This window comes from Solanum lycopersicum, chromosome 3 (genome assembly GCF_036512215.1).
Source record: "Solanum lycopersicum chromosome 3, SLM_r2.1".
NCBI lineage: Eukaryota > Viridiplantae > Streptophyta > Magnoliopsida > Solanales > Solanaceae > Solanum > Solanum lycopersicum.
Genome location: NC_090802.1, coordinates 68640042 through 68712130, shown reverse-complemented (window position 1 = coordinate 68712130; position 72089 = coordinate 68640042). Strand labels below are relative to the sequence as shown.

At 36.5% G+C, this 72089-nt stretch overlaps 7 protein-coding genes across 7 annotated transcripts; all 7 read left to right on the top strand.

Annotated features, from left to right (window-relative positions):
• The first annotated feature begins 9867 nt into the window (after positions 1-9867).
• On the top strand, positions 9868-13219 carry LOC138347724 (uncharacterized). The gene is made up of 4 exons (XM_069296044.1): positions 9868-10041; positions 10148-11459; positions 11710-12048; positions 12189-13219. The coding sequence occupies exons 1-4, from the start codon at positions 9868-9870 to the stop codon at positions 13217-13219; spliced, it is 2856 nt and encodes a 951-aa protein (XP_069152145.1).
• A 16284-nt stretch (positions 13220-29503) lies between these two features.
• Positions 29504-30028, top strand: LOC138347723 (uncharacterized). Its single transcript, XM_069296042.1, has one exon. It carries the CDS (start codon positions 29504-29506, stop codon positions 30026-30028), a length of 525 nt encoding a protein of 174 aa, XP_069152143.1.
• Positions 30029-38188: 8160 nt separating this feature from the next.
• On the top strand, positions 38189-40276 carry LOC138347722 (uncharacterized). The gene is made up of 2 exons (XM_069296041.1): positions 38189-39272; positions 39993-40276. The coding sequence occupies exons 1-2, from the start codon at positions 38189-38191 to the stop codon at positions 40274-40276; spliced, it is 1368 nt and encodes a 455-aa protein (XP_069152142.1).
• A 24-nt stretch (positions 40277-40300) lies between these two features.
• Positions 40301-45054, top strand: LOC138347721 (uncharacterized). The gene is made up of 2 exons (XM_069296040.1): positions 40301-40802; positions 41651-45054. The coding sequence occupies exons 1-2, from the start codon at positions 40301-40303 to the stop codon at positions 45052-45054; spliced, it is 3906 nt and encodes a 1301-aa protein (XP_069152141.1).
• A 17229-nt stretch (positions 45055-62283) lies between these two features.
• Positions 62284-62997, top strand: LOC104645337 (uncharacterized). Its single transcript, XM_010316719.2, has one exon. The coding sequence runs from the start codon at positions 62284-62286 to the stop codon at positions 62995-62997; it is 714 nt and encodes a 237-aa protein (XP_010315021.2).
• A 5564-nt stretch (positions 62998-68561) lies between these two features.
• Positions 68562-69398, top strand: LOC138347720 (uncharacterized). Its single transcript, XM_069296039.1, has one exon. It carries the CDS (start codon positions 68562-68564, stop codon positions 69396-69398), a length of 837 nt encoding a protein of 278 aa, XP_069152140.1.
• A 27-nt stretch (positions 69399-69425) lies between these two features.
• On the top strand, positions 69426-70058 carry LOC138347719 (uncharacterized). The gene has a single exon (XM_069296037.1). It carries the CDS (start codon positions 69426-69428, stop codon positions 70056-70058), a length of 633 nt encoding a protein of 210 aa, XP_069152138.1.
• The last annotated feature ends 2031 nt before the right edge of the window (positions 70059-72089 follow it).

Below are 72089 nucleotides of genomic sequence, written 5' to 3'. Positions count from 1 at the left end.
AATCAGGTACACAAACTACTCATTTCTATTTTACCTAACTTTATTTGTTGGCATTTGTGGAAAAACAGGTGTGCTGTGAAATATGGAAACAAGATATCAAGCATCCAAAGAGTTCAATATGGAATTTTCAAAGATGTCATGCAAACCATTAAGATAGTATTTCCAAATATACCATGGCAACATAGCTGGTACAGGCTGATCAACTTAGTTGAACAATGCCAACAACAGTTAAAGGTAATCATGGTAAGCTGGAAGAAACCACAAATTGGTATTTACAAACTTAATACAGATGGGAGTGCACTTCCTGAATCTGGAAAGATTGGAGGAGGAGGCATACTAAGAGACTACACAGGTAAATTACATTATGCATTTTCAATACCATTTGGTTTTGGCACTAATAATATTGCAGAGATGGAGGCTGCTAGATATGGATTGGACTGGTGTGAGCAACATGGTTATAAAAATATTCTATTGGAAGTAGATTCTGAAATTCTGCAAAAATGGATAAGCAACACAATTTCAATCCCTTGGAGATATCAACAAACAATAGAACACATACAAGATATTGGCAGAAAAATGAATCACTTTGAATGTCAACATGTCTATAGAGAAGTCAATGGTACTGCAGATTTATTGTCAAAATGGAGCCACAAGTTGGACATCTTACAACATTTCTATACACCTCAACAACTTATTGGTTCAATTCGAGGAAGCTATATACTAGATAAATTGGGAACACAAAACTTCAGAAGAAGAAAAACAAGAAGAATTAATCATCCACCTTAGTCTCTCAAAGGCTTATACATTATGATATTAGCAATTAGCAAGTAGCTTAAATCTTTGATGTAAACTCAAATTTATAGACTCTTCTTTTATTCATGTAAAGGGAGTGTCTCCCTATTTTATGCATTCTAGAATTAGTTTCATTATAGTGTGCATCTTTTTGTATAAAGGTTGGGTTAACTAATCTTAGTAGATAGGTCAACCCTACACCTTACATATCATAGAAGGTAAGGTTTATGTCCCCCTTCTTGTAAAATTTTGTTGTTAAATGGTAAGGCCTGGGGGTGTTGCAAAGCCCCTGACCCACCTCAAGGGTCGTTAAATAAAAAAAAAAAACCCTAAACCCTAAAACCTAAACCCTAAACCCTAAACCCTCAACTTCAATGGTTTAAAGATGGTGATACCAACTCCAAATACTTTCATTCAATTATAAGGGGAAGGAGGAGGAAATTATTCATTCACAAAATTGTCACAGAAAATGGGGATTGGATTGAGGGTGAGAACACTATTGCTCAGGAGGCTTGTGAGAACTTCAAGAACATATTCACTGGTGAAGAGAAGCTTATTAATGAGCAAAGTCTTAATTGCATCCCCAGAATGGTCAATCAAGACCAAAACACCCTACTCAACACAGTACCTGGCCTGGATGAACTTAAAGAGGTAGTGTTTTCTATGAATCCTAACTCTGCAGCAGGTCCTGATGGTATGAATGGGTTTTTCTTTCAAAAATGTTGGAACATTATCAAGAATGATTTGTTAGAAGTTCTTCATGCTTTCTTTAGTGGCCAAATGATTCCTAAGTACTTCTCTCACTCTTGCATTGTGCTGCTCCCTAAAGTGAACAATCCAAACAAACTTACAGAATTTAGGCCAATAAGTCTAAGTAACTTCACTAGTAAGATTATATCTAAACTAGTAAGTAATAGACTTAGCCCTATCCTTCCAGCTTTGATTTCCTCCAACCAGTCTGGTTTTGTAAAGGGAAGAAGTATTTCGGAAAACATCATGCTCGCTCAGGAAATCATTCACCAAATCAAGAAACCCAACATTGGTAGTAATGTAATTATCAAACTAGACATGGCAAAAGCTTATGACAGGGTCTCCTGGTCATATACTTGTCTGGTTCTAAGGAAGATGGGCTTTGATGAGGTGTTTATTGATATGATCTGGAGAATCATGGCAAACAATTGGTACTCTATTATAGTTAATGGAAAAAGATATGGTTTCTTCCGCTCTTCTAGAGGTCTCAAACAAGGTGATCCACTCTCCCCGGCCTTATTTATTTTAGGTGCTGAGGTATTATCGAGATCACTCAATAGACTTCACACTCACCCGGAATACCAAGGTTTCACCATGGAAAAGAGGGGGCCACAAGTGAATCACCTAAGTTTTGCGGATGACATTATTCTCTTTACCTCCGGAAAATCCAAAACCTTGAAAATCCTCATGCATACTTTGAAGGAGTATGAAAAGATTTCGGGGCAACTTATCAATGGAGATAAAAGCCATTTCATACTACACTCTAGTGCATTCAATAGCACTAGGGATAGAATTAAAAGGCTGACAGGTTTTAAACAGAATCAAGGCCCAATCACTTACCTAGGTTGCCCCTTATTTGTTGGCAGACCTAGGAATGTTTATTTTTCTGATCTTATTAACAAGGTCGTTTCCAGAATTACAGGTTGGCAAACAAAACAGCTTAGTTATGGTGGAAAGGCGGTACTCTCCAAACATGTTCTTCAAGCTTTGCCTATACATCTATTATCAGCTGTAATACCTCCGAAAACTATCATCAGACAAATTCAAATGCTCATTGCAGATTTCTTTTGGGGATGGAAGAATGATAGGAAAAAATACCATTGGTCCTCTTGGAAAAATCTGAGTTACCCTTTTGAGGAAGGGGGGATAGGGATGAGGAATCTACAAGATGTTTGTAAATCATTCCAATTCAAACATTGGTGGAGTTTCAGAACTAAACAAACTTTGTGGGGTGACTTCTTGAGAGCCAAGTACTGTCAAAGAGCAAATCCAGTGAATAAAAAATGGGATACTGGATAGTCTTTAATGTGGAAAAATATGCTAGATACCAGACAACAGATGGAACAACACATCCATTGGAAACTCCAAGCCGGGAACTGTTCCTTTTGGTGGGATAATTGGCTTGGTACAGGTCCTCTAGCTCAACACACAGCCAGCAGCAATAGGTTTAATAACAGCAGTGTAGCAGATTTTTGGGAAAATGGAGAATGGAAGTGGAGAAAATTGGTGAGGCATGCACCAATAACTCACCTTTCCAACATCCTGGCCACCAGAATTCCTCAACAACAACACAGACCTGACCAAGCAATTTGGAAGCTAAACATCCATGGCAGATTCGATTGCAAATCAGCTTGGGATGAAATTAGAAACAAAAAGGCTAAGAATTTTTTTAATTCTGCATTATGGCATAAATTCATTCCTTTTAAGACTTCATTTCTATTATGGAGAACTTTAAAGGGTAAGCTTCCTACAAATGAAAAATTATCTAACTTTGGCATTGAGCCATTACCTTGCTTTTGTTGTTTTGATCGAGCAGGTATGGATACCATTGAACACATCTTCAATTCTGGACCTTTTGCAACTATAGTGTGGAATTTTTTTGCAGCGACTGCAGGGATACAAGCTGATCACTCCACATTGCCAGCACTGATTAAACAGTGGTGGACAACCAAGCCAAACAACGCAGGCCACAAACTGCTGTTGCAGGCGACACCAATATTTATCTGTTGGAATTTATGGAAGAACAGGTGCGCATGCAAATACGGAGGCAAAGGAACCAATATCAGCCGCGTCAAGTATGCAATTTACAAGGACACCTTCAAGATGTTGAAAAATTCCTTCCCAAGTATCAACTGGCCTGCAAACTGGACAACATTGATCCTAACAAGCGAGAAATGTGTTCACAACATTAAAGTGTACAAGGTAACATGGTTTAAGCCTCCAGACCAATGGATCAAAATTAATACAGATGGAAGTGCACTCACCAATGAAGGAAAAATTGGGGCTGGAGGTATCATCCGAGATAAAGAGGGCAAAATGATAATGGCTTTCTCAACACCTCTTGGAGAAGGATCGAACAACCAAGCTGAGATTGAGGCTGCTCTCTTTGGACTGACTTGGGCTTTTGAATTAGGTTTCAAAAACATTTTACTTGAGTTAGACTCTCAATTAGTGGTGCAATGGATTTCAAACAAAATAGCACCACCTTGGAATCTTACCAATCAGCTTGAAAGACTCCAACAAATCATCATACAAACTCAGAATTTCAGATGTTGCCACATCTTTAGAGAAGCAAATTGGGTTGCAGACGCACTTTCAAAACATAGCCACAACAATACAGCTCCACATGTCTACGTCCACAGCAATCAACTCCCTAAAGAAGCACATGCCTACTATCAAATGGATCTGATGGACATGCCAAGCTTTCGAAGAAAGAAGACCAAAATGATTTTTGAACCTCCTTGATTATAGTACCTTTTCAACTTAGCTATATGTAAATAATATAGCTACTTTGAATAGGACATAGGTTAGTTAGTTGATAGGCTTTCTTGTAAAGGGAGAGTCTCCCTAATTTATGCTTCCTAGATACTATGTAATGAGAGGAGTCCTCTCCGTAGGTTTGTAGTATTTTGGTTTCATATTTCATTGTAAGGGGTGGAGTTGACATTTTGAAAGTCAACTCCAAACCATCTTAGGATTGGAGGTTAGGTTTATGCCCCCCTCCGTGTATTTTGTTTTTGTTATTAATGGTAAAGCCTGGGGGTGTTGCTCAGCCCCTACCCCTCCAAGGGTAATTAAAAAAAAACCCTAAACCCTAAACCCTAAACCCTAAACCCTAACCCTAACCCCTAAACCCTAAACCCTAAACCCTAAACCTTAACCCTAACCCCTAAACCCTAAACCCTAAACCCTTAACCCAAACCCTAAACCCTAAACCCTAACCCCTAAACCCTAAACCCTAAACCCTAAACCCTAAACCCTAAACCCTTCCAACAGGAAAGGTTCCATTTCACCAAACAAGATGTTAAAACTGTCACTGCTGGCAGACCCAATACTAGACTGTTCTCATCCAAATCCTCCCAATGATTAGTACAATCACATGGAATGTGAGGGGAATCAATACCAAGGAGTTGTGGAAAGACTCAAACTTCTTAGGAAAATGCATCAACTTTCAATTATTGTTATTTTGGAACCTTTTTCAGATAGTACTAATATCCAGAGCTTCAAAATGGATTTAAACATGGATAATGCTATTAGTAACTATAATAGTAAGATTTGGGTTTTTTGGAACAGTGATATTGTCTGTAATATTCTTGATGAAGATGAGCAGCAAATTACATGTGACATGAAACACAATGAGTTACAATATCAATTTACTAGTACATTTATCTATGAAAAATGCAAAGAATTTTTAAGGAGACCTCTATGGGAGAAATTGATTCATCATTCTATCAACATCAATCCTTGGTGTGCAGTAGGGGACTACAATGTTATTACTGATGTTGAGGAAAAACTAGGAGGATTGCCATACAATATGAAGAAAAGCATGGACTTTATTGCTACTATTGAAGCCTGTGGCCTGATGGACATTGGTTTTAGTGGACACAAGTATACTTGGTCTAACAAGAGGGGTATCAATCATAGAATTTGGAAGAGATTAGATAGAGCTTTGATTAATGATTTATGGCTGGAAAAGATGCCACAAACAACCATAACCCATTTAGCAAATACAGGGTCTGATCACTGCCCCCTGTTGATGGAAATGGTAGCTAATGAAGCTGATCACATCAAATATTTCAAGTTTCTTAATTGTTGGGTTGATAATCCTGATTTCATGAATATTGTCAAAGATTGCTGGAATAGACCTATGGAGGGTAACGCTATGTGGAAATTCCACCAGAAAATGAAAAGATTATCTAATACCCTTAGTGTTTGGTCTAGAAAGGAATTTGGAGATATCTATCAAAAGGTTAGGATGTACGAAGAACAAATGCATGATGCGGAAGAAAAATACATCCAAAGTCAAACGGAGTCAAATAGGAGTACCCTCCATGAATTAAATGCTCAATATATCAAGTTCCTCAAACTGGAAGATACCACTTTGAAACAAAAGAATCAGCTTCAATGGTTCAAAGATGGAGATACTAATTCTAAATACTTTCATTCCATTATAAGGGGGAGGAGGAGGAAACTATTCATTCACAAAATTGTTAATAAGAAGGGGGAATGGATACAAGGTGAGAACAACATTGCTCATGAGGCTTGTGAACACTTCAATACCATCTTCACAGGAGAGAATAAACATATTGATGAACATAATTTGGATTGCATTCCAAATATGGTCAATCAGGACCAAAACACTCAGCTTACACACTTATCGGATATGGAGGAACTGAAAGAAGTAGTGTTTTCAATGAACCCTAATTCTGCAGCTGGTCCCGATGGTATGAATGGGTACTTCTTCCAGAAGTGTTGGAACATCATCAAAAATGATATGTTAGAAGTAATATATGCCTTTTTCAGTGGTCAAATGATTCCGAAGTACTTCTCTCATTCCTGTATAGTGTTGCTCCCAAAAGTCAATAATCCAAACAAACTCACGGAGTTTAGACCAATAAGTCTTAGTAATTTTACTAGTAAGATCATCTCTAAGCTAGTAAGTACTAGACTCAGTCCTATACTTCCTTCCTTAATTTCCACTAACCAATCTGGTTTTGTGAAAGGGAGAAACATCTCTGAAAACATCATGCTTGCGCAGGAAATTATTCACCATATCAAGAAACCCAACATTGGAAGTAATGTGATCATCAAATTAGACATGGCAAAAGCCTACGACAGGGTGTCTTGGTCATACACTTGCATAGTCTTGAGGAAAATGGGTTTTAATGAGATGTTCATTGACATGTGTTGGAGAATTATGGCCAACAATTGGTACTCCATTATCATCAATGGCAAAAGGTATGGGTTCTTTCAGTCTACTAGAGGTCAAAAACAAGGCGACCCTCTTTCTCCGGCCCTATTTATTTTAGGTGCCGAAGTATTATCGAGATCTCTCAATAGACTTCATAATCATCAGGATTATCAAGGTTTTACCATGGAAAAAAGAGGGCCTCAGGTAAACCACTTAAGCTTTGCAGATGACATTATTCTCTTTACTTCTGGAAGGAGTAAAACTTTGAAACTCCTCATGAGTACTCTAAAGGCTTATGAAGAAACATCCGGACAACTTATCAATGAGGATAAAAGCCATTTTATGCTACACCCTAGTGCTTTCAATAGCACTAGGGATAGAATAAAAAGGTTGACTGGTTTTAAACAGAAACAAGGGCCTATCACATATCTAGGCTGCCCTTTATTTGTTGGTAGACCTAGAAATGTGTACTTCTCGAATCTTATTAACAAAGTCATTTCCAGAATTACAGGTTGGCAAACTAAACAACTGAGTTATGGTGGAAAGGTTGTGCTTGCCAAACATGTCCTCCAAGCATTACCTATACACCTTCTAAGTGCTGTAACCCCTCCAAAGACTATCATTAAGCAAATCCAGAGTCTGATTGCAGATTTTTTCTGGGGCTGGCAACACAACAACAAGAAATACCATTGGTCCTCTTGGAAAAACCTAAGTTATCCTTATGAAGAAGAGGGGATTGGGATGAGGAACTTAAGTGATGTATGCAAATCCTTCCAATTCAAGCAATGGTGGACATTCAGAACAAAACAAACCTTATGGGGGGACTTCTTGAGAGCTAAATACTGTCAAAGATCCAATCCGGTAAGCAAAAAATGGGATACTGGAGAATTCTTAACTTGGAAACAAATGTTAACCACTAGACAGCAGGTAGAACAACACATTCATTGGCAACTTCACATAGGGAATTGTTCATTTTGGTGGGACAACTGGCTTGGCACAGGTCCATTAGCACAGCATACTAGCAGCAGCATCAGACTTAACAACACCAAGGTTTCAGAATTTTGGGAAAATGGTGCTTGGAGTTGGAGAAAATTACAAGAACAGGCCCCTGCAAGTCAGCTGGACTGAATACTGGCCACAGCAATCCCTCAACAACAACAGAAACCAGACCAGCCTATTTGGAAGCTACACAATCTTGGCAAATTCACTTGCAAGTCAGCTTGGGAGGCTATCAGAAACAAGAAGACTAAAAGCAGTTTCTTTTCACTTTTATGGCATAATTATATTCCTTTTAAATCATCTTTTCTCTTATGGAGAGTTTTAAAAGGAAAAATCCCTACTAATGAAAAATTAACTAACTTCGGCATTGAGCCATCACCATGTTTTTGTTGTTTTGATAGCACAGGGATGGATAGCATTGATCACATCTTCAGTACGGGTAAGTTTGCAGGTACAGTATGGAAATCATTTGCAGCAAGTGCAGGGCTGCAACATGACCAAACAACACTGCAAGCAAGGCTGGAAAAATGGTGGACAGCCAACCCTCGAAATGAAGGCCACCAGCTGCTGTTACAAGCCACTCCAATCTTCATCTGTTGGAATTTATGGAAGAATAGATGTGCAAGCAAATACGGAGGCAAAGCAACCTACATCAGCCGGGTTAAATACGCAATCTACAAGGACAACTTCAAGATGATGAAGAATGCCTTCCCCCACATCAATTGGCCTGCTCACTGGACAGCTCTCATCACTACAAGCGAAAGATGCAAACATGAAATCAAAGTATGTAAGGTAACATGGAACAGACCTCCAGAAGAATGGATCAAGATAAATACGGATGGAAGCGCCCTCACCAACCCAGGAAAAATTGGAGCGGGGGGTATAATCAGAGACAAGGATGGAAAACTGATACTAGCATTTGCAACATCTCTTGGTGAAGGCTCCAACAACAAAGCTGAAACTGAGGCTGCACTATTTGGATTGGTTAAGGCTCTAGAATTGGGCTTCAAGAATATAATAATGGAGCTGGATTCACAACTGGTTGTGCATTGGATAAACAAAAAGTCAGCCCACCATTGGAGTGTTGCAAACGAAATTGCAAAAATCCAATTCCTTATCTTGCAAACACAGAACTTCAAATGTCAACATACCCTCAGAGAAGCAAACTGGGTAGCAGATTCACTCTCCAAACACAGCCACTACACCACAAGCCCTCAAATATACGTCAACAGCACTCAACTACCTAAAGCAGCTCAAGCATACTATCGGGTGGACTTACTAAACATGCCAAGTTTTAGAAGAAAGAAGACTAGGAAGATCTTTGATCCACCTTGATGTAATTATCTTTTCAACATAGCTATCCTCAAATAGTATAGCTACTTTGAATAGGTATAGGTAGGCGTATAGACTTTCTTGTACAAGGGAGAGTCTCCCTAATTTATGTTTCCTAGATACTTTGTAACGAGAGGAGTCCTCTCCTTAGGTGCGTAGTATTTTGGTTTCACCTTCCATGTAAGGGGAGGAGTTAACATTCACTAGGAAAGTTGATTCCAAACCACCTAGTATTGGAGGTTAGGTCTATGCCCCCCTCCGTGTATTTTGATTTTTTTTTGTATTAATGATAAGGCCTGGGGGTGTTGCTCAGCCCCTACCCCTCCAAGAGTTATTCAACAAAAAAAAACCCTAAACCCTAAACCCTAAACCCTAAACCCTAAACCCTAAACCCTAAACCATAAACCCTAAACCCCAAACCCCAAACCCCAAACCCCAAACCCCAAACCCAAACCCAAACCCAAAACCCAAAACCCTAAACCCCAAACCCCAAACCCCAAACCCCAAACCCCAAACCCTAAACCCTAAACCCTAAACCCTAAACCCTAAACCCTAAACCCGATCGCACCTCATTTTACCAAAAATTTTCTCTCTCTAAAAATCTCTCTCATCGCACGCGCTCTCTCACAACGGCTAGTAATCCACAATCGCCCAGCGCCGCTGCGGCGCGTGGGAAGACGGCTGATGTCAGCTGCCCGGCGGAACAACACCAAAAGGAGCGCCTTGAAGCAAGCTCCATTCCACAGATTAGCACGCACCTTGAATTATCCCTGAACGTCTCGAAATCGCAGGAGAAAGATGCGATGGAAACTGCGGTTGGTGAAAGGCTGTTCGTCGAAGGTCGCGAAAATATTTCCTCAGGAAATTCTGGAAGGAATCAAGAGGAACAAAGTAGAGAAATGAATTCTCCTCACCAAGATCTATTAGCAGTTCAAAATTCAACAGCTTCCACCGTCTTAATTGCTCAAAAGCATGAGGCAAAATTTCGCGAAGTCGCGACTGAATCGCCTGAGATGCGCCTTCATTTTCGAACGACCTCCAGTCATATTCGAAATAATTTGAGTACTGGGGTTCGTTGAAGAGGAATCTTTTGAACCAAAGTCGAGACAAATAGATGGAGAACTCACCGGCGGCGACAAATCCGGCGCCGCTGTAAATTCGAACGCCGGAATCAATGGCGTCCCAATAGAAAAGCAGGCTTCTCAGGAACAAAGGAACCCAGTAACAACATCCCTTCATAAGGATGGAGGAGAGATCTATAACAACAACATTCATACTCAGACTACTCACAAACCCCATGAACAAATAACAAACTTGGAAAATGCTGGGGAATACTCAAGTTGTAATCGAAATGAGACGAGAAATGCTCAAGCAATTGCAACACCAATCATGGAAGGAAAGGTTACGGAAAGCAACAAAGAACAGGGGGAGAAGTTGGTTAATCAACAGGGCAACAGCATGGAAGACATGAGCATTCAATCAACAAGCTCAAATGATGCAAATTCTAAATTCTCCTTTGCTATTGCAGATAGCTCACTCCATCTAACACCTAAACTGTTTGCAGATGTTACGCCAACAATACAAAATAAAGATGGACTTGGACAAGATCAAACCATGGATCACCAAGCTGCGGAAGGAAGCAAGAGGATAGATGGAGAAAAATCAAACACAATGCAAGAAAAAACTATCAAACAGCCTGAGCAAGCAAAGCACAATCATAAACAGGAGGGAGGTATTGTTGGCAACATAAGAGATCAGGCTAAAGAGGCATATCACAACAACTTCCCTAAGATTTCTAACAATTTTTCAAGGTATGATCACAATTCTCAAACTGATAAAATTAACAAACATGATGTGCCATCCTACCATGCTAGTGCTAGGCAAAATTTAAACCAACAACAGGGTCAGCATGTTAAGAATAATGCTAACACTAAGGCCAATACAGAACCTGCACCTTATACTGTGATCCAATCTTTTGCTGCAAGACTTAGATACAATCAGGCTCAAAATGAAATCCCTATTAGCCTTAATGAGCCTATTCACACAACTAGACAAGGACTCCCTGCAGTTCTGATAGATGAAAATGATTACTATGTGAAGTTGGCTGAAATTTGCAAATACACCCTGGTTGGGAAGTTTACAAACACAATGCCAAGAATGGAACAAGTGAGAAAGAGTTTTATTCAACAAACTCAATTGATGGGGGGAGTCAAGATCACACACTTTAACTCTAGGCACGTATATATTGATTTAGATAATGAACTTGACTATCAAACTGTTTGGACTAAATTGAAAATGACCATTGAGGGTCAGGCTATGAGAATACAAGCCTGGACCCCAGATTTTACACCTGAAGAAGAAACACCTATTGTGCCTATATGGGTGTCTATACCAGGTTTGCCTTGGCATTGTTACAACAAAGTATTCTTATCGACCATATTGGAAAGTATTGGGAAAGTTCTGTTTCTAGACTCACCTACTTCACAAAGAACAAGGGGTAGCACCATTAGAGTGAAAGTCCAAGTAGATCTCACCAAGGAAAGACCTTCACATGTTTGGTTGGGCTTTAAAAATGCTAACCCCAACAAAGGAAGATGGTTGAAAGTGGAGTATGAAAGCATCCCTAGCTACTGTTTTTATTGTAGACACCAAGGGCATAAGAATGAAGAGTGTACTATTAAAAAAAAGGGATGAGGATTCTAAGAGGAAAAAGGAGATGGAAGAAGGCAAAAGCAGTAAAGAAACAGGTGAAGGAATAATTCAGGAACAAGGAAAAAGCACAAGAGAGGATACTGCAAAGAGTTCCAATCAACAAACAAAAATCCAAAAAGAAGGAACAGGGCAAGCAAGTGAAATCAATCAAATAAAGGCTCAAATGCTCAAACAGCAACAAAGGAATGCTAATCAAGTGCAAGATGAACAGAGACAGCAAGGAGAGACAAATGAGAACCAATGGCAAACACAAAAGAAAAATATCAAAAACAGCAAGAACATGTCAACTCCAAAGCTGAATGGAGACCAGTCACCACAATAGTGCAAGCAACCAAGGACAACAATCAACAAGAACAAACAATTACAGGTATAAATGTACTCCCAACTCAAAATATTTTCTCACATCTTGAAGTGCAGGAAATCCAGGACAAGCAACAAACAGGGAAGCAAGTATCAAGGGAAGCAGCAAATACAAGCAGTGCACACCAAAATGTCAATCCACAAACTATTGAAAGAAATAGTAAGAAGATCCCAGGTATTGACTTATCTCTCCCAAGTCCCAAAGCCCCCAATTTAATAAATGCTGCTACTGGTCATACTGTGGAAGTTTCTGGAGGAATGGATGGGGGGATTAAGGAGATACCCACTAATTTGCAGGAAGGGGATACCAAAGGGGGGAGTTTGCCTCATGTTATGCATGAGGGGTTGGATCATGATCATAGGAGGGACTATAGAGACCCTAGGGATGTCAACAATGTGATAAAACAGCAGGATCAACAGCCTCAACAATACTCTCAAAAAAGAGACAGCTGCAAACAAAACACCAAGGAAAAAGGTGTGAAACAACAAGCTGGGAAAAAGCAGGGTACTGATCAAGGGGAACAAAGTGGTAATATTGATATTGGAGGTACTTCTAAGAGTAAAAACAAGCCTAGTAAACAAAAAAGGGATGCTGAAAAAAGAAGGCAAGAAAAACAGAATGACAAAGATAAAAAGCAGAAGCATGAGCTGAGGGAGGAAACATGTAATAGATTTGTAATGGTGGATGATAACCATGGTCTGGACATCCCTCCATTACAAGTACAATATATGACTCCAACCAAAGCAGAACAGCAGTATAAACAGCAACTAAACAATAAAAAATTATCTCAACCTGTGGAGGATGAATATGCTGTCCTTAACTCTGAAGATGAGGCAACTGAGGATGATCCTTATATGGATGAATGGGATGATAATGATGAGACTAGTGAGGCACTTATTAGGGCCTTCAGTCCATATAAGGATCAGACAATTGAGAAGGAAATCCATCAGGCCACTATGAACCAAAGCCTATCTCCAAGAAGCTTCCAACAGGAAAGGTTCCACTTCACCAAACAGGATGCTAAAACTGTCACTGCTGGCAGACCCAATACTAGATTATTCTCATCCAAATCCTCCCAATGATTAGTACAATCATATGGAATGTGAGGGGGATCAATACCCAAGGAGTTGTGGAAAGACTCAAGCTTCTTAGGAAAATGCATCATCTTTCAATTATTGCTATTTTGGAACCTTTTTCAGATAATACCAATATCCAGAGCTTCAAAATGGAATTAAACATGGATAATGCTATTAGTAATTGCAATAGTAAGATTTGGGTTTTCTGGAACAGTGATATTGATTGTAATATTCTTGATGAAGATGAACAGCAAATTACTTGTGACATGAAACACAATGAGTTACAATATCAATTTACTAGTACATTTATTTATGCAAAATGCAAAGACTATCTAAGGAAACCTTTATGGGAGAAATTGATTCATCATGCTTCAATTAACACCAATCCTTGGTGGGCAGTGGGGGACTACAATGTTATTTCTGATGTTGAGGAAAAACTCGGAGGACTGCCTTACAATATGAAAAAAAGCATGGACTTTATTGCTGCTATTGAAGCCTGTGGTCTGATGGACATTGGTTTTAGTGGTCACAAGTATACCTGGTCTAACAAGAGGGGTATCAATCACAGAATTTGGAAGAGACTTGATAGAGCCTTGATTAATGATTTATGGTTGGAAAGGATGCCACAAACAACCATAACTCATTTAGCATCTACCGGATCTGACCATTGTCCCCTTTTGTTGGAAATGGTGTCGAATGAAGCTGATCACATCAAATACTTCAAGTTCCTTAATTGTTGGGTAGATAATCCCAATTTCATGACTAATGTCAAGAATTGCTGGAATAGACCTATGGAGGGTAATGCTATGTGGAAATTCCACCAGAAAATGAAAAGACTTTCTAATACCCTTAGTACTTGGTCTAGAAAGGAATTTGGTGATATTTATCAAAAGGTTAGGATGTACGAGGAACAAATTCATGATGCAGAAGAAAAATACATCCAAAGCCAAACTGAATCAAATAGGAGTATCCTCCATGAATTAAATGCACAATATATCAAGTTCCTCAAACTAGAAGATACCATTTTGAAACAGAAGACTCAGCTTCAATGGTTCAAAGATGGGGATACTAACTCTAAATATTTTCATTCCATTATAAGGGGAAGGAGGAGGAAACTTTTCATTCACAAAATTGTTAATGCAAGTGGAGATTGGATTCATGGTGAGAACAATATTGCCCAGGAGGCTTGCGAACACTTCAATAACATCTTTACAGGTGAGAATAAACATATTGATGAATATAAGCTGGATTGCATTGCCAATATGATCAATCAGGACCAAAACACTCATCTTACACGACTACCTGATATGGAGGAATTGAAAGAAGTAGTTTTTTCCATGAATCCTAACTCTGCAGCAGGCCCTGATGGTATGAATGGATACTTCTTCCAAAAATGTTGGAACATTATCAAGAATGATATGCTAGAAGTAATATATGCCTTTTTCAGTGGCCAAATGATTCCGAAGTACTTCTCCCATTCTTGTATAGTGCTGCTCCCAAAAGTGAATAATCCTAACAAACTCTCGGAGTTTAGACCTATTAGTCTTAGTAATTTTACTAGTAAGATCATTTCTAAACTAGTAAGTACTAGACTTAGTCCTATACTCCCGTCCTTAATTTCAACTAACCAATCTGGTTTTGTGAAAGGGAGGAGCATCTCTGAAAACATCATGCTTGCTCAGGAAATCATTCATCATATCAAGAAACCCAACATTGGAAGTAATGTGATTATCAAATTAGACATGGCAAAAGCTTATGACAGGGTGTCTTGGTCATATATTTGCCTAGTCTTGAGGAAAATGGGTTTTAATGAGATGTTCATTGATATGTGTTGGAGAATTATGGCCAACAATTGGTACTCCATTATCATCAATGGCAAAAGGTATGGATTCTTTCAGTCTACTAGAGGTCTTAAACAAGGTGACCCTCTTTCTCCGGCCCTATTTATTTTAGGTGCCGAAGTATTATCGAGATCTCTCAATAGACTTCATAATCATCAGGACTATCAAGGTTTTACCATGGAAAAAAGAGGGCCTCAAGTGAATCACTTAAGTTTTGCAGATGACATTATTCTTTTTACTTCGGGAAGGCATAAAACTTTGAAACTCCTCATGAGTACTCTAAAGGATTATGAAGAGATTTCCGGACAGCTTATCAATGGGGATAAAAGCCATTTTATGCTACACCCTAGTGCTTTCAATAGCACTAGGGATAGAATAAAAAGGTTGACTGGTTTTAAACATAAACAAGGGCCTATCACATATCTAGGTTGCCCTTTAATTGTTGGTAGACCTAGGAATGTGTACTTCTCTGATCTTATTAACAAAGTCGTATCCAGAATTACAGGTTGGCAAACTAAGCAATTAAGTTTTGGTGGAAAGGTTGTGCTTGCCAAACATGTCCTCCAAGCATTACCTATACACCTTCTTAGTGCTGTAACCCCTCCAAAAACAATAATCAAACAAATTCAGATGCTTATTGCAGACTTTTTTTGGGGATGGCAGCACAATAGCAAGAAATACCATTGGTCCTCTTGGAAAAATCTAAGCTATCCATATGAGGAAGGGGGAATTAGGATGAGGAACTTAAGTGATGTATGCAAATCCTTCCAATTCAAGCAATGGTGGATATTCAGAACAAAACAAACCTTGTGGGGAGACTTCCTGAGAGCTAAATATTGTCAACGATCTAATCCGGTAAGCAAAAAATGGGATACTAGAGAATCACTAACTTGGAAGCACATGATAGCTATTAGACAACAGGCGGAGCAACATATTCAATGGAACATACAAGCAGGGAACTGTTCATTTTGGTGGGACAACTGGCTGGGCACAGGTACATTAGCACAACATACTAGCACCAATGTAAGACTTAATAACACCAAGGTTTCAGAATTCTGGGAAGATGGAGCTTGGAGTTGGAGAAAACTGTAGGAACAGGCCCCTGCAAGTCAGCTGGCCAGCATCATAGACACAATAATTCCTCAACAACAGCAGAAACAAGACCAGCCTATTTGGAAGCTACACAATCTTGGCAAATTTAATTGCAAGTCAGCATGGGAGGCAATCAGAAGCAAGAAGGCTAAGAACAGTTTCTTTTCTTTATTATGGCATAATTCTATTCCTTTTAAATCATCTTTTCTTTTATGGAGAGTTTTAAAAGGAAAAATTCCAACTAATGAAAAATTAACTAACTTTGGCATTGAGCCATCACCTTGCTTTTGTTGTGTTGATAGAACAGGGATGGATACCATTGATCACATCTTCAACTCAGGTACGTTTGCAGGTACAGTATGGAAATCATTTGCAGCAAGTGCAGGGCTGCAGCATGACCAAACAACACTGCAAGCAAGGCTGGAAAAATGGTGGACAGCCAACCCACGAAATGCAGGCCATCAGCTGCTGTTACAAGCCACTCCAATCTTCATCTGCTGGAATTTATGGAAGAATAGATGTGCAAGCAAATATGGAGGAAAAGCAACCAACATCAGTCGAGTTAAATACGCAATCTACAAGGACAACTTCAAGATGATGACAAATGCCTTTCCCTACATCAAATGGCCTGCTCATTGGACAACCTTAATCAAAACAAGCGAAAGATGCAAACATGAAATCAAAGTGTGTAAGGTAGCATGGAACAGACCCCCAGAAGAATGGATCAAGATAAACACTGATGGAAGTGCTCTCACCAACCCAGGAAAGATTGGAGCTGGGGGTATAATCAGAGATAAGGAAGGCAAATTGATACTAGCATTTGCAACACCTCTTGGTGAAGGCTCCAACAACAAAGCTGAAACTGAGGCGGCGCTATTGGGATTGATTAAGGCATTAGAATTAGGATTCACAAACATAATGATGGAGTTGGATTCACAGCTGGTTGTGCAATGGATAACCAAAAAATCAATCCATCATTGGAGTGTTGCAAATCAAATTGCTAGAATCCAATTCCTTATCTTGCAAACTCAGAACTTCAAATGTCAACACATACTCCGAGAAGCAAATTGGGTAGCAGATTCTCTCTCCAAACACAGCCACAACACCACAGGTCCTCAAATATATGTCAACAACAATCAATTACCTAAAGAAGCTCAAGCATACTATCGGATGGATCTATTGAACATGCCAAGTTTTACAAGGAAAAAGACTAAGAGGATTTTTGATCCCCCTTGATGCGAATACCTTTTCACCCTAGCTATGCTCATGTAGTATAGCTAATTTGAATAGGTATAGGTAACTTTATAGACTTTCTTGTAAAAGGGAGAGTCTCCCTAATTTATGTTTCCTAGATACTTTGTAACGAGAGGATTCCTCTCATTAGGTGCTTAGTATTTTGGTTTCACCTTTCCATGTAAGGGGCGGAGTTAACATTCATTAGGAGAGTTGACTCTAAACCACCTAGGATTGGAGGTTAGGTTTATGTCCCCCTCCTTGTATTTTGCTTTTTGTATTAATGATAAAGCCTGGGGGTGTTGCTTAGCCCCTACCCCGCCAAGGGTTATTCAAATAAAAAAAAAAACCCTAAACCCTAAACCCTAAACCCTAAACCCTAAACCCTAAACCCAAATACATGCACTACCATCTGATCTTATGGCATATTTTGCCTATAAAAAAAACCCTAAACCCTAAACCCTAAACCCTAAACATTTTTCAGATTTTTTCTCTCTCTAAAAATTTTCTCTCTCTAAAAAATTTTCTCTCTCTAGAAAATTTTCAAGGATCGTTCGTGTTCTTTGTTGCTGATCGTCATAATTGATTAGCAAGTTGTGTCGAAATGGATTGAAATCCAACTGATGGAAGATTTCGACCCCCAGATCAATTGATAGGGGTTGAAAATTTTAATGTACAGGCCACAAATATCGAATTGACGGAAGGAGCATCGTCGTCCTCTTCGCACTTGAGGGAAGAAGCGATCCAAGTCGCAACTGTAGAGGCGGACATGGATGAATTACGTCGCCAAATCGAAATACGTTTAAATACTACTGGCACGACGGGGGAAATACTAAGGGTGGAGGATCAGTCGAATTTGGAAATGGTCGAGTTGTTGGCGATAGAGGAAGCGAAATCGCGAGTGATGGAGGCGGCGAAATTGCATGCGATAGAGGCGGCAAAATTGCAAGCGTTGGAGTTAGCGAAATCGAGAGCTGAGATTAGTCGATTGGAAGTTTCTCGACAACAATTGCTTTCGGGGGAACTATCTCAAGGTGATACCCAGATTCAACAAGGTTTGGAAGGAGGGGGAGATCGAAACCTTGATTCTAGACAAGAAAATCGAATTGGGGAATCATCTTTAGGTCGCGAATCACATTCTCAACAGATTGATGGAACAAAAGATGATGCGCGACAGGAAGTTGAGAAGATCGTATCGCAAGGGCGAAATCGCGATGGTCAAAATCCACAAGTTAATCGATCTGTTCAAAATCAGCAAAGAAATCCTAATTTTACCAAGGAAAAGGAGATTGATCAACAAAGAAATTCCAATTCTAACACGGACAAGGAGATTAAACAACAAAATCCAAGGTCTAATCGATTTCTTGCTTCTAAGGAGGCAGCATATACTTCTCAAAATCGTCAATCTGGTATTCTCTCATCTGAAATTCCTACTAGTGGCCATAATGTTCAAGGTAATATCGTCTCTACCAACATTAATCCCAAGAATGATTAATTGGTGAATGTTACTGATAGAACTAACACTGTTTCTGTTAGAAATCCAGATTATCAACATAACTTTCCTAAATTGACTAGTAACTTTGATAGAAATTTACCTAGAATTGGGAATGAGAAACAGGATCCTCCTTCAGGAACTAACAATTTTCCTAAGAAAGATCATATACCTGAACCTGCTCCCTATACAGTTATACAAACTTATGCAGACAGGCTTAGATATAATCAATCCAAACGAGGGGAAAACATTAAGCTAACAGAGCCTGAAATTAATACTAAACAAGGCTTACCTGCAGTTTTATATGTCAAAGAGGAAGTAGTTAAAGATCTGGCCTCTACTTGTAAATTTACCTTAATAGGAAAGTTTATCTATACAATGCCTAGAATTGAACTAATAAGAAAAAAATTTATTCTCCAAACACAATTGTCTGGGGGTGTGAAAATTGCTCATTTTAACTCTAGACATGTATACATAGACCTTGATAATGAACTTGACTACAATATGGTTTGGACCAAACAAAGAATGACAATTGCAGGGCAAGTAAGGAGGATTCAGGCCTGGACTCCAAATTTTACACCTGAGGAAGAAACTCCTTTGGTTCCCATTTGGATTTCCTTGCCTGAATTGCCTTGGCATTGTTATAATAAACAGTTTATCACTAGCCTTCTTTCACCTATAGGTAGAGTTTTGTATCTTGACTCAGCCTCTATTAACAAAACTAGGGGTAGTCAAGCTAGAGTTAAAGTACAAGTGGATTTAACTAAGGACAGACCCCCCCACATTTGGATGGGATATATAGGTGAAGATATTACAGATGGGAGGTGGCAAAAGATTGAGTATGATAGCATTCCTAATTACTATTTTTACTGCAAACATCAAGGTCATAAGGAGTCTGATTGTATTGTGAAACAAAGGGATGAGGAAAATAAAAAAAGAAAAGAGTTAGATAAAAATAGGTCTAGGAAAGACAATGCTCAACTTGTCCATGCAGATTTACATATTACTCAGAACAAAGAAAATGTTAGAAATGAACCAGATCACAATCAACCAAGACCACAAGGTGTTGACATTCAACTGCAGGATATACAAGATGAATGGCAAACTCAAAGAAGAAGGAACAACAATCAACAAGTTAGATTAAACAATGACAGGACTATTTCTCAGGCACAGCAATCTCAAGCAGGTATGATTAATATTCCTACTAAAAACACCTATATTGATCTTGATTCACAGGATCTTACAATTGCTGATGAAGCAATGGAACAAGACAATGATCAAATGCATGAACAGAGTCATGCATACTCTGAAAGAACACATGTACAGCATGATACAAGGAATAAACAACAAAGGTTGGACAGTCAAGTCATTAAGTCTCAACAAATTGTTTATCAACAGGCCAATATTACTAAATCAGGTATTGGCTCAATGCTCCCCTCCCCTGTAGCCCCAGTTGGTGTAGCTGATGGAGGTGAGGTTGGAAGATGTCAGGTGGATAAGCATACTAGATTTGAGAAAGGGAAAGATAAAGTTTTTGAGTATGGGGAATGTAGTAATATTGAAAAAGAACCTCCTGATAAACCTATTCTTAAACCTCTTATACAGAATAACACTAAAAACAATAATAAAATTCATCTACTACTGGTAATATCCCTATTGACCATCAAAGAGATGCTAATTTAGATGAATATAAGGAACCTGACTCTGAAGATGAGTATGATGTGGATACTCAATCTCTAGGGGAGGGTATGGAACCAGGAGAGGAAATGAACACCACTGATCAAATTCAAAAGGAAACTCTGATGCAGTCTTCTAATATTGATGAGATAAGAGAAGTCACTGGCCAACATGGTTTATCACCTAGAGGAAGGAAGTTAGTGAAACAAAATAAGCTTACTAGTACTAGTAAACCTAATACTAGAGCTAGGAGTAGAGGAGTTTAATGATTAAGTTCTTATGTTGGAATATTAGAAGCATCAACACTTTTGGTGCTCTTGAGAGACTGATTAACCTTAAAAAACTCCATACCCTGTCTATGCTAGCTATTTTGGAACCTTTCTCAAATCAAGCTCATATAGACTCTTACAGAATGCATTTACTCATGGATCATAGTTATAGTAATCCTAATAACAAGATCTGGCTTTTTTGGTCTAATGATATTACTTGTGATATTTTGGAAAGTGATCAACAACAGGTGACTTGTGAGATTAGTCATGAAAACTGCAGGGAGAAATTTACTATGACTTATGTATATGCTAAGTGTAAGGACCAGTTGAGGAAACCTCTTTGGGATGTTATGTTAAAGAGGTCTGAATCTAGGAATCCTTGGTGTGTATTAGGTGATTTCAATGTTATAACTTCTATTAGTGAGAAGTTGGGTGGTAGAGATTATAATATCAACAAGAGTCTGGAGTTTATTAGTATCATTGAGGCTTGTGGTTTAGTAGATATGGGGTACAAAGGTCAGAATTACACATGGTGTAATCATAGGAGGGATGGTGCAAGAATTTGGAAAAGGTTGGATAGAGGTTTGACTAATGACAAATGGATAGAAACAATGCCTCATTCTAGTATTACTCATCTTCCTTCTGTTGGATCAGATCATAGTCCTTTATTAATGGAGATAAATGATACTCAATCCAACATTATTAAATATTTTAAATTTTTGAATTATTGGACTGAGAATACTAGTTTTTTAACAACTGTGGAAAGCTGTTGGAATAAAGAAGTTACTGGAAATCCTATGTGGATCTTACACTCTAAATTGAGGAGGTTAACTAAGACTTTGAGAGGGTGGTCAAAACAGGAATATGGTGATGTTTTTGAAAAGGTTAAGCATTATGAGGAGCTGGTGAAACAGGCTGAAAAAGATATGATCTTCAATAACAGTACTGATAATATTGAGAAGTTGAATGCTATTAATGCCAAGTATATTAAATACTTGAAGTTTGAATATAATATTCTTCAGCAGAAAACTCAGTTACATTGGTTAAAAGAAGGAGATGCAAACACTAAATATTTTCATGCTTTGATCAGAGGTAAGAGGAACAAAATGGCTATTCATAAATTGATGGATGATAGGTGCAATTGGATCCAGGGGGAAGAAAAGATTGCTAAACTTGCTTGTGATTATTATGAGGAAATATTTACTGGTAAGGCTGTGAAAATTAATGAAGAGCCTCTTCAGTGTATCAATAATATGATCTCTCAAGAACAAAATGATGCATTAGACAGACTTCCTGATGAAGATGAATTGAGAAGGATAATTATGAGTATGAATCCTAACTCAGCACCTGGACCGGATGGTTTTGGAGGAAAATTCTATCAAACTTGTTTTGATATTATTAAACATGATTTATTGGCTGCTGTTAATTATTTTTATATTGGTAATAATATCCCTAAATATATGACTCATGCCTGTCTAATCTTACTTCCTAAAGTGGAACATCCTTGCAGATTAAAGGAGTTTAGACCTATCAGCCTTAGTAATTTTACTAATAAGATCATTTCTAAAATTTTGAGTACAAGATTGGCTTCTATATTGCCTGATGTAATTTCAGAAACTCAGTCAGGTTTTGTTAAAGGAAGGAATATCTCTGAAAATATTTTATTGGCTCAGGAAATTATTCATGGTATTAAAAAACCAAGAGAAGGCTGTAATGTAGTCATTAAGTTGGATATGATTAAAGCCTATGATAGAGTTTCATGGACTTATACTTGCATTATTTTAAGAAAAATGGGGTTCAGTGAAGTCTTTATTGATAGAGTATGGAGGATTATGAGTAATAATTGGTACTCTATTGTCATAAATGGGAAGAGGCATGGATTTTTTCAATCTAAGAGAGGACTTAAACAAGGTGATCCCTTGTCTCCAGCATTATTTATTTTAGGTGCTGAAGTTCTCTCTAGACAGCTTACTCTCCTTTATCAAAATCATTTGTATAGAGGATTTTATATGGAAAGCAATGGTCCTAAAATTAATCATCTAAGTTTTGCAGATGATATAATTATTTTTACTTCTACAGATAATAATTCTCTTAATCTTATTATGAAGACTATTGAAACTTATGAAGAAGTTTCTGACCAAAAAGTGAATAAAGACAAAAGCTTCTTTATGGTTACTTCTAATACTAGTGAGGAAACTATTGAGGAAATTACTAGAGCTACTGGTTTTATTAGAAAAAACAGTCCTATCAATTATTTGGGATGTCCTTTATATATTGGAGGGCAAAGGATTATTTACTATTCTGAGGTAGTAGAGAAAGTTATCAAAAGGATTGCTGGCTGGCATTTAAAAATTCTGAACTTTGGGGGCAAGGTTACTCTTGTGAAACATGTTTTACAATCTTTATCTATCCATACTATAGCTGCAATATCTCCTCCCAAGACTATTTTAACCACTATTAAAAAGGTCATTGCTGATTTTTTTTGGGGTATAGATAAAGATGGCAAGAAATATCATTGGTCTTCATGGGATAATTTGGCATATCCAATTAAAGAAGGAGGTATAGGTGTAAGGTTGATGGATGATGTGTGTACTGCTTTTCAATATAAGCAGTGGTGGGCATTTAGAACCAAGAATTCTTTATGGAGTCAATTCTTGAAAGCCAAATATAATCAAAGAGCCAATCCTGTGGCTAAAAAATATAATACTGGAGATTCTATTGTATGGAGATACTTAACTAGAAATAGACAAAGTGTGGAATCCTTTATCAAGTGGAATATTCAGTCTGGTACTTGCAGTTTTTGGTGGGATTGTTGGTTGGATAAACCTTTAGCTTTGCATTGTGATCACATATCTAGCCTTAATAACAGTATTGTAGCTGATTTCCTTATAGAAGGTAAATGGAATGAGAGGCTTCTTAGACAACATGTACCTCCTCACTTAATTCCAAATATTTTGCAGACAAAATTCAATTACAAATTAGGCAAAATAGACACTGCTGTATGGACACCTTCAGAATCAGGTCATTTTACTATTACTTCTGCATGGGAGAGTATTAGAAAGAAAAGATATCAAGATCCCATTAACAATGTTATATGGCATAAACAGATTCCTTTTAAAGTATGCTTCTTTATTTGGAGAGCTTTAAGAGGAAAATTGCCTACAAATGAAACTTTGCAGAGATTTGGAAAGATTATATCTGATTGTTATTGTTGTTACAATAAAGGCAAGGATGACATTAATCACATTTTGATTAATGGCAACTTTGCCAAATATATTTGGAAGATTCATGCTTCAGCAGTTGGAGTAGGACCAATTAACACAACCTTGAGAGATCAATTACTACACTGTAATAATCAGCAAGTTAATAATGAGGTACATAAACTTCTTATACACATTTTACCTAATTATATTTGTTGGAATCTTTGGAAAAATAGGTGTACTGTAAAGTATGGAATGAAGAGTTCTAGCATTTATAGAGTACAATATGGCATTTTCAAGGATATTATGCAGGTGATCAAACATGTGTTCCCTAGTATTCCATGGCAATCTAGTTGGACTAATCTCATTAAGCTAATAGATCAATGTAAACAGCAATATAAGATAGTAATGGTAAAATGGAATAAACCAGTCTTAGGCATTCATAAACTCAATACAGATGGTAGTGCCTTACAGAATACAGGTAAGATTGGAGGAGGTGGAATTCTCAGGGATCATCAAGGTAAATTAGTCTATGCTTTTTCTTTACCTTTTGGTTTTGGTACTAATAACATTGCAGAGATGAAGGCTGCTTTATACGGATTGGATTGGTGTGAGCAACATGGTTACAAGAGAATTGTGCTAGAAGTTGATTCAGAGCTGCTGTGCAAATGGATCAACAACAACATAAATATACCATGGAGATATGAAGATATAATTCAACAAATTCATCAAATAATAAGAAAAATGGATCAGTTTCAATGCCATCACATATATACAGAGGCAAACTGTACGGCTGACCTGTTATCAAAGTGGAGCCACAAGTTGGAAATTTTGCAACACTTTTATACAACAATAAAACTCAAAGGAGCAATTAGAGGAAGCTATCTACTGGAGAAAATGGGCACACAAAACTTTAGAAGAAGGAAGCTCAACAGAATAAAAGAGCCACCTTAGATATAGTACAAGTTATCAAATATATTGTAATACAATTTACATTAAATTTATTCATTAGCTAATTTTAGTTAATAGAATAGATTTACATTTTCATTATCATGTAAAGGGAGAGTCTCCCTCATATGCTTGCTTAGAAAATAGTTTAATTTTCTATAGATGTGCATCATATTGTATTAGGTGTAATTGACTATCTTAGTAGATAAGTCAATTCATACCTACCAAATTGTAGAAGGTAAGGTGAATGTCCCCCTTCTTGTAAATTTTGTTTTCAATAAATGTTAAGGCCTGAGGGTGATGCTAAGCCCCTGACCCACCTCAAGGGTCGTTCTATGAAAAAAAAAACCCTAAACCCTAAACCCTAAACCCTAAACCCTAAACCCTAACCCTAAACCCTAACCCCTAAACCCTAAACCCTAAACCCTAAACCCTAAACCCTAAACCCTAAACCCTTAACCCTAAACCCGTGGTCAGGTGGAAAATGTTCTTAATCCTGTTAGAATTGATAAAGGCAAAGGCAAAGTAGATGAACAGGGTATATTGATTACTATTGATAAAGAACCTCCTGATAAAATAATTAATAAACATAATCCTATTTCTGATAATACTGATCATGATCATACTAGTCATCATAATAATGATGAGTATAGGGAACCTGATTCAGAAGAAGAGGATGATATAGATACTCATTCCTTAGGAGATGGTCTTCAAAATAGGGATGATACTGGTACCTCTTATCAAATTCAGAAGGGTCCTTTGTTACATAACTCTAATGTTGAAGAAATTAGGGATGTAACTGAAAAACAGGGCTTATCTCCAAGGGGTAGAAAATTGGTAAAGCAAAGTAAAAATACTAGCATTAGTAGACCAAACACTAGGGCTAAAAGCAGAGGTTTATGATGATTAAGATGCTATGTTGGAATACTAGGAGTATCAGCACTTTTGGTACTCTTGAAAGGCTGATCAACTTAAGGAAAATTCACAATTTGTCTATGATTGCAATATTAGAACCATTCTCTAATTTCTCTCTTATAGATTCTTACAGAATGCAGTTGTTGATGGATAATTGTCATTATAATCCAAATAATAAAATTTGGCTTTTTTGGACAAAAGAGGTAGACTGTCATATATTGGAGAGTGATCAACAAAATATTACTTGTGAAATCAAGCATGAGGAGTGTAGTGAGAAGTTTCATATGACTTATGTTTATGCTAAGTGTAAAGATCAGCTAAGGAAACCTCTTTGGGATACCATGTTGAAATGGGCTGAAACTAGTGATCCTTGGTGCATTATAGGTGACTTCAATGTGATAGCTTCCACTCAGGAGAAGCTTGGGGGTAGAGCTTACAATATTAGTAAAAGTCTGGAATTTATCAGCATTATTGAAGCTTGTGGTTTGGTTGATATGGGGTATACTGGTCAAGATTACACTTGGTGTAATCATAGGAAGGATGGTGCAAGGATTTGGAAAAGGTTGGATAGGGGTATGGTTAATGATAAGTGGCTAGACATGATGCCTCAAAGTAATATTACTCATTTACCTTCTGTAGGTTCTGATCATTGTCCTTTATTATTAGAAATGAATAATATTCAAACTACTGTTATTAAATACTTTAGATTTCTCAATTGTTGGACTGATAATGAGACATTTCTGCAAACAATTGAAAATTGTTGGAATAGACAGGTTATTGGTGATCCTATGTGGATTTTTCATACTAAGTTAAAGAGATTAACTAGAACTCTAAGAATTTGGTCTAGGAAGGAATATGGGGATGTATTTGAGAAAGTAAAAAAGTATGAGGAGATGGTGCAAAAGGCTGAAGCAGATATGCTTGTGGATAACAGTTCTGAAAATAGAGAAAAGCTAAGTGGTGCTAATGCTCAATACATTAAATATTTGAAACTTGAATATGCTATTCTACAACAGAAAACTCAATTAAAGTGGCTAAAAGAAGGAGATGCAAACTCCAAATATTTTCATGCTGTAATTAGAGGTAGAAGAAAAAGGATGGTTATTTCTAAGATTATGAATGAGAAGGGTGATTGGATCCAAGGTGAGGATAATATTGGTAATATAGCTTGTGAATATTATCAAAGTATCTTTACTGGGAAAGAAGAAAGAATAAATGAGGAATTAATTCAGTGTATTCCTGAACTGATTTCTATAGATCAAAAGGAAATTTTGGATAGATTACCTAGTGAAGATGAGGTAAGAATGATCATTATGAGCATGAATCCCAATTCTGCTCCAGGTCCGGATGGTATTGGAGGCAAGTTCTATCAAGTGTGTTTTGATATTATTAAAGATGATCTTATGGCTGTTGTACTCTCTTTCTTTAATGGTAAAGTTATGCCTAGATACATGACTCATGCATGCCTTGTATTACTTCCTAAAGTAGATCACCCCAACCAACTTAAGGATTATAGACCTATTAGTTTAAGTAACTTTACCAATAAGATTATTTCAAAGATCCTAAGCACTAGATTGGCTTCTATTCTTCCTCATATTGTTTCTATGAACCAGTCTTGTTTTGTTAGAGGAAGGAGCATATCTGAGAATATTATGCTAGCTCAAGAAATTATTCATGGTATTAAAGCTCCTAAAGAGGGTAGGAATTTGGTTATTAAGTTGGATATGGTTAAAGCTTATGACAGAGTTTCTTGGGCTTATACATGCTTAATACTAAGAAAAATGGGCTTTAGTGAAATTTTTATTGATAGAATCTGGAGAATTATGAGTAACAATTGGTACTCTATTGTGATTAATGGCAGAAGGTATGGATTTTTTCACTCTACAAGGGGTTTAAAACAAGGTGATCCTTTATCACCAGCTCTATTTATATTAGGGGCTGAGGTATTCTCAAGACACCTTAATTTTCTTTATCAGAATCATCTTTATATTGGTTTTAATATGAACAAGAAGGGGCCTCAAGTTAATCATCTTAGCTTTGCAGATGATATAATCATTTTTACCTCTACTGATAACACTTCTCTTCAACTTATTATGAAAGTTATAGAGGATTATGAAGCTGTCTCTGATCAGAAAGTCAATAAGGAGAAGAGTTATTTCATGGTTACTCCTAAGACTAGTAATGGCATTATTGATAATATTAAGAGAATTACTGGTTTTAGTATGAAGAATAGTCCTATTAACTATTTAGGGTGCCCTCTTTATATTGGTGGTCAAAGAATTATATACTTTTCTGAGGTTGTAGACAAAGTTATTAAAAAAATTTCTGGTTGGCAATCTAAAATTCTGAATTTTGGAGGTAAGATTACTCTCATTAAGCATGTTCTTCAATCTATCCCTATACACACCTTAGCTGCTATATCTCCTCACAAAACAACTATCAATCATATTAAAAAATTAATGGCTGATTTCTTCTGGGGTATTGATAAGGAGGGTAAAAAGTATCATTGGGCTTCTTGGGATACTATGGCCTACCCAACTAATGAAGGGGGTATTGGTGTAAGGCTTTTAGATGATATTTGTAAAGCTTTTCAATATAAACATTGGTGGGATTTTAGAACTAAGAACTCCTTGTGGAGCAATTTTCTTAAGTCTAAGTACTGTCAAAGAGCTCATCCTGTGGCCAAGAAATATAACACAGGAGATTCTTTGATGTGGAGATATTTAACTCGAAATAGAATTGAGGTGGAAGTCCAGATTAGATGGCAGATTCAGTCAGGTACTAGTAACTTATGGTGGGATAATTGGACTGGTAATGGAGCTATAGCCAACTATTGTGATCATGTTTCAAGTTTGAATAATATGGTTTTGGCTGAGTGCTTAACTAATGGTAAGTGGAATGAAAGGTTTATTAGACAACATGTGCCAGCTATACTTATCCCTCATATTCTTCAAACTTGTATAAATTATAAAGAAGGTGATGAAGATAATGCAATATGGCTTCCTGAGGAAAGTGGGAAGTTTTCTATTGCATCTGCTTGGGATATTATTAGAAGGAAGAAGAGTACTGATTATATTAATACTATTATTTGGCATAAATATATTCCTTTTAAGATTTCATTCTTTATTTGGAGAGCAATAAGGGGCAAACTTCCTACTAATGACAGCTTACAGATTTTTGGTAAACCTGCAGAGGAGTGTTATTGCTGTTACAAGCAAGGCAAAGATGATATTAACCATATCCTTAGTACTGGTCATTTTGCCAATTATATCTGGAAATATTATGCTAGAAAACTAGGTGTAATTCACTTACAGACAAATATTAGAAGCCTGTTTATACAATGGAGAAATCAGCATGCAACTAATCAGGTTCTTAAAACTCTTTTTCAAATTCTTCCTAACATTATTTGTTGGAATCTGTGGAAAAATAGGTGTGCTGTGAAATATGGTAACAAGAGATCAAGTATTAATAGAGCTCAATATGGTATTTACAAAGATGTTATGCAGATTATTAAAGTGATGTTTCCTATTATTCCTTGGCAATCTAGTCTAGATGAGTTGATTAATATTGCTGAAAAATGTCATCAACAATATAAGATAATTGTGGTAAATTAGACTAAACCAATGGAAGGTATTTATAAGTTAAATACTGATGGTAGTGCAACACAAGAAACAGGTAAGACAGATGGGGGTGGCATCTTGAGAGATCACACAGGTAAAATTATCTTTGCTTTTTCTATTCCATTTGGTTATGGTACTAATAATATGGCAGAGTTGAAGGCAGCTTCATATGGACTTGAATGGTGTCAACAACATGGCTACAAAAGAATAGCATTGGAGGTGGATTCAGAATTACTTTGCAATTGGATCAACAACATAATTAACACACCTTGGAGATGCTATCCAACCATCCAGCAAATTCTTCAAATCAAAAGCAAGCTGGAGTATTTTCATTGCAAACATATTTTTAGAGAAGCAAATTGCACTGCTGATCTATTAGCTAAATGGAGCTACACTAGTGATATTCCTCAACACTTCTATACTTCTAATCAACTAAAGGGAGCAATCCGGGGAAGTTACATTTTGGAAAAGATGGGCATTCAAAATTTTAGAAGAAGAAAGCTAAAAAGAATCAAGTATCCACCATAGCAAGTTTTCATAATAGCATGATTCTTAATGTTTTTCGAGTGTTACTAAACATATTCTGTGACTAGAAATAGTTAGTAGAATTGTTTTTCATTTTCATATGATTGTAAAGGGAGAGTCTCCCTCATTTAAGCATTTCTAGAAATTTGTATGAAAGAGGAGTCCTCTATAGGTTTAATTTTTGAGCATAATATTGTAAAAGGTTATATTGACTAATCTTAGAAGATAAGTCAATAATAACCATCAAATGATAGAAGGTAAGGTCTATGTCCCCCTTCATGTATTTTTGAATTTTATATATGATAAGGCCTGGGGGTGTTGCTAAGCCCCTGACCCACCTCAAGGGTCGTTCAATAAAAAAAAACAAAAAAAAAACCCTAAACCCTAAACCCTAAACCCTAAACCCTATCGCTTTTCCATTTCTCAAATTTTTTCTCTCTCTAAAAATTTTCTCTCTCAAAAAAATTTTCTCTCTCTAGACATTTCTCCAGAATTCTTGTGTTTATCGCTGATAATCAGAGAATTTGATTAGCAAAATGTGTTTGGAATGACTGGTAATCCGGTGGATGAACGTTTTCGGCCTCCAGATCCACCGGTAGGAGAGGAGGTATCGAATGTTCAATTGAAAACGAATGAAATGGCGGACGGAGCATCATCTTCCTCTTCGCACTTGAGGGAAGAAGCGATCCAAGTCGCGACTATAGAGGCGGAGATGGATGAGTTTCGTCATCATCGCGAAATAGATCGAAATCTGACTTCACAGGTCGTCGACATACAAATGGCGGATAATTTGCAACAATTGGTAACTGGTGTGTCGCAAAGAAGAGGGGTGGAGAACGTACAGGCGATTGGAATAGAGAAATTGAGTTCGATGGAGGCGGCGATAGAAATCGTATCGGAGAAATCGAGTTCGATGGAGGTGGGGCAATCCAGTTCTAGGGTTAATCGAACGGATAATTCGCAACAAAAATCAATTGCTGATGTAACCTCACAAGAAGTGAATCTTAATATTCAACAAGAACAGATTAACAGGGGAGTTCGTAATTTGGTTCATCAACAAACAGCTGCAATGATGGATTCACAGGGTATTCAACCACCTGTGAATTACGATGGTCAAAAGGGTATTCAATCGACTCAAACTCAACAACGAATTGATAATCCTCACAAGAATTCAGAAATATATCAACAACAACAACAAATTGATTCTACAAATACAAGAAACACAAATTCGAGAACAACAACTATTCAGCAGACCCAAAATAGGCAAAATATTGGGAGTTCTTCTGAGCTACTGGATCAAGGTAACATTACTATCAATATGCAAGAAATTGGTAAATTGAATGTAGAATCTGTTAGAACTGAAAATGTTGTTAGAAATCAGAACTACCAACATAATTTTCCTAAGATCTCTTCCAATTTTGATCGAAATGTAAATAGGAATTTGGTTGATAAAAGGGATTATCCTGTAGGCAATACTGATTCCTTACCTAAGAAAGACCAAATTCAAGAGCCTGCCCCTTATACAGTGATTCAAACCTATGCTGATCGACTAAGGTATAATCAATCCAAAAAGGGTGTAAGTATTAAACTAACAGAACCTGAAATCACAACCAAACAAGGCTTACCTGCTGTATTATATGTAAAAGATGAAGTGGTGAAAGATTTAGCTTCAACATGTAGATTTACACTCATTGGGAAATTCATATACACAATGCCTAGGGTAGAATTAATAAGGAAAAACTTCATATTACAAACTCAATTAGCAGGTGGGGTGAAAATAGCTCACTTCAATTCTAGACATGTCTATATAGACTTAGATAATGAGTTGGATTATAACATGGTGTGGACTAAACAAAGAATGAATATAGCTGGACAAGTCATGAGGATACAGGCTTGGACTCCAACTTTTAAGCCTGAGGAAGAGACACCTCTTGTACCCATTTGGATATCACTACCTGAGCTGCCTTGGCATTGTTATAACAAAGAATTTATTACTAGTCTTCTTTCACCAATTGGTAGGGTGTTGTATCTAGATTCTGCATCTATTAACAAGACTAGAGGAAGTCAGGCTAGGGTTAAAGTACAGGTTGATTTAACAAAGGAAAGACCATCACACATTTGGATGGGATATATTGGAGAAGACATTACTGATGGTAGATGGCAAAAGGTTGATTATGACAACATTCCAGACTATTGCTTTTACTGTAAGCATCAAGGGCATAAGGAGGATGCTTGTATAATTAAGCAAAGGGATATAGAGAATAAAAAAAGGAAGGAACTGGAAAAAAATAGGGCTGGCAAGGATAATATTCAAAATGCTAATGCTGAAAAACAGGTTGGAAAAAGTATGGATACTGGTAGAAGAGACATGGATCATAATCAATCAGGACAACAAGGTCAAGGAAATCAGCAACAGATTACACAAGATGAATGGCATACACAAAGAAGAAGAAATGTCACTCAACAAGTCAGATTTATTACTGATAGATCAGTAGTTCAACAGCCTCAAATGCAGACAGGTATTGTTTCTATTCCTACACACAACACTTACATTGATTTAGAAGTGCAGGAATTCAATACTTTGGGAGAAGAAATGGAGGATCAATCAGTACAATTACAAGAGCCTAGCCCTCAGAATATTGTTGAAACAACTCAACAATCAAAAAGACAGATTGACTTAACAGGATCTAAGGACAAAGAAGAGCACAATCACTTTCAACAAGGAATGGAGCCACAAACAATTAGTACTGATCAGACTAGACAACATCAAAGGAAGATAAATACTTCATTGCAGGACATTACAGTTGGAGAAGGAAGATTGGAGAATCAAACTGAACAAGCACAGGTTAACAGGTCACAACATAGTGATACTCTTAACAGACAATCACAAATCCAAGAACACACTGCAGGTAACCAAGATCACAGAGAATCAAGGTATACACAACATAGAAACACTATACAATTGTCCAGGACTGTACAAGATAGCTATCAACAAATTCATTCAAGCAACACAGGTATTGACTCAATGCTCCCCTCCCTTACACCCCTTAATATTGTTGATAATATTGCTGGTGTAGCTGTTGGAGGTAAGGATGGAAGTGGTCAGGAGTTTAATGGAGTTACAGCTTCTACAATTGATAAAGGAAAAGATAAAATTGGTGAACATGTGTCTGTAGATAATATTGATAAAGTTCCTCCTGATAAATTAACCAATCTTCCTCAAATTAGTCATAAAAGTAGTAATCCCAAAATTTATAATACTGGCAATGATCCTAGTAGTTACCAAAGAAATATTGATGACTATAGGGAACCTGATTCTGAGGATGAGTATGATGGTGATACTCAATCCTTAGTGGATGGCATTGATCCAAGGGAGAAAATGGGTACTTCTTACCAAGTTCAAACTGGTCCTTTGTTGCATACCTCTGATGTGAATGAAATTAGAGATGTTGCAGGCAAACAAGGCCTTTCCCCAAGGGGTAGAAAATTATTGAAACAGAGTAAAACCAATATTTTAAGTAGACCTAATACTAGAGCCAGAAGTAGAGGATTTTGATGATCAAAATGCTTTGTTGGAATGCTAGAAGCATTAATACTTTTGGTGTTCTTGAAAGGTTGATTAATCTTAGGAAAATTCACAATTTGGCTATGATTGCTATTTTGGAACCTTTTTCTAACTCCACTCAACTAGACTTTTATAGAATGAAGATTGGGATGGATTATGGGCATAGTAATCCTAATAACAAAATATGGCTCTTTTGGTCAAATGAAGTAGTCTGTAAGATATTGGATAGTGATCAGCAACAGATTACATGTGAAGTAAATCATGAAAACTGTAGTGAATCTTTTTTAATGACTTATGTTTATGCAAAATGTAGAGATCAGCTAAGAAAACCTCTTTGGGATAGTATGTTGAAATGGTCTGCAACAGTTCACCCTTGGTGTATCCTTGGAGATTTTAATGTTATATCTTCTGCTCAGGAGAAGCTGGGAGGCAGAGAATATAATATTAGGAAAAGTTTAGAATTTATCAACATTATTGATTCTTGTGGACTGATAGATATGGGGTATAATGGTCAGCCTTATACATGGTGTAATCATAGGAATAATGGAGATATGATTTGGAAAAGGCTAGATAGAGGAATGGTTAATGATAAATGGTTGGATATAATGCCTCATACCAATATTACTCATCTTCCTAGTGTGGGATCTGATCACTCCCCCCTATTGTTGGAAATGATTGATCATAAAGACAATGTGATTAAGTATTTTAAGTTTCTCAATTATTGGACTGAGAATGACACATTCCTACATACTGTTGAAAATTGTTGGAATAAGAAAGTTACTGGCAACCCCATGTGGATCTTGCATACAAAACTGAAAAGGTTAACTAAGACTTTAAGAGAGTGGTCTAAGAAGGAATATGGGGATGTTTTTGAAAAAGTAAAGTTTTATGAAGAGAGTGTTAAAACTGCAGAAGGAAATTATATTAGAGATAGTAGTAAGGATAATAGAGAACAGCTCTATGCTCTTAATGCTCAATACATTAAATACTTGAAGATAGAACATGCCATTCTTCAACAAAAAACTCATCTTCATTGGCTTAAAGAAGGTGATACAAACTCCAAATACTTCCATGCTGTTATTAGAGGAAAGAGGAAGAAAATGGTAATTCACAAATTATTGAATGATAATGGTAGTTGGATTCAAGGAGATGAAGTTATTGCTAGAGAGGCCTGTAATTATTACCAAAATATCTTTACAGGAAAATCTGTTAAAATCAATGAAGATCAATTACAATGTATTCCTAAAATGGTCACTATGGAACAAAATCATGATCTGGAAAGAATGCCTAATATTGATGAATTGAGAAATATAGTTATGAATATGAACCCTCATTCTGCACCTGGACCTGATGGTATTGGAGGCAAGTTTTATCAAACTTGCTTTGATATTATAAAAGATGATCTTATAGCTGCAGTACAGGCTTTTTTCAATGGCCATGACATGCCTAAATATATGACCCATGCCTGTCTAATTCTTCTTCCTAAAGTGGATAATCCTAACAAAATGAAAGAGTTTAGACCTATTAGTCTTAGTAATTTTACTAACAAAATCATTTCTAAGATTATGAGTACTAGACTAGCTCCTATTTTACCATTACTCATCTCTGAAAATCAGTCTGGTTTTGTCAAAGGAAGAAGTATATCTGAGAATGTGATGTTGGCTCAGGAAATTATTCATGGTATTAAACTACCTAAAGAAGGGAAGAATGTGGTCCTTAAGTTAGATATGGTAAAGGCTTATGACAGAGTTTCTTGGAGTTATACTTGCTTGGTAATGAGAAAAATGGGGTTTGGAGAATTATTCATTGACAGGGTATGGAGAATAATGAACAATAATTGGTATTCAGTGATGATCAATGGAAGAAGGCATGGTTTCTTTCATTCTACTAGAGGTTTGAAGCAAGGGGATCCCTTATCACCAGCACTTTTTATTCTAGGTGCTGAATTATTTTCAAGACAGCTTAACCTTTTATATCATAATCAGAATTATATTGGTTTCCAGATGGACAGCAATGGGCCTCAAATCAATCACCTAGCCTTTGCTGATGATATTATTATATTTACCTCTACAGATAGACAATCTCTTCAGCTTATTGTTAAAACTATTGAAGAATATGAATTGATTTCTGATCAACAAGTAAATAAAGATAAAAGTTTTTTCATGGTTACTGCCAAGACTAATCAGACTATTATTAACTCCATTAAGATTGAAACTGGCTTTGGTATACAAAACAGCCCCATTACTTATCTTGGTTGTCCTTTATATATTGGAGGTCAAAGGATTATTTACTTTTCTGGGATTGTGGAGAAGATTATTAGGAAAATTTCTGGGTGGCATGCTAAAATCCTAAACTTTGGAGGCAAAATTACTTTAGTGAAACATGTATTACAATCTATTCCAATACATTTGTTAGCTGCTGTATCTCCTCCTAAAACTACCCTCAAATATATCAAAAATGTTATTGCTGATTTCTTTTGGGGTATAGATAAAGATGGTAAGAAATATCATTGGGCATCTTGGGAAACTTTAGCCTATCCTACTAGTGAAGGTGGTATTGGTGTTAGAAATCTTGAAGATATATGTTTAGCATTTCAATATAAACAGTGGTGGGAATTTAGGACTAAAATTTCTTTGTGGAGTAAATTTCTTAAAGCTAAATACTGTAAAAGAGCTAACCCTATTGCCAAGAAATATGATACTGGTAATTCATTGGTATGGAGATACTTCACTAGAAAAAGACAAACTGTGGAGACTTACATTAAATGGAATATTCACTCAGGTTCTTCCAGTTTCTGGTGGGATAATTGGATAGGAAATGAGGCTCTAGCCAATCAGGTTATTAATATATCAAGTCTCAATAACATTCATGTTTCTGATTTCCTAACTAATGGTAAATGGAATGAAAGATATGTTAGACAACATGTTCCTCCAACTATGGTACCTGAAATTATGCAAACTAAATTCAAGTATAACACTAACATAGAGGATACTGCTATCTGGAAACCTGAAGAGAATGGTAAATTTACTATTGCTTCAGCCTGGGAGGTTATTAGAAAGAAAAAGTCTAAAGATATTATTAATAACAGTGTATGGCATAAACATATTCCTTTCAAGATAGCTTTCTTTATTTGGAGAGCTATGAGAGGCAAGCTTCCAACATATGATTATTTACAGAAATTTGGAAGTAATGATATAGATTGCTATTGCTGTTATAGGAAAGGCATTGATGATATTAATCATATTTTAATCACTGGCAATTTTGCTAATCACATATGGAAATATTATGCATCTACCTTTGGCATAACCCAAATCAATATAGATTTGAGAAGTCTGCTGCTACAATGGACAAATCTATCTTCTTCTAATCAGGTACACAAACTACTCATTTCTATTTTACCTAACTTTATTTGTTGGCATTTGTGGAAAAACAGGTGTGCTGTGAAATATGGAAACAAGATATCAAGCATCCAAAGAGTTCAATATGGAATTTTCAAAGATGTCATGCAAACCATTAAGATAGTATTTCCAAATATACCATGGCAACATAGCTGGTACAGGCTGATCAACTTAGTTGAACAATGCCAACAACAGTTAAAGGTAATCATGGTAAGCTGGAAGAAACCACAAATTGGTATTTACAAACTTAATACAGATGGGAGTGCACTTCCTGAATCTGGAAAGATTGGAGGAGGAGGCATACTAAGAGACTACACAGGTAAATTACATTATGCATTTTCAATACCATTTGGTTTTGGCACTAATAATATTGCAGAGATGGAGGCTGCTAGATATGGATTGGACTGGTGTGAGCAACATGTTTATAAAAACATTCTATTGGAAGTAGATTCTGAAATTCTGCAAAAATGGATAAGCAACACAATTTCAATCCCTTGGAGATATCAACAAACAATAGAACACATACAAGATATTGGCAGAAAAATGAATCACTTTGAATGTCAACATGTCTATAGAGAAGTCAATGGCACTGCAGATTTATTGTCAAAATGGAGCCACAAGTTGGACATCTTACAACATTTCTATACACCTCAACAACTTATTGGTTCAATTCGAGGAAGCTATATACTAGATAAATTGGGAACACAAAACTTCAGAAGAAGAAAAACAAGAAGAATTAAGCATCCACCTTAGTCTCTCAAAGACTTATACATTATGATATTAGCAATTAGCAAGTAGCTTAAATCTTTGATGTAAACTCAAATTTATAGACTCTTATTTTATTCATGTAAAGGGAGTGTCTCCCTACTTTATGCATTCTAGAATTAGTTTCATTATAGTGTGCATCTTTTTGTATAAAGGTTGGGTTGACTAATCTTAGTAGATAGGTCAACCCTACACCTTACATCTCATAGAAGGTAAGGTTTACGTCCCCCTTCTTGTAAAATTTTGTTGTTAAATGGTAAGGCCTGGGGGTGTTGCTAAGCCCCTGACCCACCTCAAGGGTCGTTAAAAAAAAAACCCTAAACCCTAAACCCTATCGCTTTCTCATTTGACAAAAATTTTCTCTCTCTAAAAATTTTGCTCTCAAGGAGTTCATCGTGCGAATTAGCTGTTCGTTCGTGAAAATTGCGTGTTGTAATGGCTGGAAATCCAGCAGATGAGCGTTTTAGGCCCCCAGATCCTCCGTTAGAAACTGGGAATCCTACAATTCAATCAAAAAATCAGGATGTGGCGGATTCGGCATCGTCGTCCTCATCGCAACGGAGGGAAAAAGCGGTCCATGTTGCGACTATAGAGGCTGACATTGATGCTTCTCGTCACAATAATGAAAAAGATCTTAATCTCAGTTGTAAAGAAGGCGAAAGTGAAAGGGGCGAGAAACAGATGGGCGATGGAAAAATCGCATCGCAGAATTTGGCGGCGAAATCGAGTCTTAGACCAGGTCAATCGCATGATAATCGACAAGAATCTCACACTGGGGAATTATCTCGAGGTTGCGATTCATATTCTCAACAGATTGGTGGAAAAAATGATCGAATGAGTGATTCGCGACAAGAAGGTGAGGAAATCGCATCGCAAGGAAGGGAAAATAGAAATCGCGATGGTCAAAATCCACAAAGGAATCGATCTATTCAAAATCAACAAAGAAATCCCAATCTTAACAAGGAAAAGGAGATTGATCAACAAAGAAATCCAACTATTAACAAGGACAAGGAGATCGAACAACAAAACTCAAGATCCACACGATTTCTTGCTTCAAAGGATGATGTTCAGCCTTCAAATCATATGCAGGCTGGTATTCTTTCATCTGCAATTCCTACTAAAGCACATATGGGTCAAGGTAATTTCGTATCAACCAATTTGAATTCTAAGAATGATGAATTGGTGAATGTTACTAATAGAACTAACTCTGTTTCAGTTAGAAATCAAGATTACCAAAATGATTTTCCTAAATTGACTAGTAATTTTGATAGACCTTTAACTAGAATTGGAAATGATAGGAACGATATTCTTTCAGGAGCTAACAAGTTTCCTAAGAAAGATCATATACCTGAACCTGCACCCTATACGGTTGTTCAAACATATGCTGACAGACTTAGGTATAATCAAAACATGAGAGGGGAGAACATTAAGCTGTCTGAACCTGAGATTACTACTAAACAAGGCCTCCCTGCTGTTTTATATAACAAAGAGGAAATAGTGAAAGACTTGGCATCTACATGTAAGTTCACCTTAATAGGAAAATTCATCTATACAATGCCTAGAATTGAGCTAATAAGGAAAAACTTTATCCTCCAAACTCAATTGTCTGGGGGGGTTAAAATAGCTCATTTTAATTCTAGACATGTGTACATAGATCTTGACAATGAACTTGACTACAATATGGTTTGGACTAAACAAAGAATGACTATTGAAGGGCAAGTAATGAGAATTCAAGCATGGACTCCAAATTTTACACCTGAGGAAGAAACTCCTTTAGTTCCCATTTGGATCTCTTTGCCTGAATTACCTTGGCATTGTTACAATAAACAGTTCATAACTAGCCTGCTTTCACCTATAGGTAGAGTCTTGTATCTAGATTCTGCATCCATCAATAAAACTAGAGGTAGTCAAGCTAGAGTTAAGGTGCAAGTTGACTTAACTAAGGACAGACCCCCCCACATTTGGATGGGATATATAGGTGAGGATATTACTGATGGAAGGTGGCAAAAGATTGAATATGATAGCATCCCTAACTACTGTTTTTATTGCAAACATCAAGGCCATAAGGAATCTGATTGTATAGTTAAACAAAGGGATGAGGAAAATAAAAAAAGAAAGGAATTAGAAAAAAACAGACCTAGGAAAGATAATGTTCAACATGTTTCTGCAGATTTACAGACTACTCAGAATTTGGACATTGGTAGAAGTGAGATGGAACATCTTCAACCTTTATAACAAGGTGTTGAAGCCCAGCAACAAGAGATACAAGAAGAATGGCAAACACAAAAAAGAAGGAACAACAACCAACAAGTTAGATTCAACAATAACAAGATTGTTACTCATCAACAACAGCCTCAAACAGGTATGATCACAATTTCTACTAAAAACACCTATATTGACCTTGAATCACAGGATCATACACCTGTTGGAGTTAGCATGGATCATTACAATGATCATCAGCATGATCAAAGTCAAGCATATACAGAAGAAATTCAAATACAAAAAGACAAAAGGAACAAATAGTCAAGATTGGAAAGTCAGGTTACTATGGATCATCAGTCTATTCATCAACAGGACAATATAAACAAAGCAGGTATTGAATCAATACTCCCCTCCCCAGCAATCCCTTATAGTGATAATGTTGGAGTAACTGATGGAGGTGAGGTTGGAAGAGGTCAGGTGGATACTAGTACTCAGCATGTTAATTATGATAAAGGAAAAAATAAAGTTGTTGAACAGGGGATTTCTAGTAATATTGACAAAGAACCCCCTGATAAACAGATTATTAATATTCCTCATCAGATTATTACTAAAAATAATAATAAAAATCAACTTACTACTGGTAATAACCCTATTGAACATCAAAGAGATGAGAATGTGGATGAATATAGGGAACCTGATTCTGAAGATGAATTTGATGTGGATACACAATCTTTAGGAGATGGTATTGAACCAGGAGAGGAATTTAACACCTCTGCCCATAGTCAAAAAGGCCCTTTGCTTCAGTCCTCTAATGTTGATGAAATTAGAGATGTAACTGGCAAACAAGGTCTGTCACCTAGAGGAAGAAAGCTTGTAAAACAAAATAAACTTACTAGTCATAGTAAGCCTAATACTAGAGCTAGGAGTAGAGGAATTTAATGATTAAGTTTCTATGTTAGAATGTGAGGAGCATAAATACTTTTGGTGCATTAGAGAGATTGATTAATCTCAGAAAAATGCATAACCTGTCTATGATAGCTATTTTAGAACCTTTTTCTAATCAAGATAATATAGATTCTTGTAGAATGCAATTAATCATGAATCATAGTTTTAGTAACTCTAATAACAAAATTTGGCTGTTTTGGTCTAATGACATTACTTGTGATATCTTGGAAAGTGATCAGCAACAGGTGACTTGTGAGGTGAGTCATGAGAAATGTAGTGAAAAGTTTATTATCACCTATGTATATGCTAAGTGTAAGGATCAGTTAAGGAAACCCCTTTGGGATATTATGCTAAAAAGGTCTGAAACCATGTATCCTTGGAGTATTATTGGAGACTTCAATGTTATCACCTCTACTAGTGAGAAACTGGGGGGGAGAGACTATAATATAAACAAGAGTTTGGAGTTTATTAATATTATTGAGGCTTGTGGTTTAGTGGACATGGGATATCATGGTCAGGATTACACTTGGTGTAATCATAGGAAAGATGGTGCAAGGATCTGGAAAAGACTAGACAGGGGTATGACTAATGATAAATGGATAGAAACAATTCCTCATTCTAGTATTACTCATCTCCCTTCAGTAGGGTCTGATCATTGTCCCTTATTGATGGAAATATGTGATATTCAATCTAATACTATTAAGTATTTTAAATTTCTGAACTGTTGGACTGAGAATGATTCTTTTCTAGAAACTGTGGAAAAATGTTGGAAAAGAGATGTAATTGGAAATCCTATGTGGAATTTTCATACAAAGTTGAGGAGATTAACTAAGACTTTGAGAATATGGTCAAAACAGGAATATGGTGATGTATTTGAAAAGGTTAAACTGTATGAGGATTTGGTGAAAAAGGCTGAAAATATTATAATTGATAATTATAGTGCTAAAAATAGTGAGAAACTTAATGCTATTAATGCTGAGTATATTAAGTTTTCTAAGATGGAATATAAGATTCTTCAACAAAAAACTCAGTTGCATTGGTTGCAAGAAGGAGATGCTAACACTAAATATTTTCACACTGTGATCAGAGGAAAAAGAAATAGAATGTCTATTCATAAACTGATGGATGAAAGTGGGAATTGGATCAAGGGGGAAGAAGAGATTGCTAAACATGCTTGTGATTATTATGAGAAGATTTTTACAGGTATGAATGGCAAAATCAAGGAAGATATCCTGCAGTGTATCAATCCTATGATAACTCAAGAACAAAATAAAGATCTTGATAGAATACCTGATATGGATGAATTGAGAAGGACCATTATGAGTATGAACCCTCATTCAGCCCCTGGACCTGATGGATTTGGAGGAAAATTCTACCAAGTATGCTTTGATATTATCAAAGAAGATCTCTTGGCTGCTGTTAAGCATTTTTATGTTGGTAATATTATGCCCAGATATTTAACTCATGCCTGTTTAACTCTAATTCCCAAAATTGATCATCCTTGCAGACTTAAGGACTTCAGACCTATTAGCCTTAGTAACTTTACTAATAAGATCATTTCAAAGATCTTAAGTACCAGATTAGCATTAATATTACCTAGTATTGTTTCTGCAAATCAATCAGGTTTTGTCAAAGGGAGGAGTATTGCTGAGAATATTTTGTTGGCTCAGGAAATTTTTCATGGTATTAAAAAACCAAAAGATGGAAGTAATGTGGTTATCAAGTTAGACATGGTTAAAGCTTATGATAGAGTTTCATGGAATTATACTTGTTTGGTGTTAAGAAAAATGGGTTTTAGTGAAGTGTTTATTGACAGAGTTTGGAGGATTATGAGCAATAATTGGTACTCTATTGTAATAAATGGGAAGAGGCATGGGTTTTTTCAATCTAAGAGAGGGCTTAAACAGGGTGATCCTTTATCTCCAGCACTTTTTGTTTTAGGTGCTGAAATTCTGTCAAGACAGCTTAATCTTCTTTATCAAAATCATCAGTATAAAGGATTTCATATGGAAAGAAAAGGTCCAAAAATTAATCATCTTAGTTTTGCAGATGATATAATTATTTTCACTTCTACTGATACTAATTCCATTCATATTATTATGAAAACAATTGAACTATATGAAGCAGTTTCAGATCAGCAGGTGAATAAAGAAAAAAGTTTCTTTATGGTGACAGCTAACACTGGTTATGATATTATTGAGGAAATTAAGACGGCTACTGGATTTAATAGGAAAAATAGTCCTATCAATTATCTTGGCTGTCCATTATATAGTGGAGGGCAAAGGATTATCTATTATTCTGAACTGGTTGAAAAAGTGATCAAAAAAATTTCAGGCTGGCATTCAAAGCTTTTAAACTTTGGAGGTAAAATTATCTTGGTGAAACATGTTCTTCAATCTATTCCAATCCATACTCTTGCTGCTATATCACCTCCCAAAACTACTCTAAATTGTATTAAGAAGCTTATTGCTGATTTCTTTTGGGGCATTGATAAAGATGGTAAGACATATCATTGGTCATCTTGGGAAAACATGGCTTATCCAACTAGTGAAGGGGGAATTGGTGTAAGATTGTTAGAAGATGTTTGTACTGCTTTTCAATACAAGCAGTGGTGGGATTTTAGAACTAAAAATTCATTGTGGAGTCAGTTCTTACAAGCCAAATACTGTCAAAGAGCCAATCCTGTGGCTAAAAAATATGATACTGGTGATTCTTTGATATGGAGATACTTAACTAGAAATAGACTTAAGGTGGAATCTTTCATTAAATGGAATATAACTTCTGGTACTTGTAGTTTTTGGTGGGATAATTGGTTGGATATTGAAAATCTTGCTAGTCAAAATGAGCATATATCTAGTTTAAATAACAGTGTGGTTGCAGATTTCTTAAAGGATGGTAAGTGGAATGAAAGTTTAATTAGACAACAGGTGACACCTTTGTTGGTACCCAAGATTTTGCAGAAACAATTCAATTTTACTGCAGGCAAAGATGACACTGCAACATGGATGCCAACTGAAACTGGCATTTTCTCTATAGCTTCTGCATGGGAGTGTATTAGAAAGAAAAGAATTATTGACAATATTAGTACAATTATATGGCATAAACATTTACCTTTTAAAATAGCATTCTTTATCTGGAGAGCTTTAAAAGGTAAGTTACCTACTAATGAATTTTTGCAAAGAATTGGTAGTGATATTTCAGATTATAGCTGCTGTTATAGGAAAGGAAAAGATGACATTAATCACATATTGATTAATGGAAATTTTGCTAAATATATTTGGAAGATCCATGCTGCAACTCTTGGAATAATACCAGTCAACACTACTCTTAGAGCTCAATTATTACATTGGAGGAATCAGCAAGTCAACAATGAGGTACATAAGTTACTTATACATATCTTACCTAATATAATTTGTTGGAATTTATGGAAAAATAGGTGTGCTGTCAAGTATGGGAAGAAAAGATCCAGTATACATAGAGTAAAATATGGCATATTCAAGGAAGTAATGCAGGTTATTAAACTTGTATTTCCAAGTATACCATGGCAATCAAACTGGAATAATTTAGTTAACATAATTGAGCACTGTTCTCAGCAATATAAAATAGTGTTGGTAAGTTGGAATAAACCAGCTTTAGGCACTTATAAACTCAATACAGATGGCAGTGCTATTCAAAATTCAGGTAAAATTGGAGGTGGGGGTAACTTAAGGGATTTTCAAGGTAAAATTGTTTATGCCTTTTCTATACCTTTTGGTGTTGGTACTAACAATTTTGCAGAGATCAAGGCTGCTCTATATGGGATGGAGTGGTGTGAACAACATGGATACAAAAAAGTGGAATTGGAAGTGAACTCAGAGTTGTTGTACAATTGGATAAAAAACACAACCAAAATCCCTTGGAGATATGAAGATCTTGTCCAACAAATTCAGCAAATAAGTATGAAAATGGAACAATTTCATTGTCATCACATATACAGGGAAGCCAACAATACTGCAGACTTGTTATCCAAATGGAGTAACAATTGTGAAATAGTTCAACACTTTTATACAACAAGACAACTTGAGGGAGCAATTAAAGGAAGTTATATATTGGAGAAGATGGGAGTGCAAAATTTTAGAAGAAGGAAACTTAAGAGAATAAAACATCCACCTTAGATATAGTACAAGTTATCAAATGTATTGTAATACAATTGACATTAAATTTACTCATTAGCTAATTTTAGTTAATAGAATAGATTTACATTTTCATTATCAATGTAAAGGGAGAGTCTCCCTCATTTATGCTTGCTTAGAAAATAGTTTAATTTTCTATAGATGTGCATCATATTGTATTAGGTGTAATTGACTATCTTAGTAGATAAGTCAATTCATACCTACCAATTTGTAGAAGGTAAGGTGAATGTCCCCCTTCTTGTAAAATTTGTTTTCAATAAATGTTAAGGCCTGGGGGTGATGCTAAGCCCCTGACCCACCTCAAGGGTCGTTCAAATAAAAAAAAACCCTAAACCCTAAACCCTAAACCCTAAACCCTAAACCCTAAACCCTAAACCCAAACCCAAACCCAAACCCTAAACCCTAAACCCTAAACCCTAAAAAAAACCCTAAACCCTAAACCCTAAACCCTAAACCCTAAACCCTAAACCCCATCGCTTTTTCATTTCTCAAATTTTTTCTCTCTCTAAAAATTTTCTCTCTCTAAAAAATTTTCTTTCTCTAGAAATTTTTCACGATTCCTGGTGTTCATCGCTGTTAATCAAAGAATTTGAGCAGCAAAACGTGTTTTGAATGGTGGATGAACGATTTCGACCTCCAGATCCGTCGATTGGAGTGGAGGAATCGAAACTTCAATCGAAAAATAATGAAATGGTGGATGGATCATCGTCCTCCTCTTCGCGCTTGAGGGAAAAGGCGATCCAAGTTGCGACTATAGAGGAAGACATGGATGAAATGCGTCGTCATGCTGTAAAGAATCGTAATCTGAGTGGAAAGGTGGGTGATATACAAAGGGGGGAAGAATAGATCGAACTCGGAAAGGTAGATTCGCAGTCGCGAGATATGGAGAAATCGCATTCTCCACAAGGTTTACTGGATGAAAATCGACAAGAATCAAGTACTGGGGATTTGTCACTTAATCTAGATACTCATAATCAACAAATTGGGGAAGAAATTAGTGGTCGAAATAGTGAATCTCGCATGGAAGATGACCTGATGAAATCGCAGAGAAATCGTCAAGAACAGGGTAATCGCGAGGTTTATCAACAGGGTAATTCTTCGAGTCAATCACAACAACATAGCTCTGAATTGAACATTAACGCAGACAGGTATCAACAAAATCAACAATTAGCAAACATATCTACAAGAAGTTCAGGTGCGATAGATAATGTTCGTCAATTGCGAAGTAGAGATGTTACTTTGAATTTTTCTGAATTAACCAATACACAGAATATGAATCAAGGTAACACTAGTCTTCCCAATATTACTCCTAATCCTGTTACTAATTTGCAAAAAATAGACAGAATGAATAGGGAGTCTACCAGGCATCACAATTATCAAACTAACTTTCCCAAGATTTCTACCAACTTTGATAACCCTGTTCATAGGAATTTAGTTGATAGAAGTGATCTTCCATCAGGACCTAGTGATAAATTTCCCAAGAAAGATCAAGTTAAAGAGCCTGCACCCTACACTGTGGTTCAGACTTATGCTGATAGATTGAGGTTTAATCAGTCTAGGAAAGGGGTGAGTATCAACTTGAGTGAGCCTGAGATCACTACTAAACAAGGATTGCCAGCAGTGTTGTATGTGAAAGATGAAGTACTAAAAGATTTGGCATCTACCTGTAAATTCACCTTGATAGGAAAATTCATATACACTATGCCTAGATTGGAACTTATTAGAAAAAATTTTATCCTCCAAACTCAGTTATCTGGGGGGGTTAAAATTGCTCATTTCAATTCTAGACATGTGTATATTGATCTTGATAATGAGTTGGATTACAATATGGTTTGGACAAAGCAACGTATGACAATTGCTGGACAAGTCATGAGAATCCAAGCTTGGACTCCAACATTTACACCTGATGAAGAAACCCCTCTTGTTCCTATATGGATATCACTACCAGAATTACCTTGGCATTGCTACAACAAGGAATTCATAACTAGCCTCTTATCACCCATTGGGAGAGTCTTATATTTGGATTCTGCATCCATTAACAAAACTAGAGGCAGTCAAGCAAGAGTGAAAGTACAAGTGGACTTAACCAAGGACAGGCCATCCCATATTTGGATGGGATATATAGGAGAGGATATAACTGATGGTAGATGGCAAAAAATAGATTATGATAGCATACCTAACTACTGTTTTTATTGTAAGCATCAAGGGCATAAGGAATCTGATTGCATTGTTAAGCAAAGGGATGCTGAGAATACAAGGAAAAAAGAGTTGGAAAGACACAAAGACAGACAGGGTAATATTTACAATAGTAATGAAGTAGCACAGTCTTTCCAGGTTATGGAACCAGGTATAAGGGAGAAAGTTCATATCCAACAAACACAATCAACACATGATAATCAACAACAGTTGGTACAAGATGAATGGCACACACAAAGGAGGAAAAATCCAAATCAACAAGTCAGATTTAATGTAGACAGGGTGGTTGCTCAACAAACACCAGCTCAGACAGGTAATGTTTCTATACCTACTAAGAACACTTATATTAATTTGGAATTGTAGGAACTTACAACTGATGAAGAAGAAGTGGAGGAACAGATAAAGCAAACTCATGAGAATAAGTCACACAATGTTGATCATCTCAATAAGAGTCAGACTTACAACAGTGGAGAACATAGTGATCAAAGGAATAAACAACAAAGAAGAGATGTTCAGGTACAAAGGAAGGATCAAACTGGTTACCAACAGGAAAAAATAACCAGCCCAGGTATTGACTGAAGGATCCATTCCCCTGCACCCCTTACTATTACTATTGGTTCTGATACTACTGGTGTAGCTGTTGGAGGTGTGGAAGGTGAATGTCAGGAGACACATAGGTTAATTCAGTCTAGACTTGATAAAGGAAAAGGTAAAATTGATGAACTGGGATCATTGAATGATAAAGTACCCCCTGATAAAATCAATATTAATGCTCCATCTCAACATCCTAATAAGAATGTTGATAACATTGGTAATGTTCCTAATATTCATCATAGAGATAATCTTAATGAGTATAAAGAACCTGATTCTGAGGAAGAGTATGATTCTGATACTCAATTCTTAAGGGAAGGTAGGGAGCCAAGGGAAGACATAGGTTCCTCTCATCAAATTCACAAAAGACCCCTGTTAAACACCTCTAATGTTGATGAAATTAGAGATGTTACAGCTAAACAAGGGCTTTCTCCAAGAGGTAGAAAATTACTTAAATCTAATCAAAATACTAGCATGAATAAACCTAACACTAGAGCTAGAAGTAGAGGATTTTGATGATTAAGATACTATGTTGGAATGTTAGGAGCATCACTACTTTTGGTGCTCTTGAAAGATTGATTAATTTGAGGAGGCTTCATAATCTTTCTATGTTGGCTGTTTTAGAACCTTTTTCAAATCAATCTCATATTGATTATTTCAGAATGCAATTACTAATGAATCATAGCTACTGTAATATCAATAATAAAATTTGGCTTTTTTGGTCTAATGAAGTTACTTGTAATATAATGGATAGTGATCAACAACAGGTGACTTGTGAGGTTAGCCATGTTAATTGTAGTGACAAATTCCTTATGACTTATGTTTATGCTAAGTGTAAGGATCATTTGAGGAAACCTCTTTGGGATGTTATGTTAAGATGGTCTGAAACTCCTTACCCTTGGTGTCTTTTAGGAGATTTCAATGTGATAACTTCAGTCAATGAGAAATTGGGAGGTAGAGATTATAATATCAAAAAGAGTCTGGAATTTATTAGCATTATTGAGGCTTGTGGTTTAGTGGATATGGGATATTATGGTCAAAACTATACTTGGTGCAACCATAGGAAGGATGGTGCAAGAATCTGGAAAAGATTGGACAGGGGTATGACAAATGACAAATGGATTGAAAAGGTGATCAAAAGAATTGCTGGTTGGCATTCAAAAATTCTAAACTTTGGAGGCAAAATTACTTTGGTGAAGCATGTATTACAATCTATCCCTATACATACACTTGCTGCTATTTCTCCTCCAAAAACAACTTTAAACTGTATTACAAAGATTATAACTGATTTTTTTGGGGGATAGACAAAGATGGAAAGAAATATCATTGGTCTTCATGGGAAAATATGACATATCCAACTAGTGAAGGAGGTATTGGTGTAAGATCACTTGAAGAAATCTGTACTGCTTTTCAATATAAGCAATGGTGGGAGTTTAGAACCAAAAATTCCTTGTGGAGTCAATTTTTGAAAGCCAAACACTGTCAAAGAGCCAATCCTGTGGCTAAAAAATATGATACTGGAGATTCTTTAGTATGGAGATATTTAACAAAAAATACACACAAGGTGGAGCCTCTTATTAAATGGCATATCAATTCTGGTAATTCAAGCTTTTGGTGGGACAATTGGTTGGATATTGAAACTCTTGCCAATCAATGTGATCATATATCTAGTTTAAATAACAGTATTGTAGCTGATTTTTTAATAAATGGGCAATGGAATGAAAGATTATTGAGACAACATGTGCCCCCTTGGTTGATACCAAATATTCTTCAAACAACCATCAATTTTAAAGCAAGGCAAAAAGACACTGCAATATGGATTCCTGTTGATTCTGGTAATTTTATTATTGCATCTGCATGGGAGAACATTAGAAAGAAAAGAAACACTGATCCTATAAATAATTTTATATGGCATAAACATCTACCTTTTAAAATAGCCTTCTTTATTTGGAGAGCTTTAAAAGGCAAATTGCCCACTAATGAAATCCTGCAGAGGTTGGGTCTTGAGATATCTGATTGTTATTGTTGTTATAATAAAGGTAAAGATGATATTAACCACATACTTATTAATGGCACATTTGCCAAATATATTTGGAGGATTCATGCATCAACAGTTGGAATTGTTCCAGCTCATACTACCTTGAGACATCAATTACTGCAATGGAAGAATCAGCAATCAAAAAATGAGGTACACAAACTTCTTTTACATATTTTACCTATTCTCATTTGTTGGAATTTATGGAAGAACAGGTGCTCTGTCAAGTATGGAAGGAAGAATTCAAGCATACACAAAGTGAAATATGGCATATTCAAAGATGTGATGCAGGTTATCAAAACAGTTTTTCCTACTATACCATGGCAATCGAGTTGGAGCAATTTGATCAATATAATAGAGCAATGTCAACAACAATACAAGATAATCATGGTAAGCTGGACTAAACCAGGTATAGATAATTATAAACTCAATACAGATGGTAGTTGTTTGCATAGTTCCGGACAGATTGGAGGAGGAGGAATTCTAAGGAATTATCAAGGTAAAATAATTTTTGCTTTTTCTTTACCATTTGGTATTGGTACTAACAATACTGCAGAGATTAAGGCTGCACTATATGGGCTGAGTTGGTGTGAGCAACATGGCTACAAAAAAAATAGAGTTGGAAGTAGATTCAGAGTTACTATGTCAATGGATCAACAACACAATCAATATACCTTGGAGATGTGCTGAAACTGTCCAACAAATTCAACAGATAGCTAGGAAAATGGATCATTTTCAATGTCATCATATATTTAGAGAAGCAAACTGTACAGCTGATATGTTATCCAAATGGAGTCACAATTTGGAAATACCTCAACACTTCTATACAATAAGACAACTCCAAGGAACAATTAGAGGAAGTTATGTGTTGGAAAAGATGGGCATACAAAATTTTAGAAGAAGGAAGCTCAAAAGAATTAAACACCCTCCCTAGTTTTTTCATTTTCATGTGTAATATTACAATTGGCATTAAACTTTTATTGACTGTTAGTTAGCAATATAAGTTTACTCTTTCATTTCCAATCTTGTAAAAGGGAGAGTCTCCCTAATTTAAGCTTTCTTAGGATTTATTTCCTTAGATAGGCTTCTTATTGTATAAGGTTATATTGACAGATCTTAGTAGATGTATCAATATATACCTACCAAATCATAGAAGGTAAGGCCTAATCCCCCTTCTTGTAATTCTTGAATTTCATGAAATGATAAGGCCTGGGGGTGATGCTAAGCCCCTGACACACTCCAAGGGTCGTTTTATAAAAAAAAAACCCTAAACCCTAAACCCTAAATCCTAAACCCTAAACCCTAAACCCCAAACCCCAAACCCCAAACCCCAAACCCATAACCCTAAACCCATAACCCTAAACCCTAAACCCTAAACCCTAAACCCTAAACCCTAAACCCCAAACCCCATCGCTTTTCCATTTCTCAAATATTTTCTCTCTCTAAAAATTTTCTCTCTCTAAAAATCTCTCAAGGTGTTCATCATTTGAGTTAGCTAATCGGCTAATTCTGGTAAAATTGTTTGTTGTAATGGATGGAAATCCGGTGGATGAATGTTTTAGGCCACCAGATCCTCCGTTAGAAGCTGAGAATCCTACAGTTCCATCGAAAATCCATAACGCGGTGGACTCTGCATCATCGTCCTCATCGCGACGTAGGGAAGAAGCGATCCATGTAGCGACTATAGAGGCTAAAATCGATGCATCTCGTCGCAATTCTGAACAAGGGCACAATATTAGCGGTCAAAATATTAGAGTTCAAGATGGCGAAATTCCAAGAATCGATCCACAGATGGATTTGGGAAGAGTAGAAACACATGCGAGTGGCTCGCCGAAATCTAGAATCCAAGGACAAAAGGAAATTCATCGTCAAGAATCGCAGGCTTTTGATCCGGCGAAATCGCAGTCAGAGGTGGTGAATTCGCAAGGGCGAGAGGAGGCGACATCGACTTCGATTCCAGCTCGATCGGAGAATAATCAACAGAAATCCATTTCTGACAATTTATCACATAGTTTACATCCTCTAAATCAACCAATTGTGGAAGAAAATATAGGTCGAAACATCGAAAATCCACACGAAGGTCATATAAGGGAATCGCGAGAAATTCATCAAGAACAGGGCAATAGGGATGGGAATCAGCTGGGTAATACATATATTTAATCATATCAACATGGTTCCAACTTGAATAAGGCTCAAGAAGTAATTTCACAACAACCACAACTTGCAATTACGATTCCAAGAAATACAGGTTTGAGTGACAAATTTCATTTTTCTCAAAACAAGCATCAAGCTGGTACTTCATCTGAAACAACTCAAGGTAATCCTATTATCCCTAATTCTAATGCCAATTCAGATGTTCGTATTCATAATGTTGAGAGATTGGATAGGGAGTTAGTTAGGAATCAGAATTATAACAGTAACTTTCCTAAGATCTCTACCAATTTTGAGAGAAATAGCTATAGGAAAGAGGCTGTTAGGAATGATCTTCCCCTTGGAAATAATGAGAATTTTAATAAGAAGGATCAAGAGCCTGCTCCCTATACTGTAATTCAGACCTATGCTGATCGTTTGAGATTCAACCAATCTAAAAGAAATGTTAGTATTCAACTGACAGAACCTGAAATAACTACCAAGCAAGGCCTTCCTGCAGTGCTTTATGTGAAGGAGGAAGTTGTTAACACCTTGGCTGCAACATGTAGATTTACCTTAATTGGGAAGTTTATCTATACAATGCCTAGGGTGGAACTTATTAGAAAGAACTTTATCTTGCAAACACAACTTTCAGGAGGGGTTAAGATTGCACATTTCAACTCTAGACATGTTTACATTTATCTAGATAATGAATTGGACTATAACATGGTTTGGACAAAACAAAGGATGAATATTGCTGGCCAAATTATGAGAATACAGGTCTGGACTCCCAATTTTAAACCTGATGAAGAAACTCCTCTTGTCCCTATATGGATATTCCTACCTGAGCTTCCTTGGCACTGCTATAACAAGGAGTTTATCACTAGTTTACTCTCCCCTATAGGAAGAGTTTTATATCTTGATGCAGCATCCATTAATAAGACTAGAGGAAGTCAAGCAAGAGTCAAAGTGCAGGTAGATTTAACAAAGGAAAGACCTCCTCACATATGGATGGGATATATAGGAGAAGATATAACTGATGGAAGGTGGCAAAAAATAGAATATGATAACATTCTGGATTATTGTTTTTATTGTAAACCCCAAGGTCACAAGGAAACAGACTGCATAGTGAAAAAAAGGGATGAAGAAAATAAACAAAGGAAAGATAAGGATAGAAATAAAAATAGCAAAGACAGTACTCACACTAACAATGTAGTTATGCAGACTTCCAAGTATGTGGAAACAGGTAGAATGGTGGATCACACTCAACAAACAAATGCTAATCAACAACAGGTGGTACAAGAAGAATGGCACACCCAAAGAAGGAAAAATGCTAATCAACAAGTCAGGTTTCACACAGACAGAGCTGTACAGCCTCCTCCTCAGACAGGTATAGTTTCTATCCCTACTAAAAATACTTATATTGATCTTGAAGTGCAGGAATTTACCACAGTAGGACAAGAAATGGAGCAAATTGTTGATCAAAGTTCAAAACAAGTTACTCAGCAGATTATTCCTTCAAATAGGCAATCACAGAGTTATGCCTATAATGCTGGTGCTAATGAATATCACGAGCAAAGAAAGGATTATCAAAATCAGGTGAATAGAAAGGAACAAGCTGTGTACCAACAAGAAACAATAAACAGAACAGGTATTGACTCAATGCTCCCCACCCCCACACCACTTCATACTGGTACTGATGTTGGAGTAGCTGTTGGAGGAAAGGATGGAAGTGGTCAGGTGTAAAATGTTCTTAATCCTGTTAGAATTGATAAAGGCAAAGGTAAAGTAGATGAGCAGGGTATATTGATTACTACTGATAAAGAACCTCCTGATAAAATAATTAATAAACATAATCCTATTTCTGATAATACTGATCATGATCATACTAGTCATCATAATAATGATGAGTATAGGGAACCTGATTCAGAAGAAGAGGATGATATAGATACTCATTCCTTAGGAGATGGTCTTGAAAATAGGGATGATACTGGTACCTCTTATCAAATTCAGAAGGGTCCTTTGTTACATAACTCTAATGTTGAAGAAATTAGGGATGTAACTGAAAAACAGGGCTTATCTCCAAGGGGTAGAAAATTGGTAAAGCAAAGTAAAAATACTAGCATTAGTAGACCAAACACTAGGGCTAAAAGCAGAGGTTTATGATGATTAAGATGCTATGTTGGAATACTAGGAGTATCAGCACTTTTGGTACTCTTGAAAGGCTGATCAACTTAAGGAAAATTCACAATTTGTCTATGATTGCAATCTTAGAACCATTCTCTAATTTCTCTCTTATAGATTCTTACAGAATGCAGTTGTTGATGGATAATTGTCATTATAATCCAAATAACAAAATTTGGCTTTTTTGGACAAAAGAGGTAGACTGTCATATATTGGAGAGTGATCAACAAAATATTACTTGTGAAATCAAGCATGAGGAGTGTAGTGAGAAGTTTCATATGACTTATGTTTATGCTAAGTGTAAAGATCAGCTAAGGAAACCTCTTTGGGATACCATGTTGAAATGGGCTGAAACTAGTGATCCTTGGTGCATTATAGGTGACTTCAATGTGATAGCTTCCACTCAGGAGAAGCTTGGGGGTCGAGCTTACAATATTAGTAAAAGTCTGGAATTTATCAGCATTATTGAAGCTTGTGGTTTGGTAGATATGGGGTATACTGGTCAAGATTACACTTGGTGTAATCATAGGAAGGATGGTGCAAGGATTTGGAAAAGGTTGGATAGGGGTATGGTTAATGATAAGTGGCTATACATGATGCCTCAAAGTAATATTACTCATTTACCTTTTGTAGGGTCTGATCATTGTCCTTTATTATTAGAAATGAATAATATTCAAACTCCTGTTATTAAATACTTTAGATTTCTCAATTGTTGGACTGATAATGAGACATTTCTGCAAACAGTTGAAAATTGTTGGAATAGACAGGTTATTGGTGATCCTATGTGGATTTTTCATACTAAGTTAAAGAGATTAACTAGAACTCTAAGAATTTGGTCTAGGAAGGAATATGGGGATGTATTTGAGAAAGTAAAAAAGTATGAGGAGATGGTGCAAAAGGCTGAAGCAGATATGCTTGTGGATAACAGTTCTGAAAATAGAGAAAAGCTAAGTGGTGCTAATGCTCAATATATTAAATATTTGAAACTTGAATATGCTATTCTCCAACAGAAAACTCAATTACAGTGGCTAAAAGAAGGAGATGCAAACTCCAAATATTTTCATGCTGTAATTAGAGGTAGAAGAAAAAAGATGGTTATTTCTAAGGTTATGAATGAGAAGGGTGATTGGATCCAAGGTGAGGAGAATATTGGTAATATAGCTTGTGAATATTATCAAAGTATCTTTACTGGGAAAGAAGAAAGAATAAATGAGGAACTAATTCAGTGTATTCCTGAACTGATTTCTATAGATCAAAAGGAAATTTTGGATAGATTACCTATTGAAGATGAGGTAAGAATGATTATTATGAGCATGAATCCCAATTCTGCTCCAGGTCCGGATGGTATTCGAGGCAAGTTCTATCAAGTGTGTTTTGATATTATTAAAGATGATCTTATGGCTGTTGTACTCTCTTTCTTTAATGGTAAAGTTATGCCTAGATACATGACTCATGCATGCCTTGTATTACTTCCTAAAGTAGATCACCCTAACCAACATAAGGATTATAGACCTATTAGTTTAAGTAACTTTACCAATAAGATTATTTCAAAGATCCTAAGCACTAGATTGGCTTCTATTCTTCCTCATATTGTTTCTATGAACCAGTCTGGCTTTGTTAGAGGAAGGAGCATATCTGAGAATATTATGCTTGCTCAAGAAATTATTCATGGTATTAAAGCTCCTAAAGAGGGTAGGAATGTGGTTATTAAGTTGGATATGGTTAAAGCTTATGACAGAGTTTCTTGGGCTTATACATGCTTAATATTAAGAAAAATGGGTTTTAGTGAAATTTTTATTGATAGAATCTGGAGAATTATGAGTAACAATTGGTACTCTATTGTGATTAATGGCAGAAGGTATGGATTTTTTCACTCTACAAGGGGTTTAAAACAAGGTGATCCATTATCACCAGCTCTATTTATATTAGGGGCTGAGGTATTCTCAAAACACCTTAATTTTCTGTATCAGAATCATCTTTATATTGGTTTTAATATGAACAAGAAGGGGCCTCAAGTTAATCATCTTAGCTTTGCAGATGATATAATCATTTTTACCTCTACTGATAACACTTCTCTTCAACTTATTATGAAAGTTATAGAGGATTATGAAGCTGTCTCTGATCAGAAAGTCAATAAGGAGAAGAGTTATTTCATGGTTACTCTTAAGACTAGTAATGGCATTATTGATAATATTAAGAGAATTACTGGTTTTAGTATGAAGAATAGTCCTATTAACTATTTAGGGTGCCCTCTTTATATTGGTGGTCAAAGAATTATATACTTTTTTGAGGTTGTAGACAAAGTTATTAAAAAAATTTCTGGTTGGCAATCTAAAATTCTGAATTTTGGAGGTAAGATTACTCTCATTAAGCATGTTCTTCAATCTATCCCTATACACACCTTAGCTGCTATATCTCCTCCCAAAACAACTATCAATCATATTAAAAAATTAATGGCTGATTTCTTCTGGGGTATTGATAAGGAGGGTAAAAAGTATCATTGGGCTTCTTGGGATACTATGGCCTACCCAACTAATGAAGGGGGTATTGGTGTAAGGCTTTTAGATGATATTTGTAAAGCATTTCAATATAAACATTGGTGGGATTTTAGAACAAAGCACTCTTTGTGGAGCAATTTTCTAATGTCTAAGTACTGTCAAAGAGCTCATCCTGTGGCCAAGAAATATAACACAGGAGATTCTTTGATGTGGAGATATTTAACTCGAAATAGAATTGAGGTTGAAGTTCATATTAGATGGCATATTCAGTCAGGCACTAGTAGCTTATGGTGGGATAATTGGACTGGTAATGGAGCTATAGCCAACTATTGTGATCATGTTTCAAGTTTGAATAATATGGTTTTGGCTGAGTGCTTAACTAATGGTAAGTGGAATGAAAGGTTTATTAGACAACATGTGCCAGCTATACTTATCCCTCATATTCTTCAAACTTGTATAAATTATAAAGAAGGTGCTGAAGATACTGCAATATGGCTTCCTGAGGAAAGTGGGAAGTTTTCTATTGCATCTGCTTGGGATATTATTAGAAGGAAGAAGAGTACTGATTATATTAATACTATTATTTGGCATAAGTATATTCCTTTTAAGATTTCATTCTTTATTTGGAGAGCAATAAAGGGCAAATTACCTACTAATGACAACCTACAGATTTTTGGTAAACCTGCAGAGGAGTGTTATTGCTGTTACAAGCAAGGCAAAGATGATATTAACCATATCCTTAGTACTGGTCATTTTGCCAATTATATCTGGAAATATTATGCCAGAAAACTAGGTGTAATTCACTTACAGACAAATATTAGAAGCCTGTTTATACTATGGAGAAATCAGCATGCAACTAATCAGGTTCTTAAAACTCTTTTTCAAATTCTTCCTAACATTATTTGTTGGAATCTGTGGAAAAATAGGTGTGCTGTGAAATATGGCAACAAGAGATCAAGTATCAATAGAGTTCAATATGGTATTTACAAAGATGTTATGCAGATTATTAAAGTGATGTTTCCTATTATTCCTTGGCAATCTAGTCTAGATGAGTTGATTAATATTGCTGAAAAATGTCATCAACAATATAAGATAACTGTGGTAAATTAGACTAAACCAATGGAAGGTATTTATAAGTTAAATACTGATGGTAGTGCAACACAAGAAACAGGTAAGACAGGTGGGGGTGGCATCTTGAGAGATCACACAGGTAAAATTATCTTTGCCTTTTCTATTCCATTTGGTTATGGTACTAATAATATGGCAGAGTTGAAGGCAGCTTCATATGGACTTGAATGGTGTCAACAACATGGCTACAAAAGAATAGCATTGGAGGTGGATTCAGAACTACTTTGCAATTGGATCAACAACATAATTAACACACCTTGGAGATGCTATCCAACCATCCAGCAAATTCTTCAAATCAAAAGCAAGCTGGAGTATTTTCATTGCAACCATATTTTTAGAGAAGCAAATTGCACTGCTGATCTATTAGCTAAATGGAGCTACACTAGTGATATTCCTCAACACTTCTATACTTCTAATCAACTAAAGGGAGCAATCCGGGGAAGTTACATTTTGGAAAAGATGGGCATTCAAAATTTTAGAAGAAGAAAGCTAAAAATAATCAAGTATCCACCATAGCAAGTTTTCATAATAGCATGATTCTTAATATTTTTTCGAGTGTTAATAAACATATTCTTTGACTAGAAATAGTTAGTAGAATTGTTTTTCATTTTCATATGATTGTAAAGGGAGAGTCTCCCTCATTTAAGCATTTCTAGAAATTTGTATGAAAGAGGAGTCCTCTATAGGTTTAATTTTTGAGCCTAATATTGTAAAAGGTTATATTGACTAATTTTAGAAGATAAGTCAATAATAACCATCAAATGATAGAAGGTAAGGTCTATGTCCCCCTTCATGTAATTTTGAATTTTATATATGATAAGGCCTGGGGGTGTTGCTAAGCCCCTGACCCACCTCAAGGGTCGTTCAACTAAAAAGAAAAAACCCCAAACCCCAAACCCCAAACCCCAAACCCTAAACCCTAAACCCTAAACCCCAAACCCCAAACCCCAAACCCCAAACCCCAAACCCAAACCCTAAACCCTAAACCCTAAACCCCAGCATCCTGGCCACCAGAATTCCTCAACAACAACACAGACCTAACCAAGCAATTTGGAAGCTAAACATCCATGGCAGATTCGATTGCAAATCAGCTTGGGATGAAATTAGAAACAAAAAGGCTAAGAACTTTTTCAATTCTGCATTATGGCATAAATTCATTCCTTTTAAGACTTCATTTCTATTATGGAGAAAATTAAAGGGTAAGCTTCCTACAAATGAAAAATTATCTAACTTTGGCATTGAGCCATTACCTTGCTTTTGTTGTTTTGATCGAGCAGGTATGGATACCATTGAGCACATCTTCAATTCTGGACCTTTTGCAACTATAGTGTGGAATTTTTTTGCAGCGACTGCAGGGATACAAGCTGACCACTCCACACTGCCAGCACTGATCAAACAGTGGTGGACAACCAAGCCAAACAACGCAGGCCACAAACTGCTGTTGCAGGCGACACCAATATTTATCTGTTGGAATTTATGGAAGAACAGGTGCGCATGCAAATACGGAGGCAAAGGAACCAATATCAGCCGCGTCAAGTATGCAATTTACAAGGACACCTTCAAGATGTTGAAAAATGCCTTCCCAAGTATCAACTGGCCTGCAAACTAGACAGCATTGATCCAAACAAGCGAGAAATGTGTTCACATCATTAAAGTGTACAAGGTAACATGGTTTTAGCCTCCAGACCAATGGATCAAAATTAATACAAATGGAAGTGCTCTCACCAATGAAGGAAAAATTGGGGCTGGAGGTATCATCCGAGATAAAGAAGGCAAAATGATAATGGCTTTCTCAACACCTCTTGGACAAGGATCGAACAACCAAGCTGAGATTGAGGCTGCTCTCTTTGGACTGACTTGGGCTTTTGAATTAGGTTTCAAAAACATTTTACTTGAGTTAGACTCCCAATTAGTGGTGCAATGGATTTCAAACAAAATAGCACCACCTTGGAATCTTACCAATCAGCTTGAAAGACTCCAACAAATCATCATACAAACTCAGAATTTCAGATGTTCCCACATCTTTAGAGAAGCAAATTGGGTCGCAGACGCACTTTCAAAACATAGCCACAACAATACAGCTCCTCAAGTCTACGTCCACAGCAACCAACTCCCTAAAGAAGCACATGCCTACTATCAAATGGATCTGATGGACATGCCAAGCTTTCGAAGAAAGAAGACCAAAATGATTTTTGATCCTCCTTGATTATAGTACCTTTTCAACTTAGCTATATGTAAATAATATAGATACTTTGAATAGGACATAGGTTAGTTAGTTGATAGGCTTTCTTGTAAAGGGAGAGTCTCCCTAATTTATGCTTCCTAGATACTATGTAATGAGAGGAGTCCTCTCCTTAGGTTTGTAGTATTTTGGTTTCATCTTTCATTGTAAGGGGTGGAGTTGACATTCTTGAAAGTCAACTCCAAACCATCTTAGGATTGGAGGTTAGGTTTATGCCCCCCTCCGTGTATTTTGTTTTTGTTATTAATGGTAAAGCCTGGGGGTGTTGCTCAGCCCCTACCCCTCCAAGGGTAATTAAACTAAAAAAAACCCTAAACCCCAAACCCCAAACCCAAAACCCCAAACCCCAAACCCCAAACCCCAAACCCCAAACCCTAAACCCTAAACCCTAAACCCTAAACCCTAAACCCTAAACCCTACACCCTAAACCCTAAACCCTACACCCTAAACCCTAAACCCTAAACCCTACACCCTAAACCCTAAACCCTAAACCCTAAACCCTAAACCCTACACCCTAAACCCTAAACCCTAAACCCTAAACCCTAAACCCTAAACCCTAAACCCTGACTATTGTTTTTACTGCAAGCATCAAGGACACAAAGAAATTGATTGTATTGTTAAAAAAAGGGATGAAGAGAATCAGCACAGGAAGGAAATGGAGAAAAACAAAAATAAAAAGGATAGTGATCATAGAAATGTAGAAGTGCAGTCTTCCAAGGTTGGGGAGAAAGGTAGAAGGGAAGGAATTCAGACTCAACCAAGACAGCACAATATTGAGAATCAACAACAAGAGCTTCAAGATGATTGGCAAATACAAAGAAGAAGGAATAGCAATAATCATCAAGTGAGATTCAATACTAATAATAATGTCATGCAATATCAGCCTACCCAATCAGGTATAATCTCTATCCCTACCAAAAATACATATATTGACTTGGATTTGCAGGAAACTACTTATGATGGAGGAGGTGTTGAGGAACATACTGCTCATATTCATGCACAAAAAGATCAGTATCAAGATCATTCAAACAGACAAATTCAAAGTCAAGATGGGATCCAAGAGTATAGAGATCAAAGGAGTAAGCAACAAAGACTGGAACTACCTGTCACTAGAAATATACAAACTGTTCAAAATAGAGATGGGATCATTGCCTCAAGTATTGACTTAATGCTCCCATCCCCTGCACCCCCTTATAATGCTGATAATATTGTTGGAGTAGCTGTTGGAGGTGAGGTTGGAGGTGGTCAGGAGAATATTAGACTTGCTCTTCTTAGAACTGCTAAAGGAAAAAATAAAATATATGAACAGGGGACTATTTTTGATTCAGAACCACCTGATAAAACTAATGAGAATAATCCTACTTTATTAAGTGATACAAACAAAAATAGAATTGACCCTAATACTGATAGGAATCCTGTTGACCCTCAAAGGGATAAGAACGTTGATGCTTATAGAGAACCTGACTCTGAAGATGAGGATGATATTGATACTCAATCTCTAGGGGAGGGTACAGTTCAAGGGGAGGATAAAAACTCTCACCATCATCATAAAGACCCTTTGCTTCATCCCTCTAATGCTGATGAGATTAGGGAGGTTACTGGAAAACAAGGTCTATCTCCTAGATGAAGGAAGCCTGTAAAACAAAATAAACAAGCTAGTAATGTAAAACCTAACACTAGAGCTAGAAGTAGAGGTGTTTGATGAACAAGTTTATTTGTTGGAATGCTAGGAGTATCAATACTCTTGGTGCTTTATAAAGGTTGATTATTCTTAGAAAGATCCACAATTTGGCTATGATTGTTATTTTGGAACCTTTTGTTAATTGTTCTCAGATTGAGTCTTATAGAATGCAGATGATGATGAGTCCCAGTTTTTACAATCCTAATAACAAAATTTGGATATTTTGGAATGAGGAGGTGAAATGTAGGATTATTGACAGCAATCAGCAATATATTACTTGTGAAATTAAGCATGAGGATTGCAATGAGAATTTTATAATGACTTATGTTTATGCTAAGTGTAAGGATCAGTGGAGAAAACCTTTGTGGGATGGTATGTTGAAATGGTCTGATACTAACTATCCTTGGTGTGTTATTGGAGATTTTAATGTGATAGCTTCAACTCAGGAAAAATTGGGGGTAGAGATTATAACATCAGTAAGAGTTTGGAATTTCTTAGTATTATTGAGGCTTGTGGTTTAGTAGATATGGGATATATTGGTCAACATTATACCTGGTGTAATCACAGGAATGATGGGGCTACTATTTGGAAAAGGTTTGATAGAGGTATGACTAATGACAAATGGTTAGAAAAGATGCCTTATACTAATATAACTCATCTTCCATCAGTAGGATCAGATCACTGTCCTTTACTGATGGAAATGAGGGATAAGGATGATCATATTATCAAGTACTTTAAATGTCTCAATTGTTGGATTGAGAATGAGTCTTTCTTATCTACTGTGGAACAATGTTGGAAAAAGGATATTACTGGAAATCCTATGTGGATTTTACATTCAAAATTGAAAAGGTTAACTACAACCTTAAGAGAGTGGTCAAAACAGGAATATGGAGATGTTTTTGAAAAAGTAAAGCATTATGAGGAGGTTGTGAAAAAAGCTGAGGAAGATTTGATTATGGACAATAGTAATGAGAATAGGGGGAAGTTGAAGAATGCTAATGCTCATTATATTAGATATTTGAAACTTGAATACAATATTCTTCAACAAAAAACTCAATTGCATTGGTTAAAAGAAGGAGATGCAAATTCTAAGTACTTTCATGCTGTGATTAGAGGAAAAAGAAAAAGAATGTCTATTCACAAAATTATGAAGGATAATGGGAATTGGATTGAAGGTGAAGAGTATATTGCCAGAGAAGCTTGTGAATATTATGAGAAAATATTTACTGGCAAGAAATGAGATTATAAGAGAGGATACTTTACATTGTATTAAGAACTCAATTACTAGTGATCAAAATGCTGAGTTAGATAGAATACCTTCAGAGGATGAATTAAGACAGACTATTATGAAAATGAATCCTCATTCAGCTCCAGGTCCTGATGGATTTGGAGGAAAGTTCTACCAAGTTTGTTTTGACATTATTAAAGAGGATCTGATGAATGTGGTTAAGTCTTTCTTTAATGGTTCTATGATGCCTAGATACATGTCTCACTCTTGTCTTATTCTTTTACCTAAAGTGGATCATCCCTGCAGATTGAAGGATTTTAGACCTATCAGCCTAAGTAATTTTACAAATAAGATTATTTCCAAGATTATTAGTAGTAGATTGTCTTTAGTATTACCTTTTATAATTTCAGAGAATCAGTCAGGATTTGTTAAAGGAAGGAATATATCTGAAAATATCATGTTGGCTCAAGAAATAATACATGGCATTAAACTCCCTAAAGATGACAGGAATGTAGTTATTAAACTTGATATGGTTAAGGCTTATGATAGAGTTTCTTGGGCATATACTTGTATTATTTTGAGAAAATTTGGCTTCACTGAGGTTTTTATTGACAGAATTTGGAGGCTTATTAGTAATAATTGGTACTCCATTGTGATAAATGGTAAGAGACATGGTTTTTTTCACTCTACTAGAGGTTTAAAACAGGGTGATCCTTTATCTCCAGCACTTTTTATCTTAGGAGCTGAAGTTCTCTCTAGACAACTTAATGATCTGCATCAAAATCAGCTATACAGAGGTTTTCACATGGAAAGGAATGGACCTCAGATAAATCATCTTAGTTTTGCAGATGATATAATTATTTTTACATCCACTGATAATACTTCTCTTCTATTAATCATGAAAACTATTGAAAATTATGAACTTGTTTCTGATCAGCAGGTAAATAAGGATAAGAGTTATTTCATGATTCCTAATACTAATCAAGATATTATTGAAAAGATTAGAAAGGTCACAGGATTTAGTAGAAAGAACAGTCCTATTAATTACTTGGGGTGTCCTTTATATATAGGAGGACAAAGAGTTATCTATTATTCTGAGGTTATAGAGAAGGTGATCAAAAGAGTGGCTGGTTGGCAATCAAAAAGATTGAATTATGGTGGTAACACTATTTTGATTAAACATGTGTTGCAATCTATTCCTATTCATACACTTGCTGCTATTTCTCCTCCAAAGACTACTTTAAACTGTATTAAAAAAGTAATTGCAGATTTCTTTTGGGGTATTGATAAAGATGGAAAAAAGTATCATTGGTCATCATGGGAGAATCTGGCATATCCTATTAAAGAAGGGGGTATTGGAGTAAGGCTATTAGAAGATGTGTGTACAGCTTTTCAGTACAAACAATGGTGGGAGTTTAGAACAAAAATATCTTTGTGGAGCAAATTTTTAAAGGCTAAATATTGTCAAAGAGCCAATCCTGTAGCAAAAAAATATGACACTGGAGACTCTATTGTATGGAGATACTTAACTAGAAATAGACCACTGGTGGAATCCAATATAAAATGGCAAATTCATTCTGGGACTTGCAGCTTTTGGTGGGATAATTGGTTGGGTATAGAACCTCTTGCTCATCAATGTGGTTATATCTCAAGTCTGAGAAATGAGTCAGTATCTGAATTTATAGTAGTAAGCACATGGAATGAGGGAAAGGTGAGACAGCATGTGCCACCTGAACTAGTTCCTACCATTCTTCAGATTTCTTTCATCCACCAAGAAGGAAAAGATGATACAGCAATATGGAAACCTCATGAAACTGGTAGTTTTACTCTTTCTTCAGCATGGGAAACCATTAGAAAGAAAAGGAATCCGGATCCTATTTATAATATTATTTGGCATAAATATATTCCTTTTAAAGTATCTTTCTTTATTTGGAGAGCTTTAAAAGGAAAATTACCTACCAATGAAATTTTACAGAGATTTGGCAACACTATAGCAGATTGTTATTGTTGTTACATCAAAGGCAAAGATGATATCAATCACATATTGATGACTGGTAACTTTGCCAAATTTATATGGAAATATCATGCATCTTCATTGGGAGCAGAACAAAACACAACAAATTTGAGGCATTTATTATTACAATGGAGAAATCTGCCAGCAAGAAATGAGGTACACAAATTACTTATTCAAATTTTACCTAACTTTGTTCGTTGGAATCTTTGGAAAAACAGGTGTGCTATCAAGTATGGAAGGAAGCAATCTAGCATTAATAGAGTACAATATGGTATCTTTAGAGATGTAATGCATGCCATCAAAGTATTGTTTCCTAGTATACCATGGCAGTCGAGCTGGAACAACTTGATCACCACTGTGAATCAGTGTCAGCAACAATATAAAATAGTTATGGTAAGCTGGAACAAACCTATATTAGGTAATTTAAAACTCAACACAGATGGGAGCTATTTACATGATTCAGGTAAAATTGGAGGAGGTGGAATCCTTAGGGATCATCAAGGTAACATAGTATATGCATTCTCTTTACCTTTTGGTTTTGGTACTAACAATACTGCAGAGACAAAGGCAGCACTATATGGATTGGAATGGTGCTTACAACATGGATATAAAAGAATTGAACTAGAAGTTGATTCAGAATTACTATGTAAATGGATCAACAATACAATTAACATACCATGGAGATGTGTAGATATTATCAAACAAATTCATCAAAGAATTAGAAAAATGGAACAATTTCAATGTAATCATATATATAGAGAAGCAAACTCTACTGCAGATCTCTTATCCAAATTGAGCCACAATTTGGACATACCTCAACACTTCTATACAACAAGACAACTTCAAGGAACCATTAGAGGAAGCTACTTATTGGAGAAGATGGGTACACAAAATTTTAGAAGAAGGAAGCTCAAAAGAATTAAACATCCTCCTTAGTTATAGTTCAAGTCTATAATGATAGTGTAATTCAAATATCATTAAATCTATTCTGTGACTTCTTATAGTTAATAGAATAGGTTTTCTAATTCATCATTGTAAAGGGAGAGTCTCCCTAGTTTATGCTTTCTTAGGATTTTTAATTCCTTAGATGTGCATCATATTGTAAAAGGTTGAATTGACTAATCGTAGTAGATAAGTCAATTACATACCTACCATTTAGTAGAAGGTAAGGTTTATGTCCCCCTTCTTGTAATTTTTTGCTTTATCAATGCTAAGGCCTGAGGGTGATGCTAAGCCCCTGACCCACCTCAAGGGTCGTTCAATTAAAAAAAAACCCTAAACCCTAAACCCTAAACCCCATCGCAACTCATTTTCCTGAATTTTTCTCTCTCTAGAAATTCTCTCTCTTCGCACGCGCTCTCTCTCTCAACGGCTGACTCACTTCATTTGCCCAGTGCTGCATTGGCGCGTGGGCCACCGGCAGCCGTCAAATGGCCACCGGACCAAACCCAAGAGGAGCGCTCTCACATAGGCTGCTCATCCCAACATAACACGCTCGAGGATCAATCTCAGAAGGCTTCAAAATTGCAAGTGGAAGATGCGATGAAACCTGCGATTCATGAAGAGACCTTCGCTGAAGAACACGAAAACATTTCCACAAGAATTTCTGGATGGAATCGACTGGAATCGAGTAGAGAAACGACTTCCAATCACCAGGATCCACTACCAGCTAAAAAATTACATCATTCCACCGTCCCAATCACTCAGAATCGAGAGGCGATCCTTGAAGAGGTCGCGATGAAATCGCCAGAATTTCGCCCTTTGATTTGAGCCACTTCCATTCAAAATCATGAGGTCGCGACCACTGGGGTTTTTTCCACTAACAAAGGCGTACCTTTTGACCAAAGTTCGAAGAAAATGGATGGTCGAAACACCGGTGACGATAACTCCGGCGAGGGTTCAACCTCAGACGCTGGAAAAAATGGCAGGGCACAAAACAATGAGGGTTCTCAGGCACCAAATACCCATGTAACAACCTCCCCTCATCATATTGATAGAGGAATCAACAACAACAACAATCAATCGATCACAGATGAACATAAATCCAACAATCACCAAGAACAACAAGTCTGTGCATGGGAAGGAACAAGTTGTAATCGCAGGGGTACACAAAGTGCCAATACAATGGTGTCACCAATAATTGAGGCGAGAACAAGGATCAGCGAATCCAAACAGCAACATGGGGAGGATTCGATTAATCACCAGGATAATAACATGAAGAACAACACCCCAACAGTTTCAACAGACTCCACACATGGAGTTTCAAACTTTTCCTTTGATATGAGAGGTAATTCATCCCAATTAACTCCCAATTTGAATGCAGGTAAATCAACAACAATACATAACAAGGAGGTGGAAGAGAGGCAGACTGGGGATGCAAAGGAACAAGGATAGAAGCAAGGAGTTGGAAATTCTGATCACCTCAACAATCAAGAACAACAGATTGAGGAAGGAAGGAAAAGGAGTGAAGGAACCAAATTGGATCAGCATCAAAGGAATACTGGAAAGCAACCAGAACAAGAAAGAAACAACAACAAACCTGGAGGTAAACCTGGTAATCAATTCAACCAAACGAGTGAAGAATACCATAACAATTTTCCCAAAATTTCCAACAACTTTACAAGGTATGATCACAATCTTCATGCTAATAGAACCAATAAACAGGGTGAAATGGTTATTCAAGATAGTACTAGACATATTAGTGCTAATCAGCGAAATCAACAGCCTAATAGTAGTAACACAAAGGATCAAAACAATGAACCTGCTCCCTACACAGTTGTCCAATCCTTTGCTGCTAGGCTGAGATATAATCAGGCCAAAGATGAAATCCCTATTTGTTTAAATGAACCTGTTCATACGACTAGACAAGGCCTCCCAGCTGTTTTGATAGATGAGAATGATTATTATGTTAAGTTGGCTGAAATTTGTAAGTTTAATTTGATAGGTAAGTTTACTAATACCATGCCTAGAATGGAACAAGTAAGGAAGAGCTTTATTTTACAAACTCAATTGATGGGGGGGTCAAGATCACTCATTTCAATTCTAGACATGTTTACATTGATTTGGATAATGAATTTGTTCAGTGGTCGTAAGCTTATTAATCTGACCCAAATTGGGATTACCAAACTGTGTGGACTAAACTGAAAATGACCATTGAGGGGCAGACTATGAGAATACAAGCTTGGACTCCGGATTTCACACCTGAAGAGGAAACACCTGTGGTACCTATTTGGGTGTCTATACTAGGGTTACCTTGGCATTGCTACAATAAGGTCTTTCAACTGTTTTGGAAAGTATAGGTAAAGTACTCTTCTTAGACTCACCCACATCTCAAAGAACTAGGGGTAGCACAATTAGAGTCAAAGTTCAAATAGACCTCACTAAAGAAAGACCATCTCATGTGTGGTTGGGATTTAAAAACTCAAATCCTAACAAGGGAAGATGGTTAAAAGTGGAGTATGAAGGTATCCCTAGTTATTGTTTCTATTGTAGACATCAAGGACATAAAGATGAAGTTTGTACAATCAAAAGAAGAGATGAGGAAATACAACAAAGGAAAGAAATGAATGCAGCAAAAAACAGCAAAGAGAAAGGCAATGGAAAAAATCTGGAACAAGAAAAAACTGCAAGAGAAGAGACAACAAAACCTCCCAATCAGCCAAATAAAAATCTGAAAGAAGGGATGAAGAATAGGGAGGAACAGAACCAATCAAAGGAACAAGGGATAGACTCACAACACAAACAGGATAGGCACAAACAAGAGGAGCAAAGTCAACAAGAGGAACACCAAGGAGAGCAGTGGCAAACACAGAAGAAAAGAAATCAGAAGAATCAGGAAAATGTCACCTCCAAATATGTGTGGAGACCTGTTACAGCACCTCTGCAGCATACCAACAATAATCAACAACAAGAACAGGGCATTACTGGTAATAATATAATTCCTATTCAAAATAATTTTTCATATCCTGAAATGCAGGAAAAACAGGAGACACAGCAAACAGAACAGCAGGGATTTAGGAAGAAAGCAAATCAGGAAGATTACAACACTGATGAACAATGTACTGATCAACCTGCTGATAACAAGCAAAACAAATTGCAGACCTCGAATATGCAGAATGCTGAGGACAATAAATGCAAGAACCCAGGTATTGACTTATCTCTCCCAAGCCCCAGAACCCCCAATGATTTTAATGTTATTGCTGGTCACACTGATGAAGTTTATGGAGGAATGGATGGGGGGTGTAAGGATAAAACCACTAACTTGCAGGATGGGGTCACCAAAGGGGGGAATTTGCCTCATGTTATGCATGAGGGGTTGGATTATGACCATAGGTGTGACCTTAGAGCCTCTAGGTGTGATGAAAATGATGAAAATGTTATGAAACAGCAGTATCAATAGTCAGAGCAGTATGAGCAAAACACAGAAATGAGGGAGCAATCTGCCAGGGCAAAACAGGGGAAACAGCAACACAGGAATAAGGAAGGTGATGAACAAAGGAAACATGGTGACACTAAGGATAGTGGAAATACTCCAAAGAGCAAAAATAAGCCTAGTAAACGAAAAAGGGATGCTAGAAAAAGGAGACAAAATAGGCAACAAGAAAAGAGTAGTGAGCAAGGGGAAGAAGGTAAAGAAGAATCTTGTAATAAATTTGTTATGATTGATGATAACCAAGGTCTGGATATTCCCCCCTTACAAATCCAATACATGACTCCCCACAATCCAAATAAGACTGAGAATAAGCAACAAGAGAAAAAAGACCTTGAACATGTAGTGGATGATTATGCAGTAATTAATTCTGAGGATGAAATTGGAGGTGACAGCCAATCCCTTGAAGAGGATGAGGATAATGATGAGACTAGTGAGGCTCTTATTAGAGCCTTTAGTCCTTATAAAGATCACTCTCTAGAGGATGAGACAAAACAAGTTACCAAAACTCAAAGCCTTTCTCCAAGAAGCTTCCAACAAAATAGATTCCACTTCACTAAACAAGATGCCAACACTGTCACTGCAGGCAGATCTAACACCAGATTATTCTCTTCTAAATCTTCTCAATGATTAGTACAATCATATGGAATGTGAGGGGGATTAATACTCAAGGAGTTCTAGAAAGACTCAAAATGCTCAGGAAAATGCACCATTTATCCATCATTGCTATATTGGAACCTTTTTCAGATAGTATCAATATTCAAAGTTTCAAAATGCAGTTAAACATGGATAATGCTATTAGTAATTGTAATAGTAAGATTTGGGTTTTTTGGAACAGTGATATTGACTGTAATATTCTTGATGAAGATGAACAGCAAATTACTTGTGACATGAAACACAATGAATTACCATATCAATTTACTAGTACATTTATCTATGCAAAATGCAAGGAATACCTAAGGAGACCTCTATGGGAGAAATTGCTACAGCATGCTTCTAGAAACATCAATCCTTGGTGTGCTGTGGGAGACTACAATGTTATTTCTAATATGGAGGAAAAACTAGGAGGACTGCCATACAATATGAAAAAAAGTATAGACTTTATTGCAACTATTGAAGCCTGTGGTTTTATTGACATTGGTTTTAGTGGTCACAAGTATACTTGGACTAATAGAAGAGGTATTAATCAAAGAATTTGGAAGAGACTTGATAGAGCCTTGGTTAATGACCTATGGTTAGAAAGAATGCCTCAAACCACCATTACTCATTTATCATCTACAGGATCGGATCATTGTCCTTTATTGCTAGAAATGGCTTCTAATGATTATGATCACATCAAATATTTCAGATTCCTTAACTGTTGGATTGACAATCCTCACTTTATGCTCACTGTTAAGGAATGCTGGAATAGGCCTATGGAGGGTAATGCTATGTTGAAATTCCATCAGAAAATGAATAGACTCTCAAACACCCTTAGCACTTGGTCTAGAAAGGAATTTGGGGATATATTCCAAAAGGTTAGGATGTATGAAGAACAAGTGCATGATGCAGAAGAAAAATACATCCTAAACCAAACTGAATCAAATAGGAGTAATCTCCATGAACTTACTGCTCAGTATCTCAAATTCCTCAAACTTGAAGATACCATTTTGAAACAGAAAACTCAACTCCAATGGTTCAAAGATGGGGATACCAATTCCAAATACTTTCATTCCATCATAAGGGGAAGGAGGAGGAAACTTTTTATACACAAAATTGTTACTAAAGAAGGGGATTGGATACAGGGTGAAAACAATATTGCTCATGAGGCTTGTGAACATTTCAAAACCATCTTTACAGGAGAGAATAAATATATAGAGGAGCAGCACCTGGAGTGCATCCCTAAAATGGTCAATCAGGATCATAACACTCAGCTTACAGAGCTACCTGATATGGATGAACTTAAAAAGGTTGTTTTCTCTATGAATCCTACCTCTGCAGCTGGCCCCGATGGTATGAATGGGTACTTTTTTCAGAAGTGTTGGAACATCATCAAGAATGATTTGATAGAAGTAGTACATGCTTTCTTTAGTGGTCAAATGATTCCGAGGTACTTCTCCCATTCTTGCATAGTTCTGCTCCCAAAAGTTAATAATCCAAACAAGCTTACGGAGTTTAGACCTATAAGTTTGAGTAACTTTACTAGTAAGATTATCTCTAAGCTAGTGAGTACCAGACTTAGTCCTATCCTTCAGACTTTAATTTCCACTAACCAATCTGGTTTTGTGAAAGGTAGAAGTATCTCTGAAAACATCATGCTCGCCCAGGAAATCATACACCATATCAGGAAACCCAATATTGGAAGTAATGTGATTATTAATCTTGATATGGCAAAAGCCTACGACAGAGTGTCTTGGTCATATATTTGCTTGGTTTTGAGGAAAATGGGGTTTCATGAAATGTTTATTGATATGTGTTGGAGAATTATGGCCAACAATTGGTATTCTATTATTATCAATGGGAAAAGACATGGTTTCTTTAAGTCTACTAGAGGTCTCAAGCAAGGTGATCCCCTTTCGCCGGCCCTATTTATTTTAGGTGCTGAAGTTTTATCAAGATCTCTCAATAGACTTCATACTCATCCGGATTATCAGGGTTTCACCATGGAGAAAAGAGGGCCGC

Coding starts and splice junctions, on each gene's coding strand:
- LOC138347723 (XM_069296042.1), top strand. CDS start 29,504: ATGGAAGGTATTTATAAGTTAAATACTGATGGTAGTGCAACACAAGAA.
- LOC138347724 (XM_069296044.1), top strand. CDS start 9,868: ATGGAAACTGCGGTTGGTGAAAGGCTGTTCGTCGAAGGTCGCGAAAAT. Junction 11,460..11,709: donor TATATGGGTGTCTATACCAG/GTTTGCCTTGGC, acceptor TTTTTATTGTAG/ACACCAAGGGCATAAGAATG. Junction 12,049..12,188: donor AAAGAAAAATATCAAAAACA/GCAAGAACATGT, acceptor CACATCTTGAAG/TGCAGGAAATCCAGGACAAG.
- LOC138347721 (XM_069296040.1), top strand. CDS start 40,301: ATGGATCATCAGTCTATTCATCAACAGGACAATATAAACAAAGCAGGT. Junction 40,803..41,650: donor AGATGTAACTGGCAAACAAG/GTCTGTCACCTA, acceptor ATTCTTTTCTAG/AAACTGTGGAAAAATGTTGG.
- LOC138347719 (XM_069296037.1), top strand. CDS start 69,426: ATGAGGGAGCAATCTGCCAGGGCAAAACAGGGGAAACAGCAACACAGG.
- LOC138347720 (XM_069296039.1), top strand. CDS start 68,562: ATGAATGCAGCAAAAAACAGCAAAGAGAAAGGCAATGGAAAAAATCTG.
- LOC138347722 (XM_069296041.1), top strand. CDS start 38,189: ATGGCTGGAAATCCAGCAGATGAGCGTTTTAGGCCCCCAGATCCTCCG. Junction 39,273..39,992: donor GAAAGACTTGGCATCTACAT/GTAAGTTCACCT, acceptor CTTTATAACAAG/GTGTTGAAGCCCAGCAACAA.
- LOC104645337 (XM_010316719.2), top strand. CDS start 62,284: ATGGGATATATTGGTCAACATTATACCTGGTGTAATCACAGGAATGAT.